The following is a 72,089-nucleotide window of genomic DNA, read 5'->3' as shown; positions in this document are numbered from 1 at the left end:
GGGGCATTACTATGGGGGCATTACTACAAGGGGCATCACTCCTGGGAACACTACATAAGGGGCACTATTACTGGGGGGGCATTACTACAGGGGGCATTACTACTGGGGGCATTAAACAGGGTGTTACTACTACTACTACTACTACTACAGGGGGCATTACTATGGGCTCATTACTACAGGACAAAGCACCACTCCTGGGTGCACTGCATAAGGTGCACCACTACTGGAGGTACTGTTTAAGGGGCACTGCATAAGGTGCACCACTACTAAGGGCACTGCATAAAGGGCACCACTACTGGGGGTAATGCATAAACTGCACCACTATTGGGGGCACTGCATATAGGGCACTATCACTGTGGGCACTGCATAAGGGGCACTACCATTACTGGGGACACTGCATAAGTGGCACTACTACTGAGGGCACTGCATAAGGGGCACTACCACTACTGGGGCCACTGCAAAAGGGTCACTACCTCTACTGGGGGCACTGCATAAGGGGCACCACTACAGTGGACACTGCATAATGGGCACCACTACTGGGGGGACTGCATCAGAGGCACCACTATAATGGGTATTGCTTTTGCATAAGGGGCACTACTGCTGTGGGCATTGTATAAGGGCCACTACTACTGTGGGCATTGTGTATAAGAGGCACAAATGTGGGCATTGTGTAAAAACAGCACTGCTGTGTGTCATACATGAATAAGGGACACTACTATATGGTGTAATGTGAATCGGATGAATCAAGATTGTGCTACTGTGTGGTGTAAATTGAATTGGGAATACTATTGTGTGACCACGCCCATTTATTTCGTGATCACGCCCCTTTCTTTTGAGACCACGCCCTTTTTTGTTGCGTGGTCTATGGCGCACACTGTCATTTTTTTGGATTGGGGAGGGTGAGTTCCCCCACTTCTCTAGGACCACTTAAGCACTGGACCCTGGTATTTAAGCCAGATGCTCCTGGAAGTATCAGAGTCCGGAAGTGGTGTGCGCTCCACTTTGGGCTGGGGTTGTGATGTCATATGGGAGTGACGCAGCCCTTCTATAGCTGCAAAAGACTGTGTCAGCGGGAGCCTGGAATGTAGGCCAGACGCTCCCAGAAGTAGCAGGACTCGGAAGTGGCATGCGTTCCACTTCAGGCTGCGGTGTGATATCATACCGGAAGTGACGCTGCCCGTCTATATCTGCAAAAGTATGGTGAATTTTTCACCTGTACCATATTATAATGGCTCAATGTCATATTGGAAAAACTGTATATGCCTGACTGGGGTTAGTGTACCTCCTTGCTTACCAAAAAGTGCAATCACAGTTTGGTGAATAAATGTGCAGCCTGGAAACAGATCCTGCAAACTCTTCTCTCTATTACAAGAAGTATAACATTAGATATAATATAAATAAAAAATAAAGACAAAGAAAAAGTCCAGAAAAACGAAAATTATGAAAAAGTAAATGATGTAAAACTATAGAGGATAAGGCAGATCCTAGGAATGTATAAAGTCCACAAATCCAAGTACCATAAGACCACATCATAGGGTTAGGTGTTAAGACCCCACAGACCCCAAGGACAGAAACAGATGTACCCAGCACATTAAACATGCAAATGAGTGTACTTAGTTTAAAGGCCATGATGGTATGACCCAGTGCTTAGAGAAAGATATTTGAAGGATCATATTCATTCAGGCCCTTTTTGATGGGTCTAATAGCTTTCTAGTTTCTTAAAAGTCAGAAGTCTATCACCTCCCAATTTTGGAGGCGGCATCTAATCAATCAGCTTGAATTTCAAACTGGCTACCTGATGGCTTTTTTTCAAAAAATGTCTTGCGACCAGATAGTAGTGCCGAGCAGATTGAAGCCCAGTGGTTTTCCATGCGCTCTCTGTATTTTCTTGAGGTTAAATCCACGTAGTACAGCCCACATGGGCACGTCAAGATGTATATCAACAAGTCCAAAGTACAATTTAGATGGTAGCGTATTTGGATCTTTTTACTGGAGTGTGGGTGTGGGAATGTTGTTCCCACTAACAACAATGCACATGTCACGCAATTCCCACAGGAGTAACTACAGGAGTCTTACGGGTCATTAAATCAATAGTCTTATTTTGACTGCCAGGATGAATTGTAGGTCTCATCAATAATTGTTTTAGGTTGGACCTCGTTTGTAGGAGATCATTGGAGAACCGGTGTTTCTGAATGGTAATGACCGATCACTAGATACAATAGGCCAAAATTTCTTTAAGGCCTTCTGAGTTGTGGAAACACAATTGTCATATTTGGTAGTATATCTGACGTTGCTGCCCTACAATTTGACCAGGGTGAGCTGGGGGTTAATTGAAAAAAATCTTATTTGCCTTGATAAGACACCGTTGTAGTGTGCTTCCCTTATAGCATCTCTCAAGGAATCTTGAAGTCATCTGTTGTAGTTGTTCTTCCCTTATTTTTTGATCTTAGTTGATTCTCATAACCCAAAGATATCCAAAGGTTTATAGAATATTTGTTTGTACTTACAGTGTAATTTTACAAAATCATCTTGTATATCTGAGGTGATATCAGACTACTCTGAAACACGTTTATATGTTTTAGTTGCATATATTAGGAGTATCGAAAGGAAAAGGAAATATCCGCACAGACTTCAATATAATATAATAATTTCAGACTTCAATATAATTATAATTGAGATGTCAAATGACCATCATATCCCATAAACATACCATATATACTCGAGTATAAGTCGACCCGAATATAAGCCGAGGTACCTACTTTTACCACAAAAAACTGGGAAAACTTATTGACTCGAGTATAAGCCTAGGGTGGGAAATGGCAGCAGCAAGTTGTGCCCCCAGTAGTAATCCCTCCTGGTAGTGCCCCCAGTGGTAATCCCCCCTTTTAGTGCCCCCAGTAGTAATCCCCCCCTGGTAGTACCCCCAGTGGTAATCCCCCCTTTTAGTGCCCCCTGTAGTAATCCCCCCCTGGTAGTACCCCCAGTGGTAATCCCCCCTTTTAGTGCCCCCTGTAGTAATCCCCCCCTGGTAGTTCCCCCAGTGTTAATCCCCCCTTTTAGTGGCCCCTGTAGTAATCGCCCCCTGGTAGTGCCCCCTGTAGTAATCGCCCCCTGGTAGTGCCCCCAGTAGTCCCACCCCCCCAGTAGAGAGAGACGTAATAAGAATTAAAAAAAAATCACTTACCTGAAAACCCCTTTCCTGGTCCCGCCGCTAACAGCTCCTCCGGCCGCTTTGCATGGGAGAGATGTAATTACTCATGACGTGTCTCCCATTACCCACTGCGGGAGCAGCAGCCGATAACAGTCTGACAGACTCTCAGCGGCTGCTGATTACAGCAAACACACAGCTGCCGGCTCTGGCGGCTGTGTGTTTGTGCTGTGTAGCACTGACAGAACTCCGTCCGGTCAGCGCTACACTTCACTCGAGTATAAGCCGAGGGGGTACTTTTTCAGCACAAAAAATTTGCTGAAAAACTCGGCTTATACTCGAGTATATACGGTAAGTGTAAATAATTATTATCTTGTGGGAAGGTGCTTCAGTAATAAAAAGTACTAGCAACAAAAACGCAACAGAAGAAAAGTATTCCTATAGTGGTGTACACACAGATGGAAAAAATTATTGATAGCTACAATATCTTAATCTGTAAATCCCATATTTTTTACTGACTCATATTTGCATTAGAACCAAGGGTTCGGGGCCTTATTAGTCCTAAGGCAGTTTTGAGTGAGGAATGCCGCTGTTGTAAAATATAGGTAAGTTGCACATAACTAAAATTAATAATAAATAACTTTTATTATTATATCTAAAAACTTTACAGCAAAATATTATTTTTATCTTTATTTTTTGTTTTTATTATAAAAGCATCACTGAATTATTATAATAAGTATTCAAATAAGGAATTAATGTTACCACCTCAAATACACTTATTGTCTGTGTATTATTATGTTTTATTATTACCTATATGTTACAACAGTGGCATTCCTCACTCAAAACTGCCTTAGGACTAATAAGGCCCCAAACCCTTGGTTCTAATGCAAATATGAGTCACTAAAAAATATGGGATTTACAGATTAAGATACTGTATCTACCAATATTTTTTTCCATCTGTGTGTGCACCACTATAGGAATACTTTGCTTCTCTTGTGTTTTTATATTAGGAGTTTGTCAGCAATGATATGTCATTTCTATTTATTTAGCATTCATATATGTAAGCTTTAGCATGCCGGTAATGGAAGTATCATAGCACCATGTTTTGCAGATATTATGTATCAGATGCACATTGCTGTTCATTTTGTGCTATTAACTGTGGAGCCTGAAAGACTATGGGCCGTATTCAGTTAGCGGCGAAAAGTCCGTTATCGGCGCTAATTTATCGTGGATGACGTAATTTTCGGCATTTTCAATTATCCCCATATTCAGTTTCAAAGAATTCGCAGCTGCGAAAAGTCTTTGTCAAAAAACGGGGATAAGTTTTCACCATAGAATCGAAAAGGTGGCGAAAATAAGTGCAGAATTGGGGTTTTGGGGTGCAGACTTTAAAAAAGTACCCTGAAGCCCTTGGAATGTCCCCTAAAAGTTATCTGTGTCAAAAAATGTTTAAAAAGTAGCATAGGACACCCCAAAAAAGGTGCTTTAATTTTGGGGCTGAAAAAAAAAAGTTGGGGGACAAACTTAAAAACTAGTGAAATAGAGTAAGGGTGGGTCCCCAAATATATGGCAGGTGTTTTCTAGAATGTGGTTGGTTGCGGCAGGTGGATTTTTGAAGAATTTAGGGACTTCAAAATATGCTTGCGCCCATTTTCGTGTACTCCAAATTTGATGGGACTAGTTGTTTTCCCCAAAAATTATGTTAAATACTATTCTTCACCACCTTTACCAAAGACGCATTAAAAGCACCTGCCGACACCTTTTAAAAACCCCAAATACCTTTAGCAGGCCAATTCAAGGGTACCCATAGTGATCCCCCATGTCAGACCATCTTTTGGGGGGGGGGTGACAGGCTGATTTCTATAAAAGTGACAGGACTTTTCGATACTTACCTTTCCGCCCGGTCCCATTTTCACCGAATCCTAATTGGACACGTGGGCACGCGCTCGATACTTTATCCCCAGGAAAACCTGCGATGATGGCGAAAAGTCTGACCTCTAATTGAATATGGCCCTATGTCTATATATATATCTTTTTGTGTCATCTATTCGCAGATGTTGTCTTTTCTATAACAATATTGCAACTGTTGCTGTATAAAAGTCAGTCTTGGAAAAGGTTCGTCATGAACCGAAACGTCGACATAACTGTTTGGAAATTACACTGTGGCAAGTTTATACAACAAGGAAGATTATGTTTTTTCTTTTTACGAGTATTATCAGTGGAGAGTGCCCTTGTCCAGTGTGTTGGACTAAGAATTGGTATAAATATATATATATATATATATATTAACCCATTTAGATAATTCCCAGTATCAGGAGCCATTCAGATTAGCATCCAATATACTGATCCAGTGTATATGGTTGTGACAACCTATGTATGTGTCAGATGTGTGAGGTTCTGGTTTTGTTGTAGGCCCGGGGTGGTAATAGGAGCAGACACTGAAGCAGATTTAAAAATAAACATGGAGTTTTTAATGAGTGGCTTAACAGACATGAATGTGGCAAAACAAAAAGTCCAGGTATAGCACTAAAGTGCACTTGGGGAACTGTAGTGAAACATTGGGAAAAAGTCCAGTTAGTGATAACAGAAGGCAGTCCAGTTTTCTGGTTTGGTGAGGCTGAAATGAATTGCAGGCTGAAGAAATAATGTCCAGAGGAAATGCAAGTGGAGGCAAGGTGCAGGGTAACAGCTGATTCAGGTACTCAGGCAAGGGAGAGGCAATGGAGGAGGCAGGAGAATCCAGTGGGGCTGAAACAGGCAGGGTGAAGTAGGCTAGGTAATGATCCCAACAGACAGGTGAATGAGCACAGGAACTCTCTCTCAGCTCTCGCTGAGAAACACGTTGCACTGGCAATGAAAGGAAGGTCTGCACTTTCTTAAATACCCAGTGCTGCACTGTAACAGGCCAGAGAGAGCATGTGATACATCAGTATAGGGCGACTAGGTCACATGACCGGAGGCAAGATGGCGGCGCCCATGCCAGAGTGGAACAGAAGCACCACCAGGCCTAACCAGACCAGAGTGACAGTATGCCCGCACAGGACTATGCGCAGCCACTGCACCCCGCCAGACAGTACCCCCCCTTATGGGTGGCCGTAGGACACTCACCAGGATTTTCAGGATGGACAGCATGGAATTTCCTGACGAGTGCGGGAGCATGGATATCCTGGGCATCAGTCCAACAGCATTCTTCTGGGCCGTAACCCTTCCAATCCAGAAGGTACTGTAGTCAACCCCTGCGGACATGAGAATCCAGAACCTGGGAGACCTCGATCTCTACACCGCTTTCAGTCTGGAAATGAATGGGAACAGGGAGACCTTTGAGGAATTTGTTTAGAATTAATGGTTTAAGTAAGGAAATGTGGAAGGAGTTGGGAACTTTTAGGTATGTGGGTAGCTGAAGGCGATAGGCCACAGGAATGATTACTTCGGTGATGGAGAAGGGTCCGATGAAACGTGGGGCAAACTCCGTAGGTTCCGGGTGGATAACCAAACCTGGTCTCCAACTTGCATGCAAGCTACCTTCCTTCGCTTCTTATCTGCCTGAAGTTTGTAGCGAGAGGATGCTTTCTCTAAGTCAGTACGCACTTGAGCCCATATTGATGCAAATCTCCACACAGTATCATCCACTGCTGGCACATCGAAAATAGGCAGACTTTGGAACTCAGGTACTCGAGGATCGAGACCGTAGACAACCTGGAAAGGAGTTTGGTTTGTAGAAGAGTGATAGGAGGCATTATGCGCGAATTCAGCCCAGGGCAGCAAATCGGACCAATTGTTCTGAGATGATGACATAAAAATTCTTAAGAAAGTCTCAAGGTCTTGATTGACTCTCTCAGTGGATCCATTGCTTTGAGGATGATAGGCTGTGGAGAAGTTTAGCTTTACTTGCAGAACACAACACAGGGCTCTCCAAAATGTTGCCATGATTTGAGCACCATGATCTGAAACTATTTCGGCAGGAAGTCTGTGAAGACGGAATATGTGCTGGATGAACAGATGAGCTAAATCCGAAGCAGTAGGCAGTTTCTTTAGAGGTACATAATGGACCATTTTTGAAAATCGGTCAACCACGACCCAGATGGTAGGGTAACCCTGAGAACTCGGGAAATCAGTTACAAAGTCCATGGAGAGATGCATCCATGAACGTGATGGAATAGGCAGGGGCAACAACTCACCAGCTGGGGCTTGACGTGAAGATTTATGCTGAGCGCATGGAGTACATGAAGAAATAAATTCCAACACATCAGTTTTCATCGATGGCCACCAGTAGGCTCTTTTTAAAAGTTCCAGAGTCTTCCGAGTACCAGATGGCCTGCAAAACATGATGAGTGAGCCCAGGTGAGAACCTGCTTCCTTAACTCTGGGGCTACAAAGGTTTTCCCGGTAGGAGGTTGTAACTGTATGGTGGCAAACATCCTTGACTCCAGTACAGGAGTACTGTGTAGAATCTTGGAATTGTTATCAGAGGAGAAGGATCTAGACAGAGCATCTGCTTTCTGGTTTAGTGCTCCAGAACGGAAAGTCAGAGTGAACTGGAAACGTGCAAAGAATATTGCCCATCGGGCCAGATGAGGACTGACACACTGGATGTCCTTGAGGAAGAGGAGGTTCCTATGATTGGTGCAGACAATGAAAGGAAACTTAGCCCCTTCCAACAGGTATCTCCACTCCTTTAGCGCCAATTTCACCACCAAGAGTTCTTGTTCTCCAATAGCATAGTTCCTTTCAGCAGGAGAAAATTTCTTGGAAAAGAAACCACAAGGGTGAACTCGGTTGTCTTCATAACGCTGGGACAGAACGGCTCCCACTGCCTCTGATGATGCATTAACCTCCAATAAGAAAGGTCTATCTAGGTCTGGTTGTCTGAGAACTGGAGCTGTAATAAAAGCTTGTTTCAAAAGATGTAAGCCTATCTCTGCCTCAGGTGACCATAGGGTAGGATTAGTGCCTTTATGCGTCAGGGCCATGATGGGAGCCATCAAAGACGAAAATCCCTTGATAAAGCGTCTATAATAGTTGGCAAATCTGAGCAGTCTCTGAATGGCTTTCAATGTTTGAGGTCGAGACCAATCCAGGATCATCTGAACCTTTTTGGGGTCCATTTCTAGACTGGAGCCAGAGATGACGTAACCAAGGAATGGCACGCTGGGTACACTAAAAACACATTTCTCCAGTTTGCAGTAGAGGTGATTCTTCCTTAGATGGGATAGCACTTCCTTCACATGTTATGATGCTCTTCTAGAGAAGACGAAAAAAATCAATATATTGTCCAAATAGACAACTACTGAAACATATAATAAGTCCCGGAAAATTTCATTAACAAAGCCTTGAAAGACAGCAGGGGCATTGCACAATCCAAAGGGCATCACGAGGTATTCAAAGTGCCCATCTCTGGTATTAAAATCGGTTTTCCACTCATCACCTGTGTGGATATGAATAAGATTATAGGCCCCTCGTAGATCTATCTTAGAAAATATAACAGATCCTTTGATTCTGTCGAATAACTCGGTGTTTAATGGAAGCAGGTATCGATTTTTGACCGTTATATCGTTAAGACCCTGATAGTCTATACATGGCCTTAATCCACCATCCTTCTTGGCAACAAAAAAGAAACCAGCTTCGGTAGGAGTGGTGGAAGGATAAATTAATCCTTTCTCCAAATTCTCCTGGTTGTATTCAGACATCGCTTTGGTCTCTGGCAAGGATAGAGGATAGGCACGGCCACAAGGGGGCATCTTGTCAGGCAATAAGTCAATTGGACAATCCCATTCCCTGTGAGGAGGTAAGATATTTGCTTGTTGTTCAGAAAAGACGTCAATAAACATTTGATACTCCTTGGGAATTGCTGGAGGTACTAATGAGACAGGTTGTATCTTGGAAAGACAGGATTTCTGACAGTCAACTCCCCATGAATGGATTTGCATCGAGCACCAGTCTATCCTGGGATTGTGCTGGCGTAACCAGGGTAGCCCTAAAATGATTTCTTGGGAGGCCTCAGGTAACACTAAGAATTTTAGAGACTCAAAATGGAGTGCCTCAATACGGACCAGTACTGGTTGAGTTTCCTTGGTGACAACTCCATTAGCTAGAGGACATCCATCTACAGCGGTCAGGGAAATTGCATGATCAAGGGATGAACAAGAGATCTGTAGCTTGTTAACTAAGCTGGAGGTCATGAAATTTCTGGATGCTCCAGAATCTAGTAGAGCAGTAACGAAGACAGGTTTTGACTTGAGATCTATGGCTAAGATCAATACGAAATCTTTAGAATTTGGGGACAGGCTCATCACTCCTAACTTGATGTCCCCAGGGTCAGTTAGGAACAGGCATTTCCTGATTTTCAGGAACAGGAGTCCACCAGGTGACCCGAGTCTCCACAGTATAGGCAGAGGTTTTTTAATATTCTTCTTTGACGTTCCTCTTTGGAGAGATGGGTATGATTCACCTGCATTGGCTCTTCATCTGTAGAAGGAGAGGTTGGATGGGTAGTAGAGGGAGAAGTAAATCACCTTTGCCGGTCAGTTCTGTGCTTCTCAGCCTGATGTTCTCTGAAGCATGGGTCATTCTTGTTACAGAGGGAAATCATATCATTTAGGTTAGCAGGAAGGTCACGGGTGACAGATCATCCTTTAGTCAATCAGAAAGCTCATGCCAGAAAGCTGAGGTGAGGGATTCCTCATTCCACTTGAGTTCTGATGCCAAAATCTGAAACTGTACGGCATATTGGCTGACAGGACGAGCTCCTTGTTTCAATGTCATAATACTGGATGAGGCTGATACAGTACGTCCAGGCTCGTCTAAAATCCTCTTGAATGATGCTACAAAGTTGGTATAGTTATCCTGCAGAGAATCTGAATGCTCCCAGAGTGGGGAAGCCCAATCCAAGGCTGAGCCGGACAATAGAGATATGATGTAGGCCACTTTAGTTCTTCCAGTGGGAAAATTATCAGGCTGTGAGGTGAAGTGTATATCACACTGATTCAGGAACCCACGACAAAGCTTGGAGTTGTCATCATAGTTACTTGGCATAGGAAGGTGTAAGCAGGAGGATGCCCTGTAACCTGTATTTACAGACAAAGGAGCAGGTGTAACTACTGTTGCACTAGGGGTGGATAGAGAAGTTTGCAGATTATCCTGTTGTTTAGTTATTTCTTGCATGAACTGAGCCATTTGTTGTTGCATAGCTTCCAGGTTTTCCAAACGGCCTGCAATACATCGGAATAAGTCAGCTCCAGACTCCTGTCCCGTGGCCGAGTCCATGGGGCCAGTGCAAACTGTGAGGTTCTGGTTTTGTTGTGGGTCCGGGGTGGTAATAGGAGCAGACACTGAAGCAGATTTAAAAATAAACGTTGAGATTTTAATGAGTGGCTTAACAGACATGAATGTGGCAAAACAAAAAGTCCGGGTATAGTACTAAAGTGCACTTGGGGAACTGTAGTGAAGCAATGGGAAAAAGTCCAGGTAGTGATAACAGAAGACAGTCCAGTATTCCAGGTTTTGTGAGGCTGAAATGAATTGCAGGCTGAAGAAATAATGTCCAGAGGAAATGCAAGTGGAGGCAAGGTGCAGGGTAACAGCTGACACAGGTACTCAGGCAAGGAAGAGGCAATGGAGGAGGCAGGAGAATCCAGTGGGACTGAAACGGGCAGGGTGAAGTAGGCTAGGTAATGATCCCAACAGACAGGTGAATAAGCACAGGAACTCTCTCTCAGCTCTCGTTGAGAAACACGTTGCACTGGCAATGAAAGGAAGCTCTGCACTTTCTTAAATACCCAGTGCCGCACTGTGACAGGCCAGAGAGAGCATGTGACACACCAGTATAGGGCAACTAGGTCACATGACCGGAGGCAAGATGGCGGACCCATGCCAGAGTGGAACGGAAGCACCACCAGGCCTACCCAGACCAGAGTGACAGTATGCCCGCACAGGCCTACGCGCAGCCAATGCACCCCACCAGACACCAGCGCCACCACCAGATGCCCCTGGCCATAGCGTCCTCACAGGTATTACCTGCCGGCCGGCATGCCGAGAAACCCTGGTTGTGACAAGATGCTGATGATATTATTTATTATGAAGAGCTGAGTCGCACCCTAAGTTGGTGTCGGATGCCCTTAAGTTGCAATTGTGTCTCTACAGAGTTGCAGTAGCGATTTTAGATGCACAGTCGCAGAAGTGCATTGAACGTGTGTAGGCATTCTTGGGTGGTGGCAGGGAGGTGCCTGGCTATTCAGATGCATGGAGATGGACTGTATTATGGGTGAGTTATGGGAGTGTCACAGACGTGCCGCTGAAGTGGTTGCATTACACAGATGATTAATTGCTCTCATAGGATGCCATACTCGGACAGAATATCTGTGCCTACTAAAAGACTGGTGCAAGTTTTCATGCTGCGACTGATGATTGGGTCTAAAGTCAAACTAACTGATATTACGGCATTACGGTTTAAATATAAATAACATCTACTGGGATCTGAGGCCCCACAAAAAAAGTTCAATATACTGTAATCTATAAACTAAACAAATTAAATTTACTCTCCAAAATGTAAGAGGCGGCACCAAAATATATAAGAAACTGTTTAATTTTTGCTTGCTTCGGAGCCCTTTTTACACAGATCCAGACTCAATCGCACACAGATGTACAAATGTCGTCACCCCATTTATCAGTGTATGCAATCAATGTAGTTTTGGCGCTTCTATGTGTTTTAATAATTATGCGAAAATGATGCTTGGCACAGCCAAGTCACACGATACCTGGTGCGCCCAGAGAGCTATTTGGCATTACACAAGCAACAGTAAAAAAAGGACACATCTGTACCTTGGAATTAGTCCATTATTCAGTCAAATGACTGGTTTATATTGACACAGATCTCAACAGAGACTGTAATGCTGATCACCTGTTGGTTTCAAAACATGGAATGAAATCACCACATATGCTAATCTGAAGATTGCTGTCTCTCTTTCAATTTATATACTGTATATTAGTAGATTGGGTCTGCAAGGGGGACAGTCAAAAATACAAATAGCCCAAAAAATTATATCTCCATGTGCGACACATTACATACCTGCTATGAATAGCAGAAATAAAACAAATAAGTATATACTTCATACAGCCTACTCTCCCAGAATGGCCGGGAGGATCCCGAATATCAGGTGGCCCTGTCGGCCGCCTGGAAAGGTGGACAAGTCTCCTGGGTTTGGCACCAACCAGCCGTGCACAGGAAGGCGCCAACGCAATTTATGTTTGATCGCACCATTGTAGCCCCACCTCCCGCTCCCCAATGCCGGTAATCTCAGCATTGCATATTGAGGGCGTGGCTACAATGACATGCCCCAGAACCGCCCACCTCTGCCGAGCCCTGCCCCCCTCCATTAAGTCCCGCCCGCTGCAGTGCCTACCTGGCTGCCTCCTCCCGGAGGAAGTAGCCGAAAGGTCGGAAAGTATGATATACTTGTATATGCTGGCTGACAGTAAAATCCCTTGCCTGTATGTAAATGCAGATCTACAAAATCTTTCTCTTCCACTAAAGATATTGTTCAATAGTTCAAATCGTGATCTTGCTGGGGCTCAACACTGCTGTCAGCTTAGTCTAGTATGCTAGTGTAGTATGATAACAGCTCAATTTCCTTTCCTGCACACACTCTACTACCAGGGACTGGGCAATATATTTTATACTAGACCACAATGGACTGGACTATGGCCCTCATTCAGAGCCGTACGCTCTGAGCAGAGCGCACGCTCTGAATGAGGGCCGCCCTCCATGAAAATGGAGCGTCCTCCTGGACGCTCGTATAGCTGTGGGTCACCACCCGCAGGCTATACGAGCGTGCAGTTTGATGGCCGTGATGGTCTTGACCATCGAAACTGCGAGCCGGAGCCTGCGGTTGAGGTTTTCAACCGCAAGCTCCGGAGTTATTTTGGCTCTATCAGAGCCAAAATCACTCCCACTGACATCACTAGTGATGTCAGTGGGCCGGCTTCTGACGGGAGGCGTTCCCGTGGGAACGCCCCCGTCAGGGAGGCACGCCCCCGGCACACCTACCAAAGGGGGCGTGCTGTCAATCAACATCGACAGCACGCCCCCTTTGATCAGACACAACGAGCGAAGGACTTTCCTTCGCTCGTCGCGTCTGGGGCATGCGCACGACGGAGCTCCCTCCGTCGTGCGCATGCTCAGTGCACACCATCGACCCACTTGCGAGCGGACAGCCGCTTGCGAGTGGGTCTGAATCAGGCCCTATGTTTTCAGCTGTGCCCCATGGACTTGGCAATACATTTTACAATGACCAATTCTCCAAATATTTTGCTTTGGGCTTTCACATTCACTGGTTCCCTATCTTTCTAGTATGTTACTATATAAGTCTGGCCTTGTCACTTTCTCCATGCCAGATTATTGTGTTCCTGCCATTGATTCAGTTTCTCGTATTTCCTGCTGCTTTCTGCCTTCTGTATTCTCCAAGTTGTGTACTGACACCGGCTTCTCCTTGACTTCACCTATGCCTGAACACTTTGCATATATTTTCTCATCTGCGTACTTAACATGGCTGAATATGATCATTCTTCATTCTTGTAATTGCCATGTTAACGCCTTTCACGTGCACCCACGTCTGCCATGCAAAACTAGTGTGAGTCATTAAAAGTGGACGTTAAAGGCTCACAAGATGAGTCATGAAAAGTGGGTGGTGACTGATCACTGCATTGCTGTAATCATGACTAACGAGTTATTACTGTTTAGTTCCTGTATTATTGGGGATTATTGCTGGATTACTGCTGCTTCAAACAGCAAATGAGAGTTTAATGCAGCTAATGGCCAGGAGGTCTCTCACCTCCAAATCCTGCCAATTCCCCATGCCTGCTCAGCCGCTTGGAGATGACATCATCTTTCAGTGCTCCTGATCCATCAATGAGCAGCTTATGACATAACCCATGTTGCCCCTTTTACACCACAGCATACCCGGATCAGTCCCAGGAATAACCCTGGTAATGACCAGGATGGTTGACCCTTCACATATAACCCAGGTTGACCCTTTAACACTGACACTCGACCTAGGTTTACTCGTAATTTCCAAGGTCAAATGCTTGGTGTGAAAATGGTATTAGTTGTGTTATCATGGTTGCCAATTCATTCAAATTGTGTTAGTCAGTACAAGAAAAAATAAATAAAGATTATTTTCATATACCTTCCAGCACTCCAAATTTACAGTAGCCTGGACAATGCCAATTCAAATGGACTGTCCCATCACTGTCACAATTCTCTAATGTTACATGTTGGGAGGCATGCATTCATGATATCAATTGTTTTATAGTTGCCAACATTTGAAAACATTTTCCAACGATACTTGGGGTCCACCATTTGCAGGCAGTGTACAGTAAAAACAAGACATTTGGTGATTTACAGTATGGTAACACTTCCTGTATGTTTGTGAGAAGCAAATGCAACGAGGATATGACAGGATGTGTTTAACAACATTCTCAATAAAACTCGTGGTTACATTTTATCGTGGCTAAACATAACTTCCCTGTTCATGATGAATACTTCAAAGCAGCAGAAAAATAAGAAATACAGCATACTTTAATTGTGATATTTTACTGTTTATTACATCATTTCAAACTTGTAAAATCAGTAAATTAAAGAAAATGAAATGCCATTTGCAAACATTGATGGATTTCCAATTGCATATCTAACGTGCTTGTCAAAATTTATAATAAACAAGATAATGGCAACATAATGATAATGATATAAAATAGTCTTAATGCAATCAAAATTTTGTTTTATACATTTAAATATTCATGTGCATAACCCATTCAATCAATGTAGTAAATGTAAATCAGTATCATATATGTTTGAAATGTATTTGAAGGGTACTTATGACATGTTTTAAGGTTAAATATAAATAATCATAACCAAATTTTAATGCAAAGTATAAACACTAAGGGATATATTTACTAAAGTGCGGGTTTTTAGAAGTGGAGATGTTGCCCATAGCAACCAATCAGATTCTAGCTATTATCTTCTAGAAGGTGCTAGATAAATGTTAAGCAGAATCTGATTGGTTGCTATGAGCAACATCTCCACTTCTAAAAACCCTAAGAGTCCAATTCAATTATGTGCGATGTACGCGATGTAGCATCGCCACGGCATATTTGCGCTCATAATAGCAGCACTTTGTGACCGCAGCATAGCTCATTTTGCCTTGCGCCTCTGTAGTGGTGCACAGTATAATTAACGATGCTGCTTTCCTGTAATTATCTATCCTATACACAGCCACACATTGCAAATGACATTGTGCATAATTAATTATGCCCCTCAACATGACTTTTGAAACTCAAGCAGGATTTTAGCAGTACTATATGCTCCTGAAACCACAGGTGGCATCGAGAAGCAAAATTCAGGGGAGAGGGGCCAATCTATGAGAACTACTTTAATAAAAAATAAAAGGGGGCAGGGTAAAACAAGGGTGTTCTTTTTATCTACCATTGGAGGAAATAGATGTTAAAGTGCACCTACCAAATACACATAAGAGGCAGCCATTTGGTAGGCTGAAGAAGGAGAAGATGTAGCTTCAAGATAGATAAAGTGGAGAAGTGGCCTATAGCAGCCAATCAGCTTCTGTCATTTGTCTAGCACAGTTTTTAAAATGACATTTAGAAGCTGATTGGTTGCTATGGGCCCCTTTACCACTTCTCTCCAAGGTTTGATACAACTCCCCCAAAATATTCATTTGAATGAATACATTTACTAGAAACTGAAGATATCCTTGAGTCATATAAAACAATTATGAGGTTCAAATATATTTGGCATCACTTCCATTTAATGATATTTTTTATACAATTACATAAACAGCACTAATTTACTCCAAAATTTGCATCCTCTGAGCAGGTGAGGGCTGGCAACTTTGACCCGAGGAACAAGTGCCCAGGACTCTTCTTCCAGTGGCTGAGGCCATAAACCCATGGGTGTGTTTTGTGTAATGTAGGTGTACTTTATATGGAAAATAAATTATATGAAAAATTTTACTTTAAACAGCTATAATCAAATTAACATGACCCAATCTTACTATTATTACATGTAAATACTTTTACAGTGATCTCTATACAACGAGGAGAGCATGTTAATGACCAGTATAAAATACAGGCAACTTTTTAGTAACCTCTATAGAATCAAACTGGGAGATTTATCATGTACAATTTATAATACAGTGAGCATATTAGCAGCAACTATACAAAATAGAGAGCATACACCTAGAAACAGAGCAAGTTACATATACAGTATTATATTGATTGAGTCCACTTCAATAGGACCTGCTTTACCAACTTTGATTAGATTAAACAACTCTATCTAAAGTAATCATACACTCATTATAAGACGTTCTAGACAAACTTGTAAGGGTTGTCAATCATCCTCTTTGGCAATTACACCATACTTCTCTGGCGTTCCATTTGACTAGTTATGAATAAGTATATTATTCACAGTATTGGAGCGTACACACGGTCAGATTTGTCAGACTTGTCAGATTTGTCAGATGAACGACTGAACGATTAATCGATTTGAACGATTTGGACGATTTGACCAAAGTTTTGAACGATTTGAACGATTTGAACGATTGAACGATTTTTGACTGCATTAAAATGAATGGAATCGTCCAAGTCTGACTGCAAACCCATCAGATGTCAGATATCGTTATCTGACAAACGGGAACGCGCATCGTTGATCGTCCATCGTTCAGGCATGTCAGATATGAACGATTTTCCTTCAGATATGAACGACTGAACGATTTTTAAATCGTTATCGTTCATATCTGAAGGAAAAATCTGATCGTGTGTATGCACCATATGACTTTGTTACTGAAAATGTAACTGAAATACAGTTTTGTTACAATACTACAAATACTGAGTTCTAACCTTCAGCCCTTTCAGCAATTCTTGTAGGTCAGGAGAGGAGGATTTGTGGCTGAAGGAAGAAAGAGCTTCTGCTGCTGTTTAGCATTTGGGGTGTCACACGGGCGTATTGACAACTTAGGGGGCCTGTGTGCAGTGGCACACCCCCTCTGAGCAGCAGCACCCCCAAGCCCGCATCTTACCTTGTGTTGCCAAGCAAGTCCCTACTCCTCCACGGTGCCATCTTCCCAGTGATATTTGGGAAGATGGCTTGTGCCCACAAGAGAGCAAAGACTCTGGCACAGTGGGTCTGGTTCAGAGGTGGACACTATGCAGATGTTTCCAGAGTTGAGCGAGTTTTTTTTGCATGCATATAAATCACACTGCGCAAGAGCTGTGATTGATTACTGATGATGGCCACTGTGAGAATCTAGACATAGAGTGAGTGACAGTCAGTGAGCATTATGGGAGGTAACAGGGGAGGGGTGGCTAGACAAACGCAGGCATGTCCTGAGTGTTTCTTTCTTGGCTAGTGACTGCATCTGAGTACACTGATTTCAGAGGCTTATTTCTGACAGACATTTTGAGCTACCAAAGGGTTGTGTCTCTGTATGCAAGCAACGCATCAAAGACGATGACTGCAGCATTTGCATATATTCACAGCACAGCTGCCTACAGATGCACAAGGGTGACGGGATTACCATCCAATTTTTAGTCAGAGTTAGGGCTTTATTAACAAAGCTGGAAGGTGAATATTTAAAATGACACTCGAAGTCAGTGTGAAGCACACCGGGCCTTACACTGACTGCGAGTGCCATTTTAAATTTTCACCTCCAACACTCCGGGAAGCGGCGGCATACAAAAGCTGCAGCTTTGTAAATAAAGCCTTTGCTATATTATAAATACGTCTATGGGGATATGGTATAAAGGGATCCTCCTCCTTGATAAACAGGTGGGTGGATACATATGGTTTTAATTTATTGGCTGCAATGTTTTCTATAAAAATAAAATAATTACATTACACTCGTCTGCTGACAGTTCTGTTTTAAAAATGAAATCCTACAGAGGATGTAAAAACACCCTACCCATGGTCTACTTGCTGCATTTTGTTGTTTGAGATGCACTCTCCTTCAATACACTGGTTAGGCTAATGTCACCCTACACAGGTCAGCATCACCACCCTGCTGGGTGAGCTTTGCATTTGATATATGGAAGTTAGATACTTGTTATTCACTGTTGTATTTGATAGGGCAGTTGTTCCATACAAGTATTGTTGGAAGATAACTTGAATTAATAAAGTGGCTTCACTAAAAGCTGGTTGTTCTTTCTTATGCCACCATACTGTTTTTTTCATTATTAAATCAAGCTGATTTTTAACTACACTTAATGTTTCATGTACTCTTTTATATACAGTATATAGTGGTCAAGAATTTACATCAGCCACTAGGGCATATAAAAATCCACAATGGCACACTCCCAATAAGCCATTCTGAATTGGAGTATAATAATAACTGCAACTGTTTTCAGTAAGTGCATTTTATTATAATTATCCTTTATTTATATGGCGACACAAGGGTTCCACAGCACCTTACAATGTACATAAACAAATGAGCACAAAAGAAAAACAGTTATTAACAGTACAAACAATGCAGGACAAATACATGGTTTATAAACATTACTGCATAACACTTAAATAAGCAGCAGGGTGAAAGTAACCAAGTGCCATTTTGGGGAGTTAGCAATAGATGAAGGTATAAGCAAGACAAGGAGAAACAAGTGAGGGAAGAGGGCTCTGCTCATGAGAGCTTACATTCTATAGGGGAGGGTCAGACAAACAGGGGAGACACAGATGGGCTAGATAGTGAGGAAGGAGCATGCAGTAGTGGGTTAGGATGAGCACTGGAAAGCTTTGAGGAAGAAAGAGGTCTTGAGAGCCCATTTGAAGATTAGGAGCCAGGAAGCAAAGTTATCAAGTAAATTTGAGCTAAGGCCAGGGGGGCGAAAAAAGGCAGCTACTCAAAGAGGTTGCAAGAGGCGATTATCATGAGCCTCGAATGAGCACAGGAGTGAGAGACAGAGTTAAGAGAAGGGAGAATAATGAGATTATTGGGGTTGCTGTAGTGTGGAGGTGAGATTGATTTATAGCAGGGGACAAGGAGATTGTGGGTATGTGGCAGGCTTCTGAATGAGGAAGGGTGACAGCTGGTGGTGGACAAGGTGGAGGTTTGCTGTGGTGCCGGGGAAGTAGAGGTGACTTGGAGAAAAGGGAAGTTGCAGGGCTTAGTGATGTTGTAGCTGGACCATGGTGGAGGAGAAGTGAATGATAATGGAGTATTGGGAGATGCGGTGGAGAGTACTAGATGGGATGAAGGGAGACAGGAGAGAGGAAAGAGGGGGAGGAGAATATGGAGGGAGGAAAGAGGTGGGAACTGCTGGTAGAGGAGAGAAGTATGTAGCTGCTGAGTGAGGGGGGAAGGAAAAGAGAGACATGCTGTAGATGAGGGAATTGGTGGGAGGAAAACTGGCAGTAGTAGTGATGAGCGTGATATACAGGACCAGTACAGTTAAAACATTTAAAAATCAGATAAAAGGAAGAACAGTGCTGGTAGATGTAAAGGCACAACCGCAATAGTATATATTCTAAACAAAAGAAGTTTGGAGCTGTTAAAGTTGTAGGACTTTAAAATTAGGATAAAGTATTTTTACAAATGTATAGGTGTGAAACAATGGTAGATACTACAGTGGTATAGTGATAAATTGACAGTGGTACAGGAATGATTTAAACAGCGTAGAGTAGAAAAACATACATACAAAAAATCAAAATGCAGCAAACTAACTGGTAGTTGCTTGAAATGTTAAAGTAGGGTGTTTGCATATGGTGTGTCCAGGTTATAATGAAAGCAAATGGCTGAGTTGCAGGGTGTTCAGAAGCTTAGAAGATCCTTTTTAATCATTTCCAAGTTGTCAAAAGTTATTTTTAAATGTTGTCCTCCTGTTTAACTTCTATCTAATTCTTTAAATTATGCTGTACATGTAATAGCACTTAGAAAAAAAACACTTTGAAATAATAAACAATGCAGCCTTGAAACAGGCCTGCAGCCTGTGTCCTACCGAATATATATATAGTGAAGCATTGATGTGTCGTAATTGATTGCACCCCACCCCCAATAACCTCAACCCACACCAAATGCAAGTCATAAAATTCTAATACAAACAAACAGAGCCTAAACAGCATCTCATGTATCTAGGAGTTAATATATAGTCAGACCTTAAGTCACTCTGGATTTTGCAGATATTTATTAATGACAATTTACCTAGAAAATTTGTATACTCCAGAGAGCACTTGTATTCCTATACCTATTCAGTGTTATGAAACTATAAGTTCCAGTTTACTGTCTGACAAGGTATACAATGTCTTGTAGTTCATCAACACTGAAGAGCTACAGTCACGGCTAAATGTAAAGTATAACTGATATCCTCGCTAGCAAGCTAGATGCAAACTCTCTTCATTCTTCTCTTTGTGGTGCCACCCTGAGTGTTAGTTCCATCTTATGTACCTTTGGCTTGGCCAAAACTGTGCAACCATTTATTTTCTGCCCATACTGAATATATCGTCAACATAGACTGACCAAGGAAGTCCAAATGGAACTGGGGCAGCCAGTCCCTGTGCAAGGTTTTCACCTTTTTTCCCATGAAAGTGATTAGGCTGTACTGTCTGGAATTCAAAATAGGATCATCTACCACCTGAGATGAAAGAGAGAAAGGTAGAGAATGGCAAAGAGAAAGAAAAAAGAGGGAGAGAAAGGAGAGAGAGAGAGAGAGAGAGAGAGAAAGGAGAGAGAGAGAGAGAAAGGAGAGAGAGAGAGAGAGGAGAGAGAGAGAGAAAGGAGAGAGAGAGAGAGAGAGAAAGGAGAGAGAGAGAGAGAGAGAAAGGAGAGAGAGAGAGAAAGGAGAGAGAGAGAGAGAAAGGAGAGAGAGAGAGAGAGAGAGAGAGAGAGAGAGAGAGAAAGGAGAGAGAGAAAGGAGAGAGAGAAAGGAGAGAGAGAGAGAGAGAGAGAGAGAAAGGAGAGAGAGAGAGAGAAAGAGAGAGAGAGAGAGAAAGGAGAGAGAGAGAAAGGAGAGAGAGAGAGAGAGAGAGAGAGAAAGGAGAGAGAGAGAGAGAGAGAGAGAGAGAGAGAGAGAGAAAGGAGAGAGAGAGAGAGAGAGAGAGAGAAAGAGAGAGAGAGAGAAAGGAGAGAGAGAGAGAGAGAGAGAGAGAGAGAAAGGAGAGAGAGAGAGAGAGAAAGGAGAGAGAGAGAGAGAGAGAGAGAGAGAGAAAGGAGAGAGAGAGAGAGAAAGGAGAGAGAGAGAGAGAAAGGAGAGAGAGAGAGAAAGGAGAGAGAGAGAGAGAAAGGAGAGAGAGAGAGAGAGAGAGAGAAAGGAGAGAGAGAAAGGAGAGAGAGAAAGGAGGAGAGAGAGAGAGAGAGAGAGAGAGAGAGAGAGAGAGAGAGAGAGAGAGAAAGGAGAGAGAGAGAGAGAGAAAGGAGAGAGAGAGAGAGAGAGAGAGAAAGGAGAGAGAGAGAGAGAGAAAGGAGAGAGAGAAAGGAGAGAGAGAGAGAGAGAGAGAGAGAGAGAGAGAGAGAAGAAAGAGAGAGAGAGAGAAAGGAGAGAGAGAGAAAGGAGAGAGAGAGAGAGAGAAAGGAGAGAGAGAGAGGAGAGAGAGAGAGAGAGAGAGAGAGAGAAAGGAGAGAGAGAGAGAGAGAGAGAGAGAGAGAGAGAGAGAGAAAGGAAAGAGAGAGAGAGAGAAAGGAGAGAGAGAGAGAGAGAGAGAGAGAGAAAGGAGAGAGAGAGAGAGAGAAAGGAGAGAGAGAGAGAGAAAGGAGAGAGAGAGAGAGAGAGAGAGAGAGAGAGAGAGAGAGAGTAATGTCTCAGAAACTACAAATGATCTTTGGAATTGTTTGCATTGTTACTTCATGAATGCATGCATTATATTAGTCAAATTATGATCGCCATAGACATTTTAATGAACAGGTCTTGTTTTGAAATACTTTCTGTAAATAGGTGTGTATTGCAAATGACAGAAGATCCAGGCAGCTGAGGGCAGTTGTACCTAAAAAGATCTCATTGTAGTGGAAACAGGACTGTGTATGTTTTATATAGTAAATCCTGAACATGTGATAAGGAAAGAAACAATTGATCATGACAAAAATAAAAAATAAACTCTTCAGCTGTACCCAGAACTCTTGATGATCTAAAGCTGACCTCTTCAGTTTCTTCACAACCTTTACGATGATGAATATCTGAACAGCCAGGAGAAGACATACCACTGTAAAAACGACCACAATTACAGCATAGTTCAAAGCGATCACAAAAGGTTCAGAGAATTCCTTTTGAAAATGTAAACATTGCTTGGAGTTATAATAATCTCCATAGGTGCCATATTTGAAAAAAAACAAAGGCAACATGACAAGTAGTATGATAATCCACACTGCTGCGCTGGCCACCACAGAATGGAGTGTCCTGTAAAACTCAATCTTGTCCTTTTGTTTGAAGTAGCTTATGTATTTGATGCTGAGCAATGCTACATAAAATATAAAGGAAAGATACATGTGGATGTGAATCATTGCACTTATCAACTTGCAAAATGCAAATGAAAAGTCCCATTGTCTTTGGATGTAATAATAAATGCGAAATGGAAGTGTAAGAAGGAAGATGCAGTGGACCACTAATAGATTTATTATTGAAGTAGTGGTCATGGATCGTGTGTTAGTTCTACATAGCAGGAAGACCATTATAATATTTCCAATTGTTCCCCCAATAAACACGACAATGTACAGTGTAACAAGGATGGTATTTGCAACTGTCTCCTCTATAAAACATGTTGTTTGGTTGGTGTGTCCCATATTGTGCAAATCTTTCCAAGTTACCTGCAACAGAAAAATAAAAATAAAATGTAAAAACATATTAGATCAATATAGACTGTGTACTGAAATGCCTATATACAGTACCTCCTAAAGAGGAAGATACTCCTCTAAGGGATGTCATTGATAGCTGATACATTATAACAAAGCCAGCAAGTATGCTGACTCAGTACATCTCTTGCTCCTTCTTCATTTTGAAATACACATGAAAGTGTAATAAAGTGGTTTATTTTGGGGAACATAATAGAAATGCACTATTTCTTTGAAGATAATGAGTGCCTGATTCACTAGCATTTGCAACTGCGACTATGCACGCAATCGGGCGAACACTGGTGTGCCACTGCGTTTCAACGCTGTTCCAGGATAATTATCTACTGCAATGGCCTACGCCATCTGAGGATCCATAGTGTGATAGGAAGTTAGCAATTTCTGAGTAAGGTCAGATCTTGTGCAAGTGTGCATGAGGCTGCGATGGTACCGATGGTTTCGTAGTATTGCTACACATTATGGATGTGTGTAAGATACAGTGGGCGTAGTGCTGCGACAGCATAGCGATCGCAATGGATTAGAGCAGGGTGCCATGTGCCCCCCGGGCCGCGGGCAGTCTGTGTCACTGCACCGCGTGTGTAGCGCTGACCGGACGAAGTTCGGTCAGCGCTACACAAGTGACAAACACACAGCCGCCGGCTCCGGCAGCTGTGTGTTTGTTGTAAGCAGCAGCCAATGAGAGTCTGTCAGACTCTCACTAACTGCTGCTGCGCCCACTGCAGGAGCCGCTCCATCTTCCGGCTCCCGCAGTGGGCAATGGGAGAGGCGTCATGACATCATATGACGTCTCTCCCATAATGCAGAGCGGCCCGGCCCGGCAAGGACAGATGGAGGAGCGGATGGCGACGGCGGGAGCGGGGATTCAGGTAAGTGTTTTTTTTTTTTTTTTCACTACGTGTGTCTACTGGGGGGGGGGGGGGAGGCCACTACTGGGGGCACCACAAGGGGGGAACCACTACTGGAGGCACTACAAGGGGGGGACTACCACTAATGGGGGCAATACAAGGGGGGGGACTACTACTACTGGTGGCACTACAAAGGGGGAACAACTACTGGACTGGGGGCACTACAATAGGGAGGGACTACTACTGGGGGTACTACTAGGGGGATATCACTACTGGGGGCACTACAGGGGGGCACTACAAGGGGGGACCACTTCTGGGGATTATAACTGGGGGGAGTACTACAGGGGGCACAACAAGGGGGAGACTACTATTACAAGGGGGACTACTACTACTAGGGGCACTACAAGGGGAGGGGACAGCTACTAGGGGCACTGCATAGGGGGGAGTGGACTACTACTAGGGGCACTACCTAGGGGGGAGGGGACTGCCACTGGAGGCACTGCATCGAGGGACCACTGCTGGGGGGCTCTATAAAAAGGGCAATACTGGGGGTACTGCATAGGGGGGAGACTACAACTGGGGCCACTATTTAAGGGGCACTGCATAAGGGTTACCACTATTGGGGGCACTGCATGGGGTGTGGACTGGTACTGGGGGCACTATATAAGGAGCACTGCATGGGGGTGCCACTAATGGGGGCACTATGTAAGGGGCTTACTACTGGGGGCACAAGGGGCACTGCCCAGGGGGACCACTACTGGGGGCACTGTATAAGGGGCACTGCATAGGAGGATCACTACTGGGGGCACTACTGGAGGCTTGCATAAGGGGATCCTCTCCTGGGGCACAGGGGGGCACTGCATATGGGCACCACGATGGGGTTGTTCCTAATCTTAATTTTTACTTTACATTAATCCCATATGGACCCGCCTCCTCCCTGGAACACTTGAGGGGGGGCGCTGTAGCACGCATGTTCTTCGGGCACCCTGGCTACACGCTACCCCTCTGCCAGGGCCGCCAGCATGTATTTGCCCCCAGGCTAAAAGTTGCCAGCCAGCTTCTGCTCTTATATGTATTGTTATTTTGAAAGCTATTATTGATGTCTACACAGAAAATATTTTAAATAAAATGTGCAATGTGTATTTGATGTTATTTTCATGCACACTGAAGTTGCAGAACTGTAACAAAATAATCATTGTAATAATTCTCGTGGTTCCTGGGATGCATTCTTATTACCTCCTTACAGGGCCGTAGCTAGGGTAGTGCGGCCGGTGCCATCGCACAGGGCACCACAGGTCAGGGGGCGCTGTTTGGGCCTGTCAAATTTCTGTTTATTATCATTCTCACTTGTAGCTTTCTCTTATTTTATCCCCAGCATCCCCTGGCCTCCCCTATCTCTTCCCTGGCCCTTCCCCATGAAGACATGGCCCTTTTTTGGGTGCATTATGTCCCTTTGAAAAATGAGGGGGCGCGAATGCTCTTTCTGGCACAGGGCACCAAAAGGTCTAGTTACGGCTCTGCCTCCTTACATGAAATATTAGCACATAAATAGTGGATAGTATCATGTAAATTAGAGCTGAGCTAGGACACATAACCCTCACAATCTTTCTGCACATATCATTTTGTCTCCCCTGCAGTGCCTTGTACATACAAGGTCTGTCTAAACAGTTCGGTGAATGGTCTGATATATCTGCCATTGCATTCATTTCAACAGAGTGTCCCAAGTATTGTGCCAATTCCTTGCCACTGCGAAAGCGTGCAAACCAATCGTACACACATTTTCTACTCACAGCATCCTGCCTGTACACTTTCACCAACATTTTGTGCATCTACATCGCCGATTAAACCAATTTGAAGCAGAACTTAATGTTGTGTCGTTGCTCCATTGCTGTTCGATGCACAGTGCTCAGGACACTCTGTTGAAATGAATGCAATGGCAGTGTGGTGGTGGCCTCCGGCAAATCCCAACTGGGGGCAGGTCCAGACATGTCCATGTATGTCAGTGCGCATGAGCAACCTTGTTGCAAGCATTGCATACAGATATATCAGACCATTCACCAAATGTTTTAGACAGACCTTGTATACAGTATGTTCCCTTTTATTTGTTTTGCTGCTAACTCTAAATAAGCCCCACTGTCTGTTTTACATGTTCATTGTGTCATGGCATGTTTTTGTCATGGTTCTGTTATTCTGTAGATCCAGCTCAGGACCCTTAGGTATGACAGATGTGCACAGGAAAAGAAGTTTCTTAATAAAGAATCGGTATGAATTACCGCTGGACCCATGCCCAGCGGTTGGAATCCCGACAGCGGCATCCCGGCAGAGGAGGAAATCCCGATTGTCCTAAGGTAAGTATTGACTAACCTATTTCTACCCCCTAACCCTAACCCGCCCTTAGGGGTGCCTAACCCTAACCTTCCCCCCAAGGGCCTAACCCTAATCCCCCTCTAAGTGCTTAAACCTAACCCCCCTTTCCCCACCGCCTAAACATTAGTCCCCTGGGGGAGTGCCTAACCCTAACCTCCCCCTGGGGTGTGCCTAACCCTAACCCCCCCCTTCCATTAGCCTAACCCTAAGTCCCCCAGGGAGCCCTAAACCTTACCCTTCACCCCCAGCGGTTGTCTGCGCCCGTCGCCTGGCTTACCTTTGATCGGTAAGCCAGGTGTTGGGCTCCTGGCGTAGGTAAAATAACAGGCGTCGGGATTTCGACGCCTGTCATTTAACCCTTGCCAGGATATGACAGTCTGGAAGCTGGCTGTCGGGATTAGGTCTGCTGGCTTCCCGACTGCATACCCTCAATAATACCCTGGCTCATAGGTATAAACAGAAGTGTAGGCACACTAATGACAATGTAGGAACCACAGGCTAGTGATATGCATGGATACTGAACTAGAACTGGGATACACTCCAGAGACAAGGGTGACCTCCAGGACTCAGAACAATATGGTACTGGTAGATTGTAACTGAGTACTCAAGCCAAGAATCGGAGTCTAATGTAGTCAGAGTACAGCTTGAGGAAGCTGCAACTCTAGTAAAGCTCTGACGCAAGACCTGGAACTGGAACCAGTGAGGAACTCAGAAACTGAGAGTCAGTATAAGTAATACAGCTTACTGAACACCTCAGTGTACAGACCGTATACAGCACACTGAACCCTAGCCCTGGAACCAGCTTGAGACAATAGCACACAGTACAGGGAAACCAATACAGGGTCAGCACAATAGTATCTGGTAGCCATGGCTGCTGCTATGCATCCGGTCCGCCAGCAGGACACCCTCCCCCTGTGGCTCCGGTGCAACATAACAGTGATCACTGACTACTAAAAGCAGTAGACGTGGCTGCTGCTATGTATCCAGGCAGCCTAGCGGTGCCCCTGTGCCCCCGCCCACTCCTTCAAGCCTCAGCTCCACCTGCTGATGTATCCCGATCACTTCTGGCCACAGTGATCAGGATAGATATTTTATATATATATATATATATATATATATATATAGGCTTTATTAATTCAGTATCACAAGTTGACGTTTCGACTTCAGAGGATCATTGTCAAGATAGTCCACAAAAGGCATCAGCACAGCATGTAGTCAATAGGTTCACTGACTAATGCTGGGCATACACTATACAATTGTCTGTCAGATATCTGTCCAATTTGTCTGGTTGGAATGAAAACCTGGTAATGTATGGGAGCAAATGACAGTCGATCATCTGGTTTTAAACACTGGAAAACAGACAAAAAACAATTGTTCAAATTGGTTAACTTCGTGTATTTTAACCAAAATGACTGAACGACCATTTTTGTTTGTTTTCCAGTGTTTGTGAGCCAATAGTCGATTGTCATTTGCTGCCATACATTACCAGATTCCATTTCAACCAGCCAGAAAGGACAAATATCTGACAGATAATTGTATAGTGTAAGCCCAGCATTAGTCTCCCGGGCTCCCTTAAGTAGCTAATTGAATAGGAAGCAATAGAGTACTAGACAGGAAGGAAATGCCATATAAGGACAATTCATATAAACCCTTATAGGTAATAGAATAATAGACAATTAAATACTAGATAGGAAGGAAATGCCATATATCGGCGATGCATATAAATCCTGATAGGTAGTAGCTTCACCCTTATATGGCATTTCCTTCCTGTCTAGTACTCAATTGCTGTTGAATTAATAAGCCTGTATTTTACTTACAGTATACTGGTTAGTGCCCTTTTTTGGCCCAAGTGACCATAGCTTTTTCTATTATTGGTACAGGGACTGCCTGTTACCAACAAAATTCAGCAATGGGGTGCTCCACTAAGGTATGTGCCATGCCTTTAAATCTGCGAATTAGCCACAAAATGGGATATATTATTTGCTACTAATCGAGGTGCAGCTTAGCTGTGCTGGCATCTCGTGCCAAATGAAGCAAAAAAGGAAAGGTGTATGACGACACATCTGTGTGTATATATATATATATATATATATATTATGCAGAAATAGGCGTCACTTGCGGCGTCTTGGTGAATAAAGCATCACATACTCGTTATGTTTGAATCTGATTCAAACATAACGAGTATGTGATGCTTTATTCACCAAGACGCCGCTAGTGAAACCTATTTCTGCATATTAAATATTCCTCCCCGCATCAGGAGAGGTAAAGAGGAAGGCACCGGACCAGGCGCATTATTATTCATTTATGTGAGGAGTGCCGGCATCTCTTTTTATTATATATATATATATATATATATATAAATATATCTCAATAAATCCGACCGGCACTCCACACAACTTAAAGAGTGCCCGGGGTGCTCACCCATGCAGCAGATCTGCTTCAACATAATACAGTACCAAAAAATCGGGGCTCCTGGGTTTTAAATCATCAGAATGGGCTCCTCTTTATAGCCAACATTTCAGACATTTTATATTTCTTTTATCATCCCTGATTAAAGAAATATTACATTTCTGAAACGTTGGCTTTAAGGAGGAGCCCATTATGATTATTTAAAACCCGTTTGGTAGGTTAATAGGATTCTGGCAAAAAAACCTAGTGTATATGTGTGTGTTTACATGTGGTAGGGAATATGGATTGCAAGCTCCACTGAGGCAGGGACTAATGTGAAAGACTTTTTGTTCTCTGTAATGTGCTATATAAATAACTGGTAACAAAAAATAATTCTACGAGAGTTAAAACAACATCCACTTGCCAGCGGCGTATTAAGAAAGGAGGGGACCCGTGTTCATTCCCCGTCTGGGACCCCCTCCTCTCCCCCCCCAGCGGCCAGCAGCAGGCTGACATGTCTGACCGCCGACCGCAGCATCAGTAGACTCTGGGCACTGGAGTGTCCCCATAGTCTACTGCGCATGCGCAGGTCATCGGGGAAGCAGTGAGGCCCTCCTTTAGATACAGACAACTTGCCCACAAACGCTTGGGTGCCCATTAGTTAACTCATGGCCTCTAAGGTATTATGCTTTCTTGTCACAGCCAGGATGAAAAGGATTTGCAGCCCACCACCCAATAGACCCTGCAACACCAGCCCAAAAGAATAAAAAAATACTCCCCAAGAAATGTAACATGCCGGCTTCACTAAGATGTATGCCATTAGAGCTAAACAGATGTACATCATTAAAATGAGTAAGTGAATGCCTGAGAGTGTGACCACAATGCCAAAGCACAAACTACACAACAAGCATTAACCATCCTCCTAACTATATCCATAACTGCATCACAATGTGAAACTTCCAAACCTGTTTATAGACAATTTCTGATCAAACCAGCTATACTGAGCCCCAATGAGTAAAACCTTCCCCTAAAAAAAGCTAATAAAAACTGAAATCTTGCCCAGGTCATTGCCCTCAAGAGGAATGATGAAACACCTGGGGACACCCCAGTAGTCTGCCAACCATCCCAGCACAGACCCCCTCACCCTTATCCACCTAAGTTGACATCTGCTCAGTAAAGTGGTTGCTTTTCTTGCTAGTGGCAATTAATCTGTCCCTGCACAAACTGGCTCTACGGAGGCAAGATGTTGTCCTAATCCTCCTCATCCACCGATTCCTCACCCTCTTCAGTGTTGTGTACATCCTCATCCTCACAGAGTATTAATTTGTCCCCGCTGGAATCCAACACCACAGGTCCCTCTGTACATTCTGGAGGCTGGTCTCACTGGAAGAGTTGATAATTAATTTTTATGAACATCATCTTCTCCACATTTTGTGGCAGCAACCTCCTATGCCTTTCGCTGACAAGGTTCCCGGCTGCACTACACACAGGTAAAATAGAGCCAGTTTGTACAGGTGCCTCCAAATTGCCTCTTTTTCCTGCCAGTACAGGTACGGACTGTCTGACATGCCTACTTGGATGCTGTCACCGATGTAATCCTCCACCATTCTGTCAGTGATGACAGTATGATATGCAGTGACAGTAGACTCAGAAATTGTTTGCATGTCCTTCAGTCCGGACCAGATGTCCAAACCGGCCCTTGACTTATTACACAGGCGCACGCTTGGCGCTGCTGCTGTGTTGATGCACGTGCGAATACTGCGCATACATTTCGCACACAAACACAGAAAAAAAAGAATTGTTTATTTTTCGTGGAGTGCACTTTGGGGGTTACACCACCCTTTAACAGACTTATGGGACACAGGCGCACGCTTGGTGCTGCTACTTTGTTGATGCACATACAGTGCACACAATTCACAAATACAGAAGAAAATGTTTTATTTTTGTTGGAGTGCACTTTGGGGTTTACACCACCCTTTAACAGACAGACGCATGCTTGTCGCTGCTGCTTTGAGGATGCAGGTGTGGCTAGAGCCCACACAATTCACAAAGACAGAAAAAAAAAAGATTTTTTTATTTTTCGGAGCGCACTTTGGGGGTTACACCACCCTTTAACAGACAGACGCATGCTGTCGCTGCTGCTTTGAGGATGCTGGTGTGGCTACTGCGCATACATTTCACACACAAACACAGAAAAAAAGATTATTTTATTTTGGTTGGAGTGCACTTTGGGGGTTATACTACCCTTTAACAGACAGACGCATGCTTTTCGCTGCTGCTTTGAGGATGCAGGTGTGTCTACAGCCCACACAATTCACAAAGACAGAAAAAAAAAGAATTTTTTATTTTTTTTGGAGTGCACTTTGGGGGTTACAGCACCCTTTAACGGACAAGCCAGCCGGCCTTTTACTTATGACACAGGCGCACGCTTGGCGCTGCTCCTTTGTTGATGCACGTGCAGCCACAGTGCACAAAATTCACAAATACAGAAAATAATTCCTCCACCATTCTGTCAGCGGTGACAGTATCATATGCAGTGACAGTAAACATGTCAGAAATTGTTGGCACATCCTTCAGTCCAGACCAGATGTCCAAACCGACCCTTGACTTATGACACAGGCGCACGCTTGGCGCTGCTGCTGTGTTGATGCACGTGCGGCTACTGCACATACATTTCGCACACAAACACAGATGAAAGAGAATTGTTTATTTTTTGTGGAGTGCACTTTGGGGGTTACACCACCCTTTAACAGACTTATAGGACACAGGCGCATGCTTTGCGCTGCTCCTTTGTTGATGCACGTGCAGCCACAGTGCACACAAATCACAAACACAGAAAATAATTTTTTATTTTGTTTGGAGTGCACTTTCAATGTTAAAGCACCCTTTAACGGACAAGCCAGCCAGCCCTTTACTTATGACACAGGCGCACGCTTGACGTTACTTTGTTGATGCACGTGCGGCCACAGTGCACACAATTCACAAACACAGAAAATATTTTTTTTATTTTGTTTGGAGTGCACTTTCAATGTTAAAGCACCCTTTAACGGACAAGCCAGCTGGCCCTTTACTTATAACACAGGCGCACGCTTGGTGCTATTTTGTTGATGCACGTGCGGCCACAGTGTACACAATTCACAAACACAGAAAATATTTTTTTATTTTGTTTGGAGTGCACTTTGGGGGTTACAGCACCCTTTAATGGTCAAGCCAGCCGGCCCTTTACTTATGACACAGGAGCACGCTTGGCGTTACTTTGTTGGTGCACGTGTGGCTACTGCGCACCCAATTCACAAACAGAAAAAAATAATAAATTTTTTTTTGGAGTGCACTTTGGGGGAGCACCCCTGATGCGCAGATCACCCCCTGGACAACACTACAGCACCCCTCTAGGAATACAGCCTTTATGGGACACTGCACAACACAGTCCAGCCAGCCCCTATAGACTTTGGAGTGGACACAGCCCCTATGGACAACTGACTGCACAACACAGCCCAGCCAGCCCTTATGACAGCAGCACAACACAGCCCAGCCAGCCCCTATGGACAACAGCAGCACAGCACAGCCCAGTCAGCCCCTATGGACAGAGTGGTCACAGCCCATATGGACAACAGCAGCACAACACAGCCCAGCCAGCCCTAGCTCCCACCCTCCCTCTTCACTGTCCACAGCCAGAGTGAGAAATTGGCACCGACGTGGGGACCTTTTATAGAATCCAAAACCCGCGAGATCCGTAAGGCGGGATGATGACGTTTTGCCTCGATTTCAGATCTGAGTCAGGTGGGAAAAGTCAAGCCTGAATCGGATACGACTCGGATCGGGGGGGCTCAGAGGGGTTCGGATTTCAGAAAACCGAACCCGCTCATCCCTACTTGCTAACGGGTGATGTTCCACCCAGAATACAAATAAAAATAATTTATATTTTCTGGGTGTCTAAGGGAAGACCTGTGATTAGATCAATCCCAAATGTAAAATTGAGTATGATATGGCAATGTAATAAAACTAAACAGATAGTAATAAACAGCATAACAAACTACATTTTAGCCAAAGAAAGGAAGGAAGAAGGGATAGGGGGGATGTGTGGGGGGGGGGGACGACAGGTTTGCCACCAAGGTGAAGGTAAAAATATAAAAACCTCTGGGATACCAACAACCAACCAGGTTCCACTAGAGGGAAAACATCCCTTCACTCCTTATAATATTGGCAAGCTACATATGACTTGGGTCAACAATGCAAAAAAAGGACACCCTAATGTGACTAAGCCTCAAAAATATATTTTTTATATATAAGTATAACATTTCCAATTAGTTAAATCATGAATGGATGCAGCTGGGCACCCTGCTTCTGCTGCCAACGTTGCTGTGCCAATCCTAAAGGAATTTGTCTCATACATGGACAGATCCAAACCTAAAGCCAATATGCAGTGCTTAAATATGGTGTTAAATTGAAATTTAGTTATGTGAGTCCAAGCCGCATGTACTGACCACTGAACAGACTGAATGGGCCAAAGGTGCAAGTAGGCCGCTAGTTATGTCAGAGGGAAAATATCTTCCACAGCCTGAGCCATCAGCATAATCCAACTCCCTTTCCTTAGTTGATCTGTTTTGTAACAATACATTTTGTCTGACATGGTTTGATAATAACAATGCCTGCCAACAATTTAGAGTTAAAATAGCTCTTGGAGGATGACACCATCTCATTAAGTGACACATTTATTGCATTTGCAACATGATTTGAATGCGATATTAGCACCCAAAATTGCATTGCAGGATGCGATTATACCGCCCAGATGTATCAAATAGCACATGCAGGGACAGGGGCTCTGAAAGGAGCCTGTCCCTGCAATGTGGTCTGAGAGAAGTGACCGCATCAGGGTTCAAAGAAGTGACTGCATCAGGAAATATCTGCTGCATTCCCTCCTTCATACATTGGGGTAATACTGAATATATGTCACAAATATTTAATGATAAATAGGCCCCTCAACATGAAAGCCCCCAAAAGGCCAAAAAATCTACTGAAGCACCTTGATAAGTGATACTAAAAGCTTCATATCTATATATATCCTCAGTTGCCTGCTCACATGCACAGCCCTAAATAGCACTTGAAATAAAAAAAAATTTTTTGTTGGGATTTAAAAAAAAAAAGAGGTAGCCTGCTCCAGGTTCCTAAAAATAAACGTATGGGGATTATGCAGCATGTGAAATTCTACAGCTCAAGAAGGGACTGACGGCCTGATTCAGAGCCGGACGCTATTTGCGCTCACTCGTTCAAAAAAAAGGGGCCGGCTATTTAAATTGAGCGCTCGCTCTTTGCGGTCTGCTGACGCCTCTATGTCTGAGCGACGAACGAAACATGCGCTCGCTATTTTGTAAAGACGCCCCCTTGCCGCTCGCATCCTACGTCATCTCCGCTATTTATTTGATTAATCGGGAACATCGAAAGGCGTCTGAACTGCTCGCAGTGCTTGTGGTAGGATTTTCCTACCGCAATCATGCGAACAGTTCAGGCTAAGAAGCAACCAAGTGACGTGGTCGATGACGCTGCTTTGTTAATTATGCACACCCTTAAAACGCCCGTTTTGACAGTTTCAAGCACCTTCCCCTGTTACCACCCACAAACGCCTCATCCTGTCACTCAAATTAGCAGGCACTCGCTATTTTGCGAGCGCTCGATTTCCGACCGCACTGACTGGTTGGCGCATGCGCATTATGACCCATACGCATGCGCAGATGTGCGAACATCGCTCGGAGCGAATGAGCGGCCGCTTACGAGCGGCTCTGAATCAGGCCCAGAGCCTTGTGCAGAGAGACCTTATTACACTGCTGCTCAGCAAGTGGCGATTGATCTGCAAAAAACTATTTCTCCATGAACAACAATTTCTCAGTGACCAACGTCAAAAGCATCATCCAAATAATTGTGACCATAGTGAACAAGACCAGCACAGCCCATGGGGAGACAGCGATCAGCAAAAAATAAGTAATCAAAGCGACAGCCTATGAACTGAAAAGAATTGGGGGATTAGTGGTAAAAAGCGAAAAGATGATTCAAATTCAACATTCACCATCAAAGCTCTAGCCCAAAACTCATGAACCAAAACCACGGCCTCTTTAAAAGATTGACAGATAACCCAGCAAACCCCAGGATCTGTGGCATCGTTGTCTTACCTAGTGGGTAAGACAGGTTCTGAATGAGCCTGAATTTAGAATTCCACAATAGCAACTCTACCGACACCTGTCCACCACATTCACATTGTTAGAATACATCCATAACCATTGTGTAGAAACAGAAAATGGGTAATGTGCTCTAACGAGTTTCTAGGCCAAACTCTCCTCCCATACTGGTTGGTGAACCAGCTCCCATCTGGTAATTTTTCTGCAGAGCGCCCGTACCCATGAAGTGATGAAACTTACATGCCTGAACTACTGTGTGACTCAGACAAGCTGCTGATCACACTAGACAGCAAATATAATCTAAGTCAGAAATTAGTATATTCACCAAGAGGAAAAGGCTCCGCCATCTCCCTGACTCGCTACTGTTCCAGCTGCCAATCCATCTCCACCGACAAAGCCGCAGCAACAGAAGCATTGAAATCGCTACTCTCCAACTGTCCATGACTCTCATCCAACCGAGAGATCTTTCTAGAGCTTTCTAGATTGAGGAAAAGAGGCTGAATTTTCCTTCAGAAAACCTCCTTTTCTAGGGCACATGGGCTCCCATTTATTAATGATCGCTATTGCAATGTGATCTGGGCATGACATTACCGCCTATGATCGCATTGTAATATGCGATCATAGTGTCCGGATGTATCAACCAGCACATGCAGTGCTGTTGGGGCTGCTGCGTATGCGCAGTCACACTGACTGCACATGCACAACCGCCATTGCCAGGGAGGGATCCGGCGGAACCCTCTGCTGGCTAATTATGCGCGGTGTAGCAGGGGCCAGTATCCAGAATGCATCCCATTCCATTGGTAAATTTGCCAGCATCGCATCCCCCATAGAAACCTATGGGGGAAGTGGCTGCCCGCTGGAATGGTGGGATCACAGCAGGTATAGGAGATACCTGCTGCAGTCCCTCCTTAGTACATCCAGGGGAAACTTAATTTTTGTGATTGACCACCAAAAACAGGTGTTTTCGGGGATTATACCTCAAATATACATTGATAAATGGACCCCTTAAGCTAGAGATGTGCGGGTTCAGTTTTATTTGGTTCTTATTGCCAAATTATCGCAAGTTTGGATTAGTTCAGATTTATCTTATTAGCTATCCAAAGCACAGGACAGCCGGATAGTCAATACAATGCCGTCTTTAAGATCCAAACATATCCGAGTAAATCAGAGTAAAACTGAACCGCACATCTCTACCATAAGCACAACCGGCCTATTTCCCTATAGAACATGAAACTTTCACCCCCTCCTGCCACTCGCTAACCCCCAAAACCATTAATCCTAACATACCCTGTCTAACTACCACCACTACTCAAACAGCCTAGGGGATTTTATGCTAGACCTACATAGCCTTCAATTTGCTTTCTGGAGAAATGAGGGTGATGTTGCTAACTGTTCTGCACATACATTTCCCACCAACAATTGGAATCTTTAAATATATGCACATACCTAAGGCAATGGAGATAAAGTTATTGGAACCTTACACAGTATGTGGCATCTTTAGTGCAAGCCATGAAATAATTACAGTAGGGATGTGCACTGACCCCCATGTTTTAGTTTTGGTTTTGTATCTGTATCTCCTCATGTTTTGGAAATGGATTTGGTTTTTCCAAAACCGCCCTTGCGTGTTTTGGTGTTGGTGTTGTTTTTGGATCTGTATTTGTTCTTAAAAAATCATGAAAACATGAAAACAGCTAAAATCACATAATTTGGGCCTGTTTTTGTTCCTAAAGTATAATTACCCTCAATAACATTTATTTCCAGTTATTTCCAGTCAATTTTGACCACCTCACAGCTCACAATATTGAATTAATCTAGTTTAGGCCAAAAGGTTGCATCCAGCTAGCTGGCTGACTAAGCTAAGCGACAGCAGTGGGCGGCAATAACATGTGACAGTACAGCTTCCAACATGGCACAGAGTGGCACTGCAGTGGTAGATAGAATGGCAGTTTAATAAACTATACGACCCCTAGGAAGTTTAAAAACCAAGAATGCTTTCCTTAACTAGGTCAGAGGCCCGATGGAGTTGGAATATGTTTAAGGACTGAAGACAGGGAAGGGACGGAAAGATTGATTAGTTTTAAATGTATTTATTTTAATGTTCTGATATGTTTTTTATATTTTTTGTGGATTTATAATAATAATTTTATTTCACTTTTATTTTTTTTAACACTGAGGAAGAGCACCCCTGAATGAGGCAGCAGCCCCTTGATGAACAACACAGACAGCACCCCTTTTTTATGGACAACAAAGCACCCCTGTTGAGTGCGGACAGACCATCTGCAGAGTCTCAAATATGTGGACGATAAACTGCGGTCTGGCCGGCTGTGTCACCAAACAATAATAGTGTAGCTAAGTTGCTAACGCACACACAGAAAAAATAGCACTGGGGAAGAGCACCCCTGAATAAGGCAGCAGTCCCTTGATGAACAACACAGACAGCACCCCTTTTTTATGGACAACAAAGCACCCCACAATAAACTGCAGTCTGGCCGGCAGTGTCACCAAACAGTAATAGCTCAGCTAAGTTGCTAACGTACACACACAAAAAAAATACATATATTTTTTTTATTATTTTTTGTGGATTGATAATATTAATTTTATTTCCCTTTAATTTTTTTTACACTGGGAAAGAACACCCCTGAACGAGGCAGCAGCTCATTGATGAACAACATAGACAGCACCCCTTCTTTATGGACAACAAAGCACCCCTGCCGAGTGCGGACAAGCCACCTGCAGTGCAGAGTCACAAATACGTGGATGATAAACTGCAGTCTGGCTGGCAGTGTCACCAAACAATAATAGTGCAACTACTGCTACCCAGCGCACACACAAAAAATGCAAAAAAATATATATATATTTTAATTTCCACATTTTTTTTTTACACTGGGGAAGAGCACCCCTAGATTGACACAGCACCCCTTTATCATCTGCAGCCCTAGCCCCTTGATGGACAGGACATTAAATGACACAGCAGCACCCCCCACTTTATGTACTGCAGCCCCAGCCTGACAACACTGCACCCTTGAACAAATAGTGACAATGACAAGTCACTGGCAATGATTGATGACTGACAAGTTCACAACGATACTAATTGCACCGAGAGCACGTCTGCTCTGTATACTGTCCCCAGCTGGAGTGAAAATAGTGCCGATCACCGGGACCTTCATAGAATCCAAAACCCATGAGAATCCAGGATGATGACATTTTGCCTCATTTTGAGATACAAGTCACATTAAATGTGGGTGAAAATGGGGAAATCAGCCTGTACCCCCAAAAAATGCAAAGTAATATTGGATAACAGTATATAAGTCTGTTAGTGGCCAAAAGCAAAGTATTTGGGGTTCTAAAAATGTGTAAAATGGCTATTATATACATAATTCTAAAAGTAAAAATATGCTAAAAAAGCAAGTGTTTTTCTGCAAAGTAAATGCTCTAGATAAATTTTGGGGGCATAAAAATGTGTGCAAGTAGATATTTGTGTCATTTGTGTCAAGCAGCATTTATAAATGTGTTAAAAATACCTGTAACTCCCACCTGGAAGTTGAAAAACTTCTGTCCCATTCATACAGCACCCCCTTATGCCTGTCCTACAACTTGTAACTCATTATTCTGTATTTGGGGAATGTCACCCCAAAAATGAAATGTTGAGCAAATTAAGCTAAGTGCCTAATTAAGCATAAAGGAGGGTGTTCCAGTGGTTCTGAACCAAGGCCCTCATTCAGAGCCGCTCGCTATTTGCGGTCATTCGTTCTAAAACAAGGGGTGGCTATTCAAATGAACCGTTCGCTAATTGTGGTCTGTTCACGCCTCTAAGTCTGAACGAGCGAGCAAAACTTGCGGTTGTAATTTTGAAAAATACGGCCCCTTGCCGCTTGCACCATACGTCATGTCCACTATTTATTAGATTAATCGAGTACATCGAACAGCGTATGAACTGCTCGCTATTCTTGTGGCTGGTTTTTTCAACCACTATTTTGCGAGCAGTTCTGAGTAAAAAAAAAACAAGTGACGTGGTCAATGACGCTGCTGTATTAATTATGCACTCCCTTAAAACGCCCGTTTTGACCTTTAAGCACGCCTGTGTTCGAATTCCACACCCCCGTTTTCAAGCACCTTCCCCTGTTACCACCCACATACGCCTCCTTCTGTCACTCAAAATAGCAGGCATTCGCTATATAGCGAACAAACGATTTTCGGCCGCACTGACTGGTTCGCGCATGCGTATTACAATCCGTACGCATGCGCAGATGTGCGAACATAGGTCAGAACGAACGAATGGCCGCTTACGAGCGGCTCTGAATCAGGGCCCAAGTTCACACATTTGTACCTTAAAATACGGATTTTGCCCAACTTTTCACCTGCTCAGGAGGTTGTAAAAAAAAAAAAAGTGGTAACTCCTATGGAGTATTAACACAGGTAATAATTGAACAGCTTTAAATTCGTGTCTCCCCAAAATTGTCACATTTACACCCGTTAATGGCGTATCGCAGCTAATTGATTTCGGTCCTTAAAGTAGTTGTTGAACCAATGCCAACTATCTAAGTATTAGTCCAGAACTAGAACTTTTATGAAGAAAGGGATGGACAAAACCCCCATCATTTTATTTAATAGTTATAGCAAAAATGATTAATAGAAAACGGAAAAATCTGTACTGGATAATACTCAAAACATAAACAGTCATTTGTAAACATGTTTGCAGTTTTTTAAAGAGGATATTGATGTAATAAGACCCTACCTCTTACGACAGAACAATTTTGAAACAGAACAATGTGGATTGGCAGTTACACAATATATTTAACTGGAAGAACTCAGCAGAAGCAGAAGTGTTTGTTGTTACAAAATGGGCTATTGACAAAATGGGAGATGCAGGGAGGTGAATGGGCGTAATTATTGATGTTGTAAAATAAAAAAATAATAGCAGTACATTTTATCCTCCAGCATGTATGTCTGATATACAGTATTTATGGCCCTTCATGCCTTAAAAGTTGTATAACACTGCATTATCCCATCATAGGGTAAAATGTGCTAAATATATGCAGAGGTATCAGCCTATTCACTTTCATGTCATTAGAAAAAAAAAAACATTGTCAATATTTACAGACAAAGATACAAAGACCAGGAAACAAGGTAGGGTCATTACTAGAGATGAGCGGTTCAGATTCCTTGGAATCTGAACCCGCCTGAACATCGGGAATCTGAGCCCATCCGAGCGGTGGCTCAGTTCTTCTCGTGGGTTTTGGATTCTATATAAGGTGCCACGTATGGGACTTGGTGCCATTACCTTGTCAGGCACGCTGCTGTAGGCTGCGCTTTACTCTGTTGTATAGACTGTGTTGTGTCCAGACTCACAAGTGGCTGTGCTGCTTAGTGAATTTGTATAAGGGGGAGGCATGCTTCTGTATGCTGTACTGTACTCTGCTGTTTAGGGTGTGCCCAGACTCACAAGTCACAAGTGTCTGTGCTGCTTAGTCAATGTGTATAGGGAAGGGAGGTGGATGCACAATTCTGTATTCTGTGCTGCACTTTGCTCTTTAGGCTGTGTCTAGACAAGTGGCCCTGCTTAGTCAATGACTGTGCATAGGGGGTGCATGCTTCTGTATGCTGTGCTGTACTCTGCTGTATATGCTGTTTCCAGACTCACAAGACAAGCGGCTGTGTTGCTTAGTCAATGTGTATAAGGGGTGCACACTGCTGTATGCTGTGCTGTTCTCTGCTGTAAGAGCTGTGTTGTCTCCATCAGTAAGACATTCACATGCATATATAAGCACTGTGACTCCACTCCATGCTATTTAAATAGACCTGCGCCTGCGCCATCAAAAAATAAAAAATATAATTAAATAATTGCATTGTTTGTACTGTTTGGTGCACTTTGTTCATTTGCATATATAAGACAACTGTGGCTCCAGTTCATGCAGGAATTGAGCTGTGACATAAAAAAAAATTATTGCTTTGTTTGTACTGTTTGGTGCGATTTGTTCATGTGCATATATATAAGCCCTGTGGCTCCAGTCCATGCAGGAATAGAGCTGTGACATCAAAAAGATAAATTGTATTGTTTGCACTGTTTGGTGTGTGTTGTTCACGTGCATATATAAGCCATGCAGTGACCTGCGAATTGAAAAATGGATAACATTTAGTTTAGAGAAGAACAACCGAATACTGTCACTGCAGCTGCTGCTACCAGTAATGATTACAATTGTCCTTCAACATCATCTACTAAAGCCGATCCTCAAGGGCATAGAGGGACGAAGTCAGGGCATCTAAAATAAAAAAAAACAATACACAGTGCTAAAGAAAAAACACATCTAGTAAAGGGAAAGTGTGGTGAAAAATAACAAAATTGTCAACATGCCATTCACCACACACAGTGGCAAAGAAAGACTGAGGCCTTGGCCTTTATTTATGAATAATGGTTCTGAAAGTCATGAGAGGCATATGTCATGAGAGGCATATTCCTCTGCCTCTCATGACAATGCAAGACCTAATTACTCAGAGTGTAGAAGAGGTGTAAAAAAAAATAAAACCACTAAGGCAGTAGAACAAACTGTACATTCAGAAACAGGAATTTCAGAAATCCCTGAGGAGAGCCTAAGTGTATCCACAAGTGGGATGTGTGAGCCTAACCTTTCTGATACTGTTGTACTCACAGAGAAACCATCTACCACCATTTCTGCTCCCTCTGCAATGTGGAGATGAGCAGCACAAATATAGCTGATGACATTTAAAATGAGGATGCCACCAAGGAAGTGCAAGAGGATGAGGGGGATATTTGTGTAGCTGATGCCGGCGCTAATAAGGATGTTGAGGATGAGGATGTTGTTTGTATAAGTCAGGCACCAGTAGAAGCAGCTCTTTGCCATGATAAGAGGAAGGCCACCATCATGCCTGGGCATAGACCAACAAATGCACCTCTTATGTGTGGAATTATTTTTACCCAAAATCCTGACAGAACTTCTCAAGCCATCTGTAGCATTTGTAAAATCACGATAAGTAGAGGTAGGGATGTTAACCAACTAGGAACCTCCTACCTGTTACATCATTTGCAGCAAACCTATTAAAATGTTTTTGACAAAATCAGAAACTGGTGCTATAAAATAGCAACAAGCAGTCCAGCATCAGCTGGCTCCCTTCCCTCAAGTTCAACTAGATCCCAGCACCTGCAATCTCTACCGCCAACACCTTCATCCTCAATATCCACAGTAATGATAAGAGGTAGTCCTGCATCTAATTTGTTATAGCTAGGTGACTCCTTCCCTATCCAGGATTCCTCAGAAGAATCCATCAGCGCTAGGCCTGTTGCTGCTGGGGATGGATCTACATCCCAGAAGGGGACCAAGAAGACTACTATTTAAAAAAAAAAACAACGGACTGTGAAACAATCCTTTGCAAGGGGAAGCAAGTATGACAGCTCTCAGCCAGTCGCAAAATTGAATATTGAAAACAATATTGTGAGTTCTGAAGTGGTTAAAATTCACTGGAAATGAGTGGAAATTAATGTTATTGGGTAATAATACTCTAGGAACAAAGAAAGGCTAAAATTAAATTATGTACTTTTAGCTTTTTTTACATTTTTGGAAAAAAATCCAAAACCAAAACCAGTCACGGTGGTTTGGCAAAACAAAATTCGGCAACTAATTAGAACCAAAACCAAAACCAGCAAAAATGGTCCGTCGTACATCTCTAGTCATTACCAGGTAAATTGAACAAAATCAATGTAAGTTAGCGGACTACGGTTCCAGCATGGAGGATTGAGCAGCTGCCTCTGTGAGCTCTGCCATAACTGCTTGCAATCTGCTTCTATAGGCTATTTACACACCTGACCTTGGACCCTTCCATACCCGGTCATGGACAGATACGTCGAGGTGCAGCACTCCTCTAAGCAGCCATCGGTGGTCTTGCCACAGCAGCAGGAGAAGCACCGGGCAGGTCCCCACATGGCGCTGAAGCCCAGAGCAGGGATGCCGGCATCAAAGAAAATAATAGAGGCAACAGCAGAAGACCCGGATCAGCCCCAGGTATGCAGGGATTTAGACTCCCCAGTGAATTATGGAGACATCGTCAATGCTATTAAAAGCACTATGACACTACAGTTAAAGTAAGCAGTATCTGACATCACAATACAATTGCAGGGCTTGTCTCACAGAGTGTCAATGGTTGAAGAGACAGTGGGGAATAATTTTCAAGATATTTTTCACTTAAAGCAATCGATATCCAAGTTGGAGAAAGATAATTATCATTTATTAAACAAGATTGACGATACTGAGAACAGATCTAGGCGCAATAATATTCACCTAGTGGGACTCCCGGAAGCCATTAAAGGGCCTGCACGCGCACACTTTGTGCGCAACACCCTACCTACACTGCTGGGCATAGAAGCTGATTGCTCAGATCTAGTAGTTGAAGCGTGTACATAGAGTGGGACCGAATTCGAATCAAACATCTACCCGCCCAAGAGTAGTTCTATTTAAATGTTTAAATTATCTCCACAAAATGCTGTATTGGTCAGCGTCACGTAAGAAATTCCCTTTGCACTGGGAAGGCCATACATTACGCTTATTACAAGATTACTCAGTTGAGTTATCTAGAGCATGAAAAACCTTCAGCCCAATATGTGCTTCCCTCATTAAATCTAAGAGAAAGTTCGCCTTGATCTACCTGGCCAGACTCCGGCTGTTTGACGGATCCTCTTATAAGGATTTCACAAATCCAGAAGACGCAGCAGCTTACCTGAGAGAAGAAGCTAAAGATCCTGGTCACGATATTATGGATAATGTCTCGCTGAACACTTGATCTATATTATCCCCAGATGTTACTCCCCTGCTACTGCACTTCAAGATATTTTCTCTCCACTTAAAGAATGGTATTCCTGGATAATGCCTCGGACTTATTCAGGTTCTGTAAGAGTTGTTATCCTTGTTATATGTCTGAAGACATATAATATATAATGATAAAAATGTTGTATGTGTATATCTATATAAATTCAGATTTACCTACTAATATGGCGGAGGAAGATGGCCGGCTCAGATATGCCTATTAGTATTATTTGGTTAATGTTGACAAATAAGTTGTCTGACCTGAAGTCGCTTCATTTGAATTTCTATATTGCTCACAATTTTCGTTTTTTGTTTTCCTTATTTTTGTATGTTTGTTTCCCGATGTCCCCCATTTGTCTTGTCTTGTAATGTCCCTCCCCTTACCCTATCTCTTTTCCCAGGTCTTACATATCATGGTATTAGTGGTTTGCAAATGTTTTGGGACAAAATATCCCTTGAGATTAATACATGACTAGTATTCGCGTAGGAACAATTAATGTGGGCGGAGTCAATTCACCAGCAAAACGTACTGTAGGAAGATCTTAGTTTATTTAAATAAACAAAACATTGATATAGCTTTCCTCCAGGAGACACATCTAAATTTAGCTGAAACTAAAAAACTTCAGATATTGCAGTGGTCTTTGGTAGCGGTCGTCGCTTTTAAGTCCAAATCACGAGGAGTAGCAATCTTGGTGGAAAAAAATGTGGATATGGAAGTGGTATCTGTAGAGGCTGATCCGGATGGGTGTTACGTATTTGCCAAAGTAATATGTCATGGCTCTACTTACAATCTGTGCAACATCTACGCAGCTAATGTCTACTCCAAAAAGTTTTATCGTTTACTGTTATCTAAATAATATAAATTCAATCCCGCCTCGTTAATAATAAGTGGAGACTTTAATATAGCATCCTCATTTTACCTAGACCGATCCCTTCCAACAAAACAACCATCCTCTCTTCCAAAGCTGGGAGTCCCCCTCTTAGCTGAAGACTGAATCTTATAGATGTATGGAGAGCCCTCCATCCTATAGAGAAGGAATTTACTTGCCTTTCTGCTGCTCATAATACTCTATCTAGGATAGACTACATTCTCCTTCCAAATTGTATTTTTCCCAGGGTACAGAAATCTAGTATTGAAGTAATATCTATTTCTGATCACGCCCTGGTGTGGGCTGAATTTCAAATAAAAGCAGATAGAAGTACCCATAAATTATGGAAATTTCAATCTCATCTTATGCAGATGGATGGATTTTGTAATCAGTTAAAAATAACTTGGGAAAATTTTAAATCTGATAATATAGAGCATGCAGAAACTACGCCAGATTTATTTTGGCAGACGGCAAATACTGTACTTCGGGGAGAATTTATTTCCTATACTGGACAGGTTAAAAAGAAATAAGTAACGTCTTATTTGGAACTGCAACAGGATTTAGCAAATGCTTTTCAAAATTCTAAATAATTCCCAACTGGACAAAACAAAGTTCTTTATAACACTGCTAAATTGCATTTCAATGAATTTCTGCATTTGAAAGGAGAGAAATACCTATTTGCAATTAATTACAAATTTCATAAATTTGGTAATAAAACAGGGAAGTTACTTGCTAACCTGTTACAAAGAACCATACCTCAAATGGTTGTATTCCTCTTCATAGTTCAGATGGTAAATTAACTACATCCAACAACCAGGTCACAGAAGTTATGCATTCTTTTTATGAGAAGCTATACACACCTCCATCTTCTCCTGAAGTTATTAGCGAGCTCCATTTAAACCCCCCCTTCTTCGGACAATAATTATACTCCCCTATTTTGGTCACAACTGTCCCAAACCCATATATCTAGTGATGATAGTCAATGACTAGTGACCCCCATTACACTGAAAGAGGTAACTGAGACCATTAAAAATTAAAAAAAACGGCAAAGCTCCAGGCCCAGATGGGCTAACTGGAGAATTCTATAAATTTTTCTCAAATTGGCAACTCTCTAGTATCCTTTTATAACAAGATCATAACTCATAAGACTATACCCTTGTATTTTAACAATGCAGTCATTAAAGTAATACTAAAACCTGGCAAAGATCCCTCACTCCCTGGGTCTTATAGACCGATATCTTTATTGAACCTTGATTACAAAATTTTTACAAAAATCTTAGCGGAACGTATAAAACTTTTACTTTTGTATAATTCACATGGACCAAACAGGATTCATTACGGTATGACATTCTGTGGCGAACCACTTGCTGTCGCGATCCGCTCCTCTTCTCAGCTACGAGGCATATCAGTGGGAGAGATGGAATTGTGGATTGCTTTATTTGCATATGACACCTTGCTTTCCCTCCCAGCAGAAATGGATCTAATTACATCCTTTGGCTTAATAGCAGGATACTAGATCAATATTACTAAATCTGAAATTTTGATAATAGGAAACTCTCCTTCCTTGGAGTCAGACCTCCAAGGTCTCATGCCCCTCCGGATCGCACCCTCTCAGATTATTTACTTAGGGATTCATATTAGCTCTACTATCACCCATATCTATATACTTAATTTCGTCCCAGTTATATCAAAAATAGCCCACATTCTTGATAACTGGAAAGATTTACCCTTATCTGTCTTGAGGAGAATGTCAGTGATAAAAAGTATAATGTTTCCAAAAAAAATTTATTTTATGCAGATGCTCCCGATATCCCTGATGAAGACAGATATTTCTAAATTAGAGGATATGATCTCTAGATTCATATGGCAAAATAAAAAGCCAAGAATAGCTTGACAAAAACAAAAAAATCTCAGGAGAGATGGAGTTGTGGGCACCCCTGACATAATGGCATATTAATTAGCAATATTTTTTTGATACATAAGTGATTGGATGTTGGAAACAAGTATATACACGGATGGTCCTTTAGATCTAGCTCTATTCTCACCTCTCTCCCCGAGTGCTCTCCTTCATTCAAAAATATCTCTAATTCCAAATCACATAATGAATAATGTACTTTTTAGAGATACCTATTTTGCATGGTTGTCTATTAATAAGAAGTGTTGCTGAGATCCCACCTTCAGCCAAATGATCCCATTATGGGGTAACCCATCTTTTCCACCTTCATTACAAAATAGTACATACTATCAACTCTGGAGATCAAGAGGCCTTTCCTCTTCCAATCAGGTGTTTGATCCTGGGGGAAATATTCATTTTCAGACCTACAGCAGAAATATCGGCTTCCCAGACATCATTTCCATTTCTATCTCCAAGTGCGGCATTATTTGCTCTCTAAACATTCGATAATTCAGAACCCATCTCAAGAAGCAATAGCAATCGATATATTATTCAAAAGTTTGAGAAATAATCCTTTCAAGACTAAATACCTCTACTCCCTAATGCTGGCCTCGACTTCTACCCTGCAATGGACTTTAGATATTCCAAAGATCTTGGATCTCTCAGATATTACCTCTCCCTATGAAGGCCTATTAAAAATACTGAAGTCGGCGTACCTACAAGAAGTATATATCCGAATACTCTATAGGGCATATATCACCCCAGCGCAACGTAAACACATGACTCCTGAAGAAACAGGTTTTTGCAAAAAATGTGGGGCAACTAATACAAATTTCTTCCATTTGTTCTGGGAGTGTCGTAAAATAAAAAAATGTTGGTACAAAATGATAGATTATATTAACAACTTATTTTCCATACGTACTAAGATAGATCCTATAGCATGCTTATTACTAAATTTTAGAAACTGGAATCTAGGACGCCATAAAAAATATTTTATACCCCTTATCTCCATATACTTACCTTGGGGAAAAAACGAATTCTAATATATTGGACAAAATTATCTGCTTCATCTTTAATGGAAGTAAAGCAAAAATTGACACAGTTACTATATTATGATAGACAAACTAATATTTTCGAATTTGATAAAAGTGGGAAAAAAATTCTATGCTAAATGGAATCACTATATAAAATCATTAGATGAACCAGAACAGAAAAATATAAACATAATCTATGTATAATATGATGTACATAGCGGTAAACTATGTAATTTCTATACATGTACACTCTGATCTACTGCGTTCCGCTGTTTACTAAATCTTGGAATATCAGTACTGTAAATAATACTGATTGCTTACACTATTTACATGAAAAATCTGAAATATCATCTCTTTCCCCTTCCTATTGTGTTTCCCTTTGTCTGTTTCCCTCCCCTTCCCTTTCCAATTGTTAAAATCTTATGTAAATTTGAATTATCTTATATGGATCTTGGCAAATTCTTAAATAATAGCATAGTAAATAGAGATCTCATAGTTAACACGTTACCTGTCTTAGACGCCATAGATTTGGTATCTACGTAAATTCTAGCATTAACCTAGGAAACAACAATTCTCTTGGATGTAAATCACTTAACATCATGTTTTCATTAATTACATCCTATCTCAGTTCCATATATTAAGCCAAGATAATATGTAATTCACTTTTGAGTGCAACATGTATAGTCAGACATATGTCCACTTGGACTATATATGTCTGGAATTATTAGAATTTTTTTTACCTTCAAGATACTTATAATTATTGTATTTCTGTGTTCTTATATGTAAAATCCAATAAATACAATTTTAAAAAAAGTTAGCAAACTAGATTAAACTAAGCTGTAGTGGTTACTCCTGAAAATTATGATCCTACATATGTAAAGGTGGCAATAATGGAGAATGCAAACATTTTATGTGTATAAACTCTTAGGCAGTGTTGTGTTAATAGGGACAGCTACACTGGGTGCTAATTTAGTTGCCTAGTTATGCAGTGGCCATAGGATGAGGTGTGGGGTTTGGCTTAAGGGAAATAGGGAGTTTTTATGAGCATGTTAGGCACATTAAGCTTAATATTAGAGGTTTTGTTAGCTAATAATTATGTTGTGAAATGTGTGTATATAATATTTAAGGTACAGAAACTAGTAGACATGTCATGTTGGTACCATTCTAAATCCCTGTTTATTTGCAGATCTTCAATTCTATCGGCAAGGAGATCGCATCATGCGTCCGCAAGTTATGGATTATAGGGAATTAGTGGTTATAATGTATATTTCTGTATGTAGTGTCTGTAGCCAGTTCTTCAGCGGGAAACCTACACAAAGAAGCTGTTAGAAAGCTGATCCATACCTCTGATGACACATTATGAACTAACCAATGAACGGAGTGACCTGAAGCAAGAACCAATGAGCATCTGTTATTCTGTGCCTTTGTTGTCTCTGAAACCTGTACTGAATATAGGCTTGTGAGCTGGGGCAGTAGTCAGTCATTTCTCCATATCCTTGGGTGACTGTGTCCGCAGATTCAGGATTGAAATACTGCATACTGGACCAGTGTGCGTGCATATGTATTGGCTTGTACCTTTGTATTTACTTGCTTTTTGTGCTAATTGTCTAGATCACAGTGCGTTATACTTTTCATTGGATAATATAGCTTTTGTGCTTTGGAACCACAATTAGATTGGAAAGCAATTATTTCTTATGAGACTTTAGCGCTAAATAGCGACATTTAAGTATAGCGATTAAGGGGTATCAATACTATATTGGCAATATGAAAATTTATTTGTTCCTCGCTTGGGGATTGAACTCATGACTCACTATTCCCTCACTCTAACCTCTACCCTATCTAGGATATTGTGCTTCACAAGTAGTTTTTATTTAATACATCACTTTTACTTTCAAAAGGGTATTTGAATAGTTCATTAAAGTCACAATAACCAAATGCATAAGAATATCCCCATTTTTCATTTATAACTCTTTTTGTTATTTAAAGTTACTTATGTGCCATTAAATCATTCCATATGGTTATTGGCAATTTTCCAATAACAGAGTTTATTAATTGTAATTCCACATATTGTGTTTATGTATTGCTGTCCCATGTGGGCTGCAATATGTTGGTAGAACAAGCAGAACTCTCAAGACAAGGTTCAGGAAGCATCCTTTGAATATATTAAGAAATAACAACAGCATAGTGTATCCCGTCATTTTTGTTCCCATCATGAAAGAAATCCAGGAGGCCTTTCTATTACAGACATTAGACATCTTAAAACAACTTTTCGAGAAGGAGACAGATTTAGATTCCTTTATCCCTAGGAAGCATTATGGATTTTTAGATTACACACTCTCTATTCCAATGGTTTAATCAAAAATATAGACTTTGAATCTTTTTCTTGATCTAGATAGTTAGGCTTGTCAAATGGGTCTGTAGTAATCCATTAGGTAGTATTGTATAAACATGGGATTATAAATTAAGAGGTTAACAGTAAGGTGCTTTGAAATCTTATTAGTTACAGTTCCAATTAGATACTGCAAACAGTAAATGGGTAAATGTAAATTGAGGTTATAGGGTCATCGATAAATCACACAACGAAATAATTAAGCATCTTGAAGGGTGATTTTCATACTTAATGACAAGAACATTCCATCGAGCAAATATCGCTCATTATCGGGTTGGCTTGGATTTGTATACTTTTAGATATGTATTGATATACTTTAGGTTATATATCACCTGAACAATATGTTGTATTACTTTGGTAGTAGAGGGATGGATGTGAATAGAGTTTATTGGTGCATTCTTATCTGTATAAATGTAAGATGAAAAAGGCATACATGTATCTAGTCATGGTCAATTGTTTGTAGCCATTGTTTAGTAGCAAGTGATTTGTAAACTATACCAGGCTAGCAATATCAAAACATCAGAACTACAGCATTGGGAAAAAGTGTTGAATAAAATGCAGGGGTCATTTAGGTCATCTTGTATCTATAATTTAAATACATTGTCAGTCCAAATGGAGAGATTAACTTTTTGATTGGTTGGGTAGGTGAAGTGTATAGCTGCACTGATAATGTAACAACTATTAGTCAATCACTTAACATGACCACTGATTGTCTCCTCAAATAATGTTTATCTACATTATGAGTATATGTTCAGCTCCAAAATGCATATGATATTTTAAACAATGTAAGTATGATACCCACTTATTCTATAGTCAGGCTGTTTATTTCACAGCCACTGGACATACATTCCGTTTTATTAGGACATGCGTTTAATGAAGCGGCTAATGTACAGACACTCCTCACACACAGGCTGCTTTTTCAACAGCCCTTGGCGATCTCAAAATGCTGTTATGTTCCTCAATGCCATGTACATGTATTCCGCTTGTCACGGCACATACTGTAATGTTAGAATAGTGTCAACGTGCCAAATAAGCGCTTTGTGATAATTAAGCTATAAATTCCTCTGCCGTTGATCAGCATCTCAGTTTTTCAGGTATGCAGTATATGGATCCTTAACCAGTAATGTACAGACACTCTTTATAGAGAGGCTGCTTGTTAGGGCAGCTGCTGTTTATCTCCAAAATGTTACTAGTCCATCTATGCTGTGGCATACATTCAGCCTAGAAAGTGCAGCAATAGATAGGACTAGTATACCAGACACACTGGATGTGAGAAGCAGAGGTGAAACATACGTCGGAGTGTGTCTGGGACGTGCTTCACCTAGCATACAATATTGTCCCTATATTCACATCCAGTGTGTCTGGTATACTAGTCCTATCTATTGCTGCACTTTCTAGGCTGAATGTATGCCGCACTTTCTAGGCTAAATGTATGCAGCTGTCATAACGTGAGGTGCAAGTATATACATGCAGCTGTCATAACGTGAGGTGCAAGTATATACTTGCACCTCACGAAATGACAGATGACCATAATCATCTTTTATTTCTCATGGGCCGCTAGCCAATTAGCAGCAATTTTACATGTAGTGGCCGCTCATTGGCTGGTTACACGTGGGTCCCAACTAATTAGTTGCCGTGATATGCAAAGTGACTGCTGATTGGCTAGCAACCCATGGGAAATAACAGATAATACACATGCAGAAACATACACAAATCACAATGATCTGTATGTTTCTGGCAAACTCGCAGCTCAGGAGAGTGAGTGTTTGAAACTTCAATTTCTCTGTGAATTTGCTCTAATCTCACCCGAGATTGAAATCTCAAATCTTAGTAAATTTGCAATCTGCATCTTTTCATGAAAAGTACTTCTGAGTTAGCTCGATGGTGAGAAGATTCGAGTTTGCAATCTCCCCCAAGTTTTACGAGTGAGATTAAAGAACTCTCTCCCAAACTCACCTGAGTTTGCCTTTAGTAAATATGCAAGATGAAAAACATGCCTAAACTCACCCAAGACTGTCATCTTGACCAAATTAGAATTTTAGTAAATTTACCCCTTAGAGCCGTAATCAATTTGATACTTTTCCACCTCCCACACTTTTCGTCTACATCACATTTTGTAGGCGGAAAAGTATCCCGCTTTACCCCGTATTCAATTTGAAAGTACGCTAAAATGGGACCCGGTGAAACTTAAACAAGCGTAAAGTACTGTCAGATTTGGGAAAATCAGCCTGAGACCCCCCAAAAGATGCTCTGACATGGGGGTTAGCTATGGTACCCCCCGATTTGGCTTGCTGAAGGTATTTGGTGTTTTTAAACGGGCTCAATAGCTGCTAAATAGCGTTTTTGAATAGTATTTAGGAGTTTTTTTGTAGAAAATAACTTATCCCAGCAAATTTGGGGTACTTGAAAATGGGGGCCAGCATATTTTAAAGTTGCTAAAGTTAAGTTAAAAAAAATCATGAAAAATCCACCTGCCGCAAGCTCCTGCAATGAAAAAAACACATAGGGCATACTTGGGGACCCCCCAGAGTCATGTTCACTAGTTTTTAACTTTCTTTCCCCACATTTTTTATTTTCTCCCCAAAATTCACAGTGATTTTTTTGGGGTGTTCTTTTTGACACAGTTTACCTTTGGGGGACTGTCTGAAGGCTGCACGGGGGTTCCCGCAACGTTCCACCCCAAAACCCCAATTCTGCACTTTTTCCCGCCTGCTATTCATAGGCAAAACTTTTCCGCCTATTACATTGCATTGACTTTCCTCCTAGGTGGAATGTCTTTCAAATTGAATACGGAGGAAAGTCAAAACAGGCGAAAATGACGTCATCGCCGAAAAGTTCCGCCAAAAACACGCGAAAACGGCTTTTCGCCTCAAATTGAATACGGGCCTTAGACTGCTAATAACTGTGACTAACAAATTCCATTTTATACTGTATGTAATCAGTGCTAGTACAGTTTTGCAACATTGTTTAATTACTGAACAGTGGCTTGAAACAGTTGCCAAATACAATAGAACAAACTCTGACTGGAATACAAACAACAAAGAGGAAAGATGTGAATTAACACTGATATATATTGGCACATGAAACCACTGTAATATATCCTTTATATGGAATGAATAAAGGTTATATTTTATGAATTGGTAACATTTATATGACTCGTCCACCTCATTACTATACTATTTTGTCTGCTATTGATGTTTGATTCTAGTGGATAGCACCTCTCCTATATGTGATGAATAAGGAGGATATATACGAGAATTAACATTGGAGAGTTCTTCATAAATTAAACTATTGCGGTTGCATCCCCCATTTATTATATCAATTTAGCAACAAGTAAGGTTAATTTATTTAATTAAATGTTAATTCTATATTTATATCAGATCGGAACTATAAAGGTATGATTATGTATGTGTATATACTGTAATGCTTTAAACTATACTCTGCATCTAGACCTTCATGCAATCATATGCAGTTTTAAATGTATGTGACAATATCTCATCCTACTTACTGCATATATACTCTGCATCTAGATCTTCATGCAATCATGTGCAGTTTTAAATGTATGTGACTTCATCTCTTGCATAGATTTGTTTTTACCTGTAAAGTCTATATTGTTCAGTGAAGCATAGTTTATGGCAGTGGTTCTCAAACTCTGTCCTCAGGACCCCACACAGGTCATGTTTTCCAGGTCACCCAGCAGGTGCACAAGTGTATTCTTTACTTACTGACACATTTTAAAAAATCTACAGGTGGAGCTAGTTATTTCACTTGTGATTATGTAAGGAAACCTGGAAAACATGCACTGTTTGGGTTCCTGAGGACCGAGTTTGAGAATCTATGGTTTATGGTATATATCTGGCCTGATTTTTGCTCCAACTCAGAGCAAGTTATATCTTTTGATCAGCAGACCAATTGACTCAGATGTAGCCTGTCTTTGGCTGGGTACACACGTAAAGATTTTCTGTCCAACCATCCAACTAGTTGATTGGTTAGAATGAAAATCTGGTAAGGTATGGGAGTAAATGATGATCAGCAATTTGTTCCTAAGTGCAAGAAAACATGAAAATGGTCTTTCAGACAAGTTTATTAAATGTTTAATCTAAACAAACAGTTTTTGTCTATTTTCCGGTGTTTGGGAGCAAATTGCTGATTGTCATTTGCTTTCATATCTTACCAGATTTTCATTCCAACCAATCAACTAGTTGGATGGTTGGACAGAAAATCTTTACTTGTGTACCCAGGCTTTATCAAGGATACCATTCCTTTATATTCAGTATAGGGGCAGCTGTGGCTGTTTGGCAGCTGTGGTTAAAAGCACCAAGTGTTAAATGCACAGATTGTGTTAACATATCAATTAATCAAACAGTTGAACAAACACTGACCAACAACTAAGGTAATTTCAGATTTAAAAACTGATTTCTTTAAAATTTGTCTAAAAGTAACTAACCTAAAACTCACCATGTACTACACATTTCTTTTCATAAAAACATTCTCTAAGGATATAACATGTTTAACTCTCCCTGCATCTCACCTCTCCCTGCATCTCAACTCTCCTTACATCTTACCTCTCCCTGCATCTCTCCTCTCCCTGCATCTCACCTCTCCCTGCATCTCACCTCTCCTTACATCTCACCTCTCCCTGCATCTCTCCTCTCCCTACATCTCACCTCTCCCTGCATCTCACCTCTCCCTGCATCTCACCTCTCCTTACATCTCACCTCTCCCTGCATCTCTTCTCTCCCTGCATCTCACCTCTCCCTGCATCTCACCTCTCCTTACATCTCACCTCTCCCTGCATCTCTCCTCTCCCTACATCTCACCTCTCCTTACATCTCTCCTCTCCCTGCATCTCACCTCTCCCTGCATCTCACATCTCCTTACATCTCACCTCTCCTTGCATCTAACCTCTCCCTGCATCTCACCTCTCCCTACATCTCACCTCTCCCTGCATCTCTCCTCTCCCTACAATTCACCTCTCCTTACATCTCACCTCTCCCTGCATCTCACCTCTCCCTGCATCTCACCTCTCCTTACATCTCACCTCTCCATGCATCTAACCTCTCCCTGCATCTCACCTCTCCCTACATCTCACCTCTCTCTGCATCTCACCTCTCCCTACATCTCACTGCTCCCTGCATCTCACATCTCCCTGCATCTCTCCTCTCCCTGCATCTCACCTCTCCCTACATCTCACCTCTCCCTGCATCTCTCCTCTCCCTACATCTCACCTCTCCCTGCATCTCACCTCTCCTTACATCTCACCTCTCCTTGCATCTAACCTCTCCCTGCATCTCACCTCTCCCTACATCTCACCTCTCCCTGCATCTCACCTCTCCCTACATCTCACCTCTCCCTGCATCTCACATCTCCCTGCATCTCTCCTCTCCCTGCATCTCACCTCTCCCTACATCTCACCTCTCCCTGCATCTCTCCTCTCCCTACATCTCACCTCTCCTTGTATATCACCTCTCCCTACATCTCACCTCTCCCTACATCTCACCTCTCCCTGCATCTCACCTCTCCCTACATCTCACCTCTCCCTGCATCTGTCCTCTCCCTGCATCTCTCCTCTCCCTGCATCTCACCTCTCCCTGCATCTCACCTCTCCCTGCATCTATCCTCTCCCTACATCTCACCTCTCCCTGCATCTCTCCTCTCCCTACATCTCATCTCTCCCTGCATCTCTCCTCTCCCTGCATCTCACCTCCCCCTACATCTCACCTCTCCCTACATCTCACCTCTCCCCTTTAGAATGTAAGCTCTCATGAGCAGGGCCCTCTTCCCTCATGTGATTTTTCTTCCTTTACTTATATTGTTATCTACTCTATACTCCTTACAACAGCACATAACTCTTGACATCCTGCCATCCTGCTATTATTGCAGCAATGTTTATATGCCATGTACTTGTCTTGCAATGTCTTGTACTGTATGAATGTCACTGTTTTCTTGTTCTGTTCAACTGTTTCTGTACTTTGTTTATGTACTATGTAAAGCGCTGCAGAACCCTTGTGGCGCCATATAAATAAAAGATAATAATAATAATAATAAGAAGAAGAAGAAGAAGAAGAAGAATGTTTTAGGATTCTGAGACTGTCTAAATAGCAAATGTAATATGTTTTATATGTGAGAATTTCAGTGGCTGGAGACCTGAACTCAGGTGTGACATTCACCCACCTGAGTCTATTAATAATAATAAGAACAAATCGACGAGGGTATCTTCACTCTTTGAGAAAGCCTACAGTGGTAAGAGGCGAAACGCATCAGAATTCCCAATAAATTGGCCCCCTTGATGGTTTCAGCATCCTGGATGCCTATAAGTGAAGCAGCAGTCTTTGGATAATTCAACACTTTAAGTGAATGGACAGTCTTTTCCCCTACTGGCATCATAAGTAACCTGCAGATGTCATATGTACCGGCCTCCTGCTGACGAGCTGGGAGTGTGCTGTGAGTGCATACAGAGACGGCTCACTCTATATAAGCCGGATCGTTGTCAGATGTAATATACTTAGCCAGGACGGGGGAATTATTTTGGACTCAATTCAACAACCTAACTGTGTATATGCTGCTAAAATTTCTCCAAAACACAAATACATCAAAGCTATATGGGACTTTTGTGGATGCATTAGATTATGGCCATATTGTGAGAGATTCTCATTTAAAATCTGTTTGAACACTGATGAGGCACTAAAGAAATTATAATATGTATTTAAAGTAATAATTGCAGCTAAAGTCTTTACTGGACATTGTATTAAAAAACTAATATTTGCAAAAATGTCAAATGCAAAAATCTTTTTTTTTTTTTTTAAATGAAATAATTTTGGAGAAGTTGAAATAGATGTTCTTCACCAAATTCACTCATAAAAAAATGACAATTTCTGAGTGGTTTTAGAAAAACAATTGTCAGTTAAGTGGTTAATATTCTCACAATAGTGACCCCATGGGTCACCGCAGCCGGCCGATGTTACGCAAATTACCCGATGCTGCATTGGACAACGCAGCCCTGATAAGTAATGCACAGGAGGCTGCATACAGTACAGTATCTGCAAGGGTCACAATTGCCTGCATGCAGCTTTGCAATTACCATCCTGGCAGAATCAGGCCCTGTATCTTGGTACCTTTGTAAAGAAACAGGAAAGATTGTTCTCAGAGAAACACCATTTTCCGTAAGTGGGACAAACTAGCCTAAAAAGTTGTTTTATTTTAGCTTAAATTAATTTCTTATTACTATATTGCAAAACAACTCTGACTTTAGAGTTACCAGCAATTTAATTTTTAAACTTCAACATCACTTGTAAGTAATCCAGCTCTGGCAGCAATGTTCAGTGATTTACAGTGTGTCATAGCAAAGCCAGTCTTTTCTTTTAACACCCATTAGATTTAGACAGTACAGTACTTATGTGTATCAAGAACCTCCCTGTGACAATTCACCTCAAATATCTTCAGTTTTCTAAACTAAAACCTTTATATGTACATTGGTAGAAGATGCATATAGTACTTTTACAATAGGCAGTTTGTAAATGAGGATTTAGCTGTCTATAAAGCATGCATATGTGTGTATGCCAAACCTCTTTACTGACTTCCTGAAACAAATACCACAGATATTTGGTAGATACAAAACTGCAAACCATACACTTTGGAAGGCAGGTAATTGACATTTCCACAGCTATAAATAACTGTAGCTCCCGCTACACATTGCTGATATTACAGGCAGCGTGAAGCAGGGGGCGGGGCCAAAATGATGCGATTCGACGTGAATCGCGTCACAGGCCCCCCGCTGCCGAGGATTTTACTGTAATTGCGGTGGGGGGCAGGAGGGGTTTGCAGCCGCCGGGAGACTTGCCTGCCTTCCCGGGAGGTCGGGAGCGGCACCCGATTTTCGGGAGGCTCCCGACCAAATCGGGAGGGTAGGCAAGTATGCTATTTACTAAGCCTTGGATGGAGTTAAAGTGAAATGAGATAAGGTATCAGCCAATCAGCTCCTAACTGCCATGTCACAGGCTGTGTTTGAAAAATAACAGAAGCTGGTTGGCTGGCACCTTATCTCCATTCACTTTATCTCCATCTGAGGCTTAGTAACTTGACCCCTTAGGCCCAAAAGAGGCAAATCATTTACTCAATTTCTTCAGCATAGATTATTGTATATTTCATTTCATTTAGTGCTTTGGTTATTGGAGAGATGATGCAGAGTTGGCCGCAATTGCGCCCCAAATTGCAGGAGTAAAGTACAAATATAGGACCATATTCAGAGCATGCTATGCCGATGTTTTCGCAGTCGAGAGATAATCGGCCGTCTGTGCGTGTGACAAGCTACATTACCATAGTCGCTTGCAGCGGCTATTTATTCACAGTGTGATTGACAGTCATGGAGCGTATCACATCCTGTGTCTGCGGGCCTGTGCAAAAGGAATATGCTCTGGCGTCTTAATTCCCATGGCCAGTGGCTTGCTGGGCTGGGGGGCAGGGTGCCATGTGCCCCCCGGGCCGCTCTATTGCTGAGCGTCGTGGGCCGCCTTCTTAGGCAGCAAAGAGGCGCTGGTGGCTGCGGTAAGCTGATAAAAATAAACCCCACGGTGGCTTGGGGGCTGCAGATTCCATGCGGACTAGCTGTCCACATGGAGTCTGCTGAAAACATCCCTCCAAATATTGCTACTGCCTAGGAGGAGACAGAGGCTAGAGGTCCTACTTGACTTCTATCGTCTGTCAGGGAGCACATAGCAATACCCAGAGGTGCTGGGAATGCTGGTGCAGCCTGAAGAAGATGGCGTAAAGAGCCTGCATGGCCGCACCTGCTGGATCAAGTTAGCTCCAGTCAGCATGGCAGCAGGAGCGGCAGACAGTCCGGTTGGCAGCCATGAGAAGTAAGGTAAGTACTGGGAACTATTAAATACTGGTTGTGGGGCACAACTACAGGGGGCATAGCATATGGGCACAGCTACAGGGGGCACTGCATATGGGCACAGCTACAGAGGGCACATCATATGGGCTCAATTACAGGGGCATGGCATATGGGCATAACTACAGGGGGCACTGTGTATATGCTCAACTACTGGGGGCACTGCATATGCGCACTACTACAGAGGGCCCTGCATAAAGGGCACTGCTACAGAGGGCATTGCATAAGGGGAACTACAACAGGGGGCATTGCATAAGGGGCACTACAACAGGTGGTATTGCAAAAGGAGCACTGCTACAGGGGGCATTGCATAAAGGGCACTGCTACAGGGGGTATTGCATTAGGGGCACTGCTATGGGGGCATTGCATAAGGGGCACTACAACAGGGAGAATTGCATAAGGAGCACTGCTACAGGGGGCATTGCATAAGGGATGCTGCTACAGGGGGCATTGCATTAGTGGACCTGCTACAGGGGGCATTGCATAAGGGGCACTGCTACAGGGCCCTGCAAAATGGGCACTACTACAGGGGCATTGAATAAGGGGCTATGCTACAGGTGGTATTTCATAAGGGGCATTGCATAATGGGCACTGCTACAGGGGGCACTGTATAAGGGACACACAGTTTACAGGTTATATGCTTTGTTACCATTTAATCTGGTTCTATATGGACATAGAAATTGTGCAACCTGTCTTGAGCTGAGGTGACAGGCTGGCAAAAGTGGAGAGGAGGGTTGGTGAAGTAGATCTTTCAGGGTGGGATGTAATGGGCATTACTGTGTGGCATAATTTGTAAGGGGCATTACTGTGTGGCACAATGTGCTATTAGGGGTATTACTTAGTGTAATAATGTGTTATAAAGGGAATTACTGTGTGGCATTGTGTTATAAGGGACATAATGTGTAAGGGACATTACTGTGTGGCATTTGTTGTAAGGGGCATTAGGGTGTGGCATGATGTGTTATAAGGGCATTATGGCATGGCATAATTTGATATCAGGGCATTACTGTGTGTCATTATGTGTTATTTGTGGCATTATTGTGTAGCATAATGTGTAAGGGGCACTACACTGTGGCATAATGTGTAAGGGGCATTTCTGTGTGGCATAATGTGTTGTATGGGGCATTAAGGTGTGTCATAATGTGTTATAGGGGCATTAAGGTCTGGCATAATTTATTTTATAAGAGCAGTACTTAGTGTGTCATAATGTGTAAGGGACATTATCACATCATGAAACCACACACCTTAAACGTCATCTTTGGGTGTGTTTGTTTTATGGGGGGGGGCCTAAAAAAATTTGGGCAGGGGGGAGCAAAATTTATAGTTATGCCACTATGTAGAAAGCTGCATCTTCTCCTGTGAAACCCCTGACAATGAGCATGAAACTCCTGACAACGAGCATGAGACCCCTGATAACAAGCATGAGACCCCTGATAATGAGCATGTGACCCCTGGCAACGAGCATGAGATTTTTTTTATTTCCACAATACTGTATTTGGCATAATGTTAAACCACCTTTGTATAGGTTGCTGCTCATGGGCCAGTGCTGTGGGCTTGCCCCCCAGTCTTAAGTTTGCCAGCCAGCCCCTGCCCACTGCCATTCTGTGGCACCATAGACTCACTCAAGACTGCAACAATCGACTGATGCTACGTCATTACACACAGATGCTGCATTGGTTTTCGCAGATGCTTGGCTTTGCAAAGCCGCAGGTGGGCGTCATTTTACAGCTGCTGCAACATATTTTTGCATTGCAACTCCCTATATGCAGCGGCATTAACGTACACCTCTGAATCAGGCCCATAGATATAAAATGTCATTATGGGGCCTATTCATCATCACTTATTTTTTACAAAAGCAGGTGAAAATTAACATTTTCACATACTTTTGAAAAAATAAAGTGTCAGGGCCATTCATCAAGTTCCGAAACAATGTTTTTTTTTTAACTTGAAGGTGTTACTGAACATCATCCTCAGAGGGCATACAGCCCCAGATAATCTTCACAGCAACCTGTGAAGATTTACATGCCAGCCACAGCAAAGGGATCTATTAAGATCCCTCCCTGCTGTGTCTGCACTGTAGAGCCCCAGAGTTGAGAGCTCTGGGGCACTGCAGACATGTGGCCCCGGACTTACCGGCAGAAGACAGGTGAGCCAGGGGGAGAGGTTGTGGCGGCAGGGGGGAGAAGATGTGGCGGCAGGGGGGAGAGGATGGAAGGGGTTGATCAAACACCCGCAAGGGGGGGGGATCAGACAACTGCTTGGGTCGGACAGGACACCCATGGTGGGGAGGGGGGGGCCGGATTGGACACCTGCAAGGGGAAGCCAGATCGGACACCCATGTGGGGGGGTGCGGATCGGACACCAGTGGGGGGGCTGGATCGTACACCCATGGTGGCCATGGGGGGGCAGACTTGTGGCCGGATTGTGGGACACCGGAGGATGCGGGGGGAGGAGGTGAGACATACCTAGGGAATAGAGAGTGGGGGAGGGGGAGAGAAATGCAGCAGAGAGGAAATACTTATGGATACCTCAGCTGCATGAGGAAAAGTGTCACTTTTCCAGAAAAGCTGACTCCACAAAAAGAGCAGCTTTTCGGAAGTGATACATTTGTTAGGGAGGCATGATGAATGAGGCATGATGAATGGGGCATGATGAATGGGGCATGATGAATGCCTCCAAAACATTTTTTAAACTCACAGCGAGTTTAAAACATAATTTTCACTAGTGCTAATAATGTCATAATGAATAGGCCCCTATGTATGGTATGCAGGGATGGGGTTCTGGCATAAAATATGCATAGTCTTGCACCAACTAAATAATAATTAAAATCTGACTCCCATTAGTTTAATATGATTTTTTTTGACTCAAGGTATAAGTGTATTAGCTAACTACCCACATGAAATGTACTCACAGCAATATACTGGCTAATACGTGTACTAGATGTAGATTTGTAAAATTATATGACAATACAAAATACATATAGGTGAGGCACACTTACTTCTTTTCAGCGCTGTTCCACAAATGTAAGGCACTCACACTTCTCAAGGCAGCATCGAGTTTGTGACTAGGAAGAATCTGTGATCTGTTTATGAATTTCCTGAAATGCTGCAGGAGGAGGAATCTTTATGCAAATATATGTGAAGATGCAGAATCGAGAAAAAACCCAGTCAGCTATGAGTTAACTATGTACTGTTTACAAATGCAGATTTATAGAGGATATTTACAAAACAGAAAGACATAATCTAGCAAACCAATCATTTCAGCGCCAGGATCTGCCACACGACTGTGGCTGAAATGTTTGGTTTGTTTGGGCCCACACAAATCAGGCTGGCTATTGATCTGTCCCTGCACAAACTGGCTCTACAGAGGCAAGATGTCATCCTCATCCTCCTCATCCACCGATTCCTCACCCTCTTCACTGTTGTGTACATCCTCATCCTAACAGAGTATGAATTCATCCCCGCTGGAATCCACCACCACAGGTCCCTCTGTACGTTCTGGAGGCTGGTCTTCCTGGAAGAATTGATAATTAATTTTGATGAATATCATCTTCTCCACATTTTGTGGAAGCAACCTCCTACGTCTTTCGCTGACAAGGTTCCTGGCTGCACTAAACACTCTTTCGGAGTACACACTGGAGGGGGGCAACTTAGGTAAAATAGAGCCAGTTTGTACAGGGGCCTCCAAATTGCCTCTTTTTCCTGCCAGTACAGGTACGGACTGTCTGGTATACCTACTTGGATGCTTTCATCGATGTAATCCTCCACCATTCTGTCAATGGTGGCAGTATCATATGCAGTGACAGTAGACATGTCAGAAATTGTTGCCGGGTCTTTCAGTCCGGACCAGATGTCCAAACTTGGTCCTGCCTGCCCTGCATCACTGCCAGCGGGTTGCTTAGGATACCTAAGTTGTTTCCTGGCAGCCCCAGTTGCAGGAGAAAATGAAGAAGGAGCTGTTGACGTGTCATATTCCACTTCAGCTGACAGTGTTTTCACAAACAGGTCTTTGCACCTCTGCAGGCTTGTGTTGGCCAGAAAGAGAGACACCACATAGGCTTTAAACCTAGGATCGAGCACGGTGGCCAAAATGTAGTGGTCTGATTTCAACAGATTGACCACCCTGGAATCCTGGCAAAGTGAATGAAGGGCTTCATCCACAAGTCCCACATGCCGAGCGGAATTGCTCCATCTTAGCTCCTCCTTTACTTTCTCCAGCTGCTTCTGCAAAAGCCTGATGAGCGGGAATGACCTGACTGAAGCTGGCAGTGTCGGAACTGATTTCACGTGTGGCAAGTTCGAAGGGCTTGAGAACCTTGCACAACACGGAAATCATTCTTTCACTGCGCTTGAGTCAGATGCATACCCCCTCCTTTGCCTGTGTCATAGGTGGATGTATAGGCTTGAATGGCCTTTTACTGCTCCTCCATCTTCTGAAGCATAAAGAGAGTTGACTTCCACTGCGTCACAACCTCTTGCTTCAGGTGATGGCGGGGCAGGTTCAAGAGAGTTTGCTGGTGCTCCAGTCTTTGGCACGCAGTCATTGAATGGCAAAAGTGGCCAGAAATTTTTTGAGCCACCCAAAGCATCTCCTGCACGCCCTTGACATTTTTCAGAAAATTCTGCACCACCAAATGTATTGTGTGAGCAAAACATGGGACGTGCTGGAATTTGCCCAGATGTAATGCCCGCACAATATTGGTGGCATTGTCAGATATCACAAATCCCCAGGAGAGTCTAAGTGGGGTAAGCCACTATGCGATGATTTCCCTCAGTTTCTCTAAGAGGTTGTCGGCGGTGTGCCTCTTACTGAAACCGGTGATACACAGCGTAGCCTGCCATGGAACGAGCCAGCTGGCGTTTCTGAGCTGCTGCTAATGGTGACGCTGCTGTTGTTGCTGCATAAGGTGATACATCTACCCAGTTTACTGTCACAGTCATATAGTCCTTAGACTGCCCTGTTCCACTTGTCCACATGTCCGTGGTTAAGTGGATATTGGGTACAACCGCATTTTTTAGGACACTGAGGACACTTTTCTGACGTCTTTGTACATTCTCGGTATTGCCTGTCTAGTGAAGTGGAATCTAGACGGGATTTGGTACCGGGGACACACTACCTCCATCAATTGTCTAAATCCCACTGCACTAATGGCAGATACCGGATGCACATCTAACACCAACATAGGAGTCAAGGCCTGAGTTATCCGTTTTGTTTCAGAATGACTGCTGTCATACTTCATCCTCCTCGCTAAGGACTGTTGGAGGGTCAAGTGTTTAGTAAAAGCAGTGGTGTTCCTACTTCCTCTCTGCACATGTGCAGCTTGAAGACATGCTGTGGACTTCACTGCCCCACCCTGCGGATGTACAATCTGGCTCCCCTCTCCCCCACGCAGGTGTCTGACCACCTCACCCTGTGGGTTTATGACCCCACCCAGTGTGTGTGTGACCCCCGGTGTCTGACCTGCCTCCTTCATGCCACCGCATCTCCTTAGCCCAGCTCACCTGTCTTCTTTTGGGGAGCCAGGCCACATGTCTGCAGTGCAGACACAGCAGGGAGGGATCTGAATAGATCCTTGTGCTGTGTGGCGGCCTTGTAAATCTTCACAGTCTGCCATGTAAACAGCAGCCTGTGATGGTTATCAGGGGCTCAATGCCATCTCAAAGTGGTGTTCAGTAACATCATCAAGTTCCGATAAAAATGCTTTTCAGAACTTGATGAATACCCCTGACAGTTATTTTTTACAAAAGTGTGTGAAAATGCTTTTTTGAAAAATAAGTGATGATGAATAGGCCCTTTTGTCCGGTTATAGGCTGGTTATAGTATCTTATTGCAATTTGGACCACTGACTTCACAGTCTTACCATCCTATGTATGCAAGCTCTTAGAAGCAAGTTACTCTTCACTCTTGTTCATTCTTAGCACACTAGGGTATACATTTACTAAGAATTTTGTCTGGCACGTGTTTGTCTATGTTTAAACATGGATAGGATCGATCGGACAGGGGTTACTTGTGTAAGCTAAAATGCACAATTTACAGAGAATTGTGTTTCCTACTCGTGTTCCCTGTGTTTCCCATAGCCCAATACTCCCGAACATGCAGCCTGCATATATCTGTGAGCTGATCCTGGTTTAAAAAATATGGGAAATATGGTGTGGGATTCCCAGTTTTTTTAAAACCAGCACTGGGCTCAAACTAGTGTAATGCAACAGTGAGGGGGCACTTTCAGCAGGTCCCCCGGCCAAAGCATTAACACCCCAAACTAGTCAACCCAGGCCAGAGATTCTAGGGGAGGTGAGGACCCCCCTTAAGGGGGTCCCCCCTCTCCTGGGCACCCCTATTGATTTTTTACAGTGGGCCAGTGTGCCTGCCCTTTGGCACTTGTAGAACTACAAGTACCAGCAGGTGGCTGGCATCGTTACCCTCACTGTAAAAAAAATAGTCCACTTGTCCAATAGAAATCCCCAATTATCCCTAAAAAAAAAAGTACTAACCTACCTCTTGGCGAAGGTCGGTCCTCTTCTCCAGTAGAGATCCCGGCCATAAAAATAAACAAACAGAGTAACCGAGACCATTTTGGACACAGAAGAGATGTATGTGTTTCCACATACATCTCTTCCCCCGCAAGTGAAGGAAACCATGAGATTTCCTGCACTTGCTGGGCCGCCAACAAATCAGAGGCTAAATGGCTGCTGAATGGCCTGTGTGTTAGCCTGGCCTGTTAGGGTGCCTTGAGGACCGAGTTTGGGAACCTCTGTAAATAATAATAATACAATAATAATATTATTAACCAAATTTGCAATCTAGAGTAATTTAGAAATTTTCTTCCAGTATCAGTGTTAAGTTAGGAACCCCAGGTGATAGTAGGCTTGTTGCAAACTCAGGTTTGAGGATAAATTGTTGACTTCCATTATATATATATATATATATATATATATATATATATACAGTCAGGTCCATAAATATTGGGACATTGACAGAATTTTCAGATTTTGGCCTCTATTCACCACCACAATGGTTTTGAAATGAAACAATCAAGATGTGCTTTAACTGCAGACTTTCAGATATAATTTGAGTGTGATTACATCCAAATCGGGTGAACGGTGTAGGAATTACAACAGTTTCAATATGTGCCTCCCACTTTTTAAGGGGCCAAAAGTAATGGGACTATCAACTCAAAAGCTATTTCATGGACAGGTGTGGGCTATTCCCTCATTATTTAATTATCAATTAAGCAGGTAAAAGGTCTGGAGTTGATTCTAGGTGTGACATTTGCATTTGGAATCAGTTGCTGTCAACTCTCTATATGAGATCCAAAGAGCTGTCACTATCAGTGAAGCAAGCCATCATTAGGCTGAAAAATCAAAACAAACCCATCAGAGAGATAGCAAAAAGATTAGGTGTGGCCAAATCAACTGTTTGGAACATTCTTAAAAAGAAAGAACGCATCGGAGAGCTCAGCAACACCAAAAGACCCGGAAGACCACGGAAAACAACTGTGGTGGATGACAGAAGAATTATTTCCCTGGTGAAGAAAAACCCCTTCACAACAGTTGGCCAAATCAAGAACACTCTCCAGGAGGTAGATATATATGTGTCAAAGTCAACAATCAAGAGAAGGCTTCACAAGAGTGAATATAGAGGGTTCACCACAAGATGCAAACCATTGGTGAGCCACAAAAACAGGAAGACCAGATTAGAGTTTGCCAAGCAACATCTAAAAAAGCCATTACAGTTCTGGAACAACATCCTATTGACAGATGAGACAAAGATCAACTTGTACCAGAGTGATGGGAAGAGAAGAGAAGGAAAGGAACTGCTCATGATCCAAAACATACCACCTCATCAGTGAAGCATGGTAGTGGTAGTGTCATGGCGTGGGCATGTATGGCTGCCAATGGAACTGGTTCCCTTGTATTTATTGATGATGTGACTGCTGACAAAAGCAGCAGAATGAATTCTGAAGTGTTTCGGGCAATATTATATGCTCATATTTAGTCCAATGCTTCAGAACTCATTGGACAGCACTTCACAGTGCAGATGGACAATGACCCAAAGCATACTGCAAAAGCAACCAAAGAGTTTTGTAAGGCTAAAAAGTGGAAAGTTATGCAATGGCCAAGTCAATCCCCTGACCTGAATCCTATTGAGCATGCATTTCACTTGTAGAAGACAAAACTGAAGGGAAAATGCCCCAAGAACAAGCAGGAACTGAAGACATTTGCAGTAGAGGCCTGGCAGAGCATCACCAGGGATGAAACCCAGTGTCTGGTGATGTCTATGCGTTCCAGACTTCAGGCTGTAATTGCCTGCAAAGGATTTGCAACAAAGTATTAAAAAGTGAAAGTTAGATTTAGGATTGTTTAGTTTGTCCCATTACTTTTGGCCCCTTAAAAAGTGGGAGGCATATATAGAAACCGTTGTAATTCCTACACCGTTCACCTGATTTGGATGTAATTGCCCTTAAATTAAATCTGAAAGTCTGCAGTTAAATCACATCTTGTTTGTTTCATTTCAAAGCCATTGTGGTGGTGAATACAGGACAAAATATGAAAATTCTGTCAATGTCCCAATATTTATGGACCTGATTGTATATATATATATATATATATATATATAGTTATAGTTAGGTGCTACAGGCAGTAGTCTCTAAGATGCTTATTTGTATTTTAGAACTTTAACAAATGTTGCATATTAGTCCAGCACTTTCCTAACGAGCTAATCCTATCTACCTATTAGATGCCTCTGTTACAATTAGGGGTAAATTTACTAAGAATCGAATCTGGATGAGGTTTCTTTTTTTAAAACTTGATTAGCTTCGCTGAAACTCGGGTGATTTGAGGCTTCTGAAACTCTCAAATTTACCAAGAAATGAGTTTAGCTGAGAGTGAGATGTCCGATGGTGAAGCAGAATGAGATATCTCCTGGGAGTAGCATGTTTTGCAGGAGATTACTCACCCGAGATTGTAGTGTCTTCTCTCTGCAAAACCCTCCCGAGCAAGCAGCCTGCACATATCAGTGAGATATGTGAAGGCTGCTTATGTTCTGTGGTGTTAAAAAATGTGGTAAATGTAAAAAAAAACTGACATAGGGTCCCTCCCCCATAAAATGTAACCAGCTTCGGACATGCCAGCCAGTCCTGGAACCTAAAATTAAGGGGAACAAAACAAGAAGAGTTCCACCATAATTTAGGCACCAACACCAGGCTGCAGGGCCAGTCCTGGTTTTAATTATAGGGCAAAAATATTGCGTAGGGGTCCCCCTATAATTAAAACCAGCACCAGACCCTTTCTATTGGGGGCTGATGCCACAGCCAGGGGAGTCCTTTCACTGGGCCCCCCAGCCACAGCATGAGTCCTGACCGCTAGTCAGCCAGGCCAGGGATCCCTGGGGAGTTGGGGACCCCAATAAAGGATACCCCTCTCCAGGGCACCCCTGGCCTAGGCTGATAGCCCGGGGCTAACCCCGCCACCCCTGGGCGGTGGATGACAGGTTGATAGTGTATGTGGTGTGTAAAAAATAGAAGTATCAAAATAGTCTTTACAGTTGAATTGCAGGTCCCAGCAAGCCTCCCCCGCATGTTGATACTTGGAGAACCACAAGTACCAGCATGCAGGAAATTAAGGGCCTGCTGGTACCTGCCACGGCTGTGCTTCCAGCTCCTCATCTCCATCCAGCACTGTGTGTGAGCTGTAACCAGCGAGCCAGACATATAGCCTCCTCCCCTCCCTCACCGCACTGTCACTGTAATGTATTGTGACTGCTGATGTACAGCCTGCCCCCATTAGCAACCCTATAGACAGCCAGTTCAACACTCCCCCCCTTATGTAGTGTACATCCCTGTAGCCAGCCTCTAAACCCTCTCCCCATAGTGTGTATCCCTGTAGCCAGCCCCCATCCCCCTTCTCTCACCCCTGTAGCCAGTCCCCATTCTCCCCCACACTTATAATGTGCACCCTGTAGCCAGCCTCCATTCTCTCTGGCACTCGCTGTGTGTATAATAAATATTTGGTGTCTGGTACTCACTGTCCATATATTATTTTAACTTTTTTTTTAATTCCTTAACATATTAACATGTAGCAGATATATTCAATATTTCCTTGAGCTGTGTACACACTATACAACATATTGTACGATATATTACCCTGACACGGATCGGAATGATATATCATATGGATTGTGCAGTGTGTATGACCAATGCGCGTGCACAATGGTCATTTGTCGCATTGTTCCATACGCTGTGTTGCACAGCAGATGGACAATGCAATAAACAACCCTGTTCTGTTACATACAGAATGTAATGACATTCTGTACGCTGCACGCGATGTATCATTTAATCACATTGCACCGTCGGCTGGGTCACACATCGTACAGTGTGTACTCAGCTTTAGACTCACACATTTGAGCTTGCATAAATATTTGGTGTTCTTCCATTTAACATACACATTTTAACTACTTTACGGTAGAGATGAGCAAGTTCGGTTCTCAGAGAACCGGACCCACCCGAACTTCAAGATCCGAGGCGTGAACCAAGCTCAGCTGGGGGTTTTTCACGCCTGAATCGGATCTCAAAATGAGGCAAAACATCATCCTCCGGCTACAGGTTCTCACAGGTTTTGGTTCTATAAAGGTCCCAGTGATCGCCGCCATTTTCACTCTGGGTGTGGATGGTGAACTGAATAGATGTGTTGCTGTCATGTATGTAACTAATACCTCTGAATTTCTATTATTATGTAGGATTCAAGTATTTTTGCTGATATTGCTGCAGTGTGTTGGAGGGAAAATCCCTTTTTTCTGTAGTTCAGTGTAAACCCCGCCCTTTACAAGCACCTTAAGCTGATGTGAGCGACCACCATACTTTTTGTTTGCAGTTCTGTGAGGCATGAAGGGAGCCAGCATTGGGAGGATGTGCTGATCTGTATAGTGCCATTTGGAGGTTTCTGGGGTACCTCCTAGGTGAGTCAGCTCTCGGCTTTTACATGCGCTGTTATTATGCAGTACATTAATTTGTAATTATATGACCCAGAGTGTGTGCTACTATTAGGTAGCAACAATTAGTTTGGGGTGAGCGTTTAGGCGTGGGGCCCCCGGAGTTGCTCTGGCTGGGCCTTTTTCAGTGCATCACCACTTAATTCACATAGATATTTTTTCATCACTTTTATCATTGTTTGTCGATTATTTATGTAATTTTAACTCTTTCTCATTATATTAACACATTGATTTATCTTTACACATCTATACTTTACACTTCACTATCACCTTTTTTCCTTTTTTCGCTGGGGATGGTCCTTGGCTAGATTCTTTTGGGGTTCCCTGTGCCTCGGACATGAACCCCTTAATGTTGGGGACGCCGGTATAGAGGAGACTTGACGTTGGTCCGGCGCTTATTCATATATTTGCAAATGTATGTAACTAATACCTCTGAATTTCTATTATTATGTAGGATTCAAGTATTTTTGCTGATATTGCTGCAGTGTGCTGGAGGGAAAATCCCTGTTTTCTGTAGTTCAGTGTAAAGCCTGCCCTTTACAAGCAACTGTGCAATGTCATTAAGCTGATGTGAGCAACCACCATACTTTTTGCTCGTGTTGCTGTCACTGTCTGTGTCAGTGTGTTGTCCAGTTTGTCCTGTTGGGGTCTGGGGCTGAAGCCTGCTGCTGTGTTGTCAATAAAGGGGCTGGGGCTGCAGTATATAAATTGGGGCTTCAGTGGATGCTGCACCAGCTGTGTCACTTGTCCTTTCAATCAAGAGGCAACTGCTGTGTTGTTGCCCTGTCCATCAAGAGGCTAGGGCTGCAGTCCATAAAGGAGTGCTGTGTTGTCCAGGGCGGGGATGCTCTGTCAATCAGGGGTGCTCCTCCGCAGTGTAAAAAAAAATTAAAAGAGTTTTTTGTGTGTGTGTGTTAGCAACTTAGCTGCGCTATTATTGTTTAGTGACACTGCTGGCCAGACCGCAGTTTATCGTCCATGTATTTGTGACTCTGCACTGCATGTGGTCTGGTCGGTCCACACTTGGCAGGGGTGCTTTGTTGTCCATAAAGAAGGGGTGCTGTCTATGTTGTTCATCAAGGGGCTGCTGTCTCATTCAGGGGTACTCTTACCCAGTGTAAAAAAATAAAAGTGAAATAAAATTATCATTCCTCAAAAAATAAAAAATAAATATTTTTTTCTGTTTTTGTGTGTGTGGGTATGTTAGCAACTTAGCTGCACTGCTATTGTTCGGTGACACTGCCGGCCAGCTAGCAGTTTATCATCCACCTATTCTGACACTGTAAGTCGTAGCGCAGTGTGTTATTCTTATTCATAAAAAATAGTGTGACACTGTGGGGTCTATTTACTAAGCAGTGTTAGGAGACAGAGTGAAAAGTGATAAGGTGCCATCCTATCTGCTCCTAACTGCCATCTCATAGGCTGTGTTTGAAAAATGACAGTTGGGAGCTGATTGGCTAGCACCTTATCACTTTTCACTCTGTCTCCTCACACTGCTTAGTAAATAGACCTCTGTAAGTGGTAGCTCAGTTTTTTACTTATAAAAAATCATGCGACACTGTAAGTGGTAGCACACTGTAATATTCAACTTTTCACTTCTTTCCTCAATCATGAATGAATGATTAGTCTACATGCTGACTACAAGACCACAACAAAGTGCTAAATAATATGCAGTATATATAAAACATAATGGCTTCACTGTAAATAGCAGCGCAGTGTGTTATTCTTTTCTTATTCATAAAAAATATTGTGACATTGTAGGTCATTGATACCATAGTGTAATATTTAAAATTGGTGCAAATTGACGTGTGTGCTGTACCCAACTTCAATTGTGTTTGTTGATATGGAGAACGATCTGTTGGGAAGAGAGCAGGAACCACATACTAGTGCTGGAGCTGCTACCTGTGCCACCAGTCATGACAATACTAGTTCATCTACATCATCTACTAAAGCCGATGCCCAAGGGCATACAGGGCTTAAGTCAGGGCATCTAAAATCAAGAACCAATCTTTTACAGTGGTAAAGAAAAAAACATCACAGGGAAAGTTAGCTGCAGAAAGACATAAAATTGGCAATATGCCTCTAACCACACAAAGTGGCAAGGAAAGGCTAAGGCCTTGGCCTCTATTATGACTGGTGTGTCTGCCTCTTATGATGATGTAAGTACAAGTGAACATGCTGACATAGAAATTGAGGATGCTTTTGTGGAAGTGCACCAGGTTGAGCAAGATATTTGTGTAGCCGACGCAAATAAGGATGTTGTTGATGAGGATTTTTTGTGTGTAAATCAGGCACCAGTGGAATAAACAGTTGTTGCCCATGATAACGAAAAGCCCATTGTCATGTCTGGGCACAAGACAAAAAAAAATCCACTTCTTATGTGTGTAATTATTCCTACCCAAATCCGGACAACAATTGTCAAGCCATCTGTACCCTTTGTAAAGCCAGAGCAAGTAGAGGTATGAAC

General features: G+C 42.7%; 1 protein-coding gene across 1 annotated transcript; it reads right to left on the bottom strand.

Moving 5' to 3' along the window:
* Positions 1 to 21,874: 21,874 nt before the first annotated feature.
* Positions 21,875 to 61,697, bottom strand: LOC148517828 (putative G protein-coupled receptor 141). The gene is made up of 2 exons (XM_088478143.1): positions 61,635 to 61,697; positions 21,875 to 22,932 (listed from the first exon to the last, which is right to left on the bottom strand). Exon 2 carries the CDS (start codon positions 22,906 to 22,908, stop codon positions 22,006 to 22,008), a length of 903 nt encoding a protein of 300 aa, XP_088334269.1. The 5' UTR covers positions 22,909 to 22,932; positions 61,635 to 61,697; the 3' UTR covers positions 21,875 to 22,005.
* Between the last annotated feature and the right edge of the window lie 10,392 nt (positions 61,698 to 72,089).

Source organism: Taudactylus pleione, unplaced genomic scaffold, assembly GCF_031769625.1.
Source record: "Taudactylus pleione unplaced genomic scaffold, aTauple2 ptg000208l, whole genome shotgun sequence".
NCBI lineage: Eukaryota > Metazoa > Chordata > Amphibia > Anura > Myobatrachidae > Taudactylus > Taudactylus pleione.
Note: the sequence above shows the minus strand (reverse complement) of the source record. Positions and strands in the feature narration are given on the sequence as shown.

Coding starts and splice junctions, on each gene's coding strand:
- LOC148517828 (XM_088478143.1), bottom strand. CDS start 22,908: ATGGGACACACCAACCAAACAACATGTTTTATAGAGGAGACAGTTGCA.